The following is a 72089-nucleotide window of genomic DNA, read 5'->3' on the forward strand; positions in this document are numbered from 1 at the left end:
ATAATGTTTCTGAGGTAAATAGGAATGACCACTTCGATTTGGCCGTGCCAGAAGGGATTTTGCCCTCAGCACAGACTCGAAGGCCATTCTCCATCCCAAGATTGAAGTCTGGGGATAACCAAACCATCAAGCAAATTCTCTGCAAATATAAGGATTTTTATTTGGAACAACTGATTAATTTCTTTTGTTCCCCTCTTTTATTTTCCGTCTTGGCTGTCATGAAGGAACAGAAAATGTAGGCAGTGCTGGGATTATTGATTCTGTGTGATCTGTACAGGTGGAACCTTTGACAGGGGGACCTTCCGCAGAAACAGGAGCAGGATGACACTGACACTGTGCTCCTGACACCGAAGGAGGGTTTTTTGCCAGCTGGGTAATGAGGGAGTAAGGCCTTGTCAGGCTTTAATTTGTGTGAGCAGAATGTGTTTAGACTGGGTGAGGAGGATGTTTTGGCATTGGGCGATGAGGATGTTTGGTTAAGCCGCTTGATAAGTTGGATAAATCTGACATCAAAGACTTTGATAAGGTATTTCTAAGATCTTTGTGACTTCAGTGATGTTGTTAGTACAGAAATTATTTAAAGATAAATGAACTGACACTTCACCAGCTAAATAGGTTTCCCACCAAGTGTATTGTAGGGTGGATCAGTGTACACAGCTCGGGGTGAGCTGGGGGAAGGAATGGTTTCCCAGAACTCTTCCTAGAAAATTGAACAACCACCTGCTGGTCATTTCCTTCTGCTGGGCAGGCAAGGTGTGTGCAGGAGGGATAATGAGCTGACACCAGCTCCTTGGATCCTGGCTGCAGAAATCAGGAGACTCGCTGAGATCAGCATGTGACGACTTGCTGGGCTTTCAGTGCAACCAGCACCAAACCCAGCAAAGGCAGCAGGGCTGTAATTAGATCTTAGCTAAACAGGAGGCCAAGGAGGGCCTTTGGCTGCTGAGCTCCACCAGGGAGCTACGAGCAGAGCAGGAGACCCAGAAGGTGCAGGGATAGTGTGAGAGCCTCGCCCAGAGCTCTGTTTGTGCAGAGAAAACCCTCAGGGTCCCACAATGGTCTGGAATCCAAACCCTCTGTGACCTCTTGGAACTTCTGCCTCATGGGGCAGGACAGCACAGCCCCTTGGGAGACACTGGGGGAGCACTGATGGACCTGAAAGCTTGAAATTGCCCTGGAAATAACCAGGTTATGGGACAGGGCTCCCAGAGAATGGGGAATGCCCTTTCCACAGCACTGAGGAGCAGTGGGCAGCCCAGACATGGGAGAAGGATTCTCCTTTCCCAACAGCACAGGGGGTGAATCATGGGGCTGCTTTGCTTGCCTTCAAGTGGTAGACGACTGTACACAATCTCAAATTTCCTACCTTTCTCCACCACAAAAAAAGGTGATTTTAGCGCACCAAAAGCAGTGATTTTAGTGCACCAAAAGCAGTGATTTTAGTGCACCTAAAGCAGTGATTTTAGTGCACCAAAGGCAGTGATTTTGGTAGACAGAGCAGGCCAGCAATTTTCTTCACCCTCAAGTTTGAATTCAGTCCCAGGCTGTCTCCATGGTGCTGGCCCAAGGCTGCTCCAGCTCCTGCAGTCGTTGCCCACCTTCCCCAAGAGCTGCTCAAGCAGATCAGGGTTGGAACTCACCCAGCTGTCCCCAAGGTCTCTGAGAAGACTTTCTTTCACCTCAGTGGGTATTAGAGCATGAAAGCAGCAGGAGGGACAACCCTTTTTTGTGCTCTCCACCTAATTTTGTCATAGGATCATTTTTGGATGTAGGTTTTCGTTCCTAAACTGTGACTAGTCAGGGAATGAAGGTGATAAAAAATAAGGAGAAACTGAGTTGTTCTTCTAAGTAGTAAAAGAGATTTTCTGCTCTGAAGTAAATACCTGTGTCCTTTCTTTTCCAAGGACTCAATGCAAAGCATGGGCCAAACCCAGCTAATGAAATTCTATTTATCTTAATGATCCTCTGGGCACTGGAGATCCTTGATGATCAAACAGACTTGACACCTGCCACTATTAAGTTCTGCTTCTCAAAACTCTGAGACAATCCTAGCAGATAAACAATACAACATGGTTCCCATTATGATATTACCATAAAGCCAGACAGCCTCATGTTTACCCCATAAATAATTAGTCACCAGGCAAATCAGAAAAAAAAAATAAAATAATCCCACCATCACCTTAAATTACCTGTCAAACATTTACCTCTGTTTGTCTTTTAGGGCATTTATTTTTTTTGCAGTGTGGTCCTGGTCCTTGATTAGTTTAACAACCCCCCTGCATTTTGACAGCAGAAGAAAAGAAGAGGTGATTATTACAGTTACTGCTCTTGCTTTGCCTTGAAAGTCCATTCTAAAGAAGGCATTAGAGGAGGCTTTCTTGTGGCTGAGAGATCAGATTACCACAATTAAAGTAAAAAGGTGTGGTGCTATTTACTCTGCATGTTATGACACATGAAAGAAAGTGATTCAGGCAAGAAAAATAATTACACATTAATTTGTGTTTGGCAACTTCGTTTCATATACGTGGCCCACAGAGCTTAGATAAAAAGCTATTTTGTCCAGCTTTGTGTAAACTGGGAGGAGGGTTTGTGCTGAAGTTTATGAGGAGGTGTCTGTGTGTGAGTGGGGATGAGGAAATAATCTCCTGATCCTCCAGCACGGCCGCATTTTCCACCACGAGCCCCCACAGTGCCCATTGGGTTTCACCCAGCTGAGAAATGGTTCTGCAACCCTAAAACTCAGCCTGGGTTTGGCAAAATTCTTCCAAATTTGAGAATTCCTCGATGTTTTGAGCAGTTCCTGAGCCTTGTGGGTGTTTTGGTGTGAATCACACCACAGGCACAGGGGAGATTGTTGGGGTGTCCTGTGCAGGGTCAAGGCTGGACTTGGATCATCCTTGTGGGTCTATTCCAGTTCAGGATATTCTGAGATTCTGGGAGCTCTGGAAACCCAGATTCACACAGGTTTCTGTAAACTCGGGCTACCTGCAGTGTGGGCTCAGGAGCAAGTTCAGCCTTCACAGCTGAGCAAAATCTGTGCAATAAATTGTGTGCCAGCTCCTCCTGTGCCTTGAAAATATCCCCTTGATCATCCTGGCAATGACACAAGGAAGAAAACACAGGGAAGAAAGCTCCAAAACACCCAGGAGGGTTTCAGGGGTGTCCTAGAGAGGCAGGATGTAAGAACTGGGAAGAATTATTCAATCTGAATATGACCAGCATGACCACAGTGCTGCTCCCTTACTGTAAATGATCCCACAATAAACCCTTGACAAACTCCCAGACAGTGCAGTTTCTGTGCTAGGCAGATGTTAATTTTACAAAAATGATCTCAAGCTGGCATTCCTGCAGTTTTTCATAAAATGGTACGCAGACATTTGTGTCAGGTCTGCAAGCACAAGAGCTTCTTCGCTGGGGAAACCACCCTCAAAAATGGAAGAAGCAGCCAAAGAAGCTTCAAAAAGAAGGTTTGCCATCTTATTTTCATTTTATATTTTCAGAAGAACTCTCTGTGTAAAGTTGTGGAGTCCTTTTGACTTCAGGACAAACTGAAGTTAATGGGGAGATGACAACAGCAGAAAGTTTGGCATTCTGGAGAATCCCCTCAAATCCCTGCAGGAATATCTGAGTTTAAACAAACAGCAGGAATTCATAACGTGGAGAGGACAAATGCATGAAATGCAAACCCACAAAACTTCATTTTCCCACAAAGTAAGCTTTTTGCATAAATCATCATTAGCCATTGCAGAGAGGAGGTTTTAATATTAATGCAAGGTTGGCCATCCTTATATCAATATGTATGTTGGACTGGCTGCCTGGGTATGGAAACGGAATGTATTTACATTGGTAAATAAAATAAAATTTCTGAACCTACAGGGGGAAATCCAGCCAATGGAATTGTGTTTGTTTCCTCGTAAAAGTTTGTGGGACATTTTTTACAGCGCAGTCTAGAATGGTATCATTTATTCTGTGTGCTGATTAAAAATTATATTGATTTAATTTGGCAATTATTGTCCCTTTTCTTACTGCCAACCTATTTTTAGCCTTCCAGATGAGAGACACTGAGCTTTTTTACATACCACTACAAAGCTTTAATTCTAACCTGCTCACTGCAGAGCGGAGGGAATGCAGGATCCTTTGCAAAATGCTTTTCTTGGCATGGCACTGGCGTGGCTGCATGACTGGCAGGGCTGTCAGTGCCTTCTGTAAACTCCACCAGTTCCTCATAATCCCCTGGCACTCCTGGCAGTGGTTTATTCTGGGTGTTGTGTGCCTCAGCAGCACCAGCACAGCTGCACCAGGTGAAACGGAGTTTTTTCCTGGTTGTCCATCCCCAGCACTGCTCAGTAGCAGATTTTGTGGATTATTCCCCAGGATTTGCTCCAGCTGTTTGTGGCTCAGGGGTATCACCAGCTAGAGCTGCCTCCTGCCAAACCAAAAACATCAAACATGCAGAAAGGCACTTTCATGTGCAGGACAAAGTGTGTTTATGAGAGCTGCAAAATGTCCATTCCGAACCAGCAGCTGCTTCTGAGAAGAGCAAATCCAAACATTTCTCTCTAGAAATAAACACACAAGTGGTGCATCCCTTTCTGTGTTTACTGGCAGGTGTCAGCACTAACAAACATAATTAAGGTCTGGATAGTCCTGGATCATGATGGTACCTCTGCTTGAGAGCTTCAATTCCTTGACATTCACCTGCCCCAGGGAACTTGGAAAGTGGCCAGAGCCATTGACATAAAGTGTAGGTGGCACCCTCTAAAGTCTCAGAAATGCTTTCAGAAAAAAAAAAAGAGAGAAAAAAAAGAAGTGTGGTGTTTCCATTGTGCTTCAGAAAACAAACCCTTCAGGAAGAAGAAGAAAAAAAAATAATGGAAACATATGAAACGTAAATTGGATACACTCAAAGTTAATGAAAGGAAAATCTTTTTTCCATTTTAGTTAATGTCTTAAATTAGAATTTTGGTATAAAAGCTGGAAAACAGATGGAGAGGATATACATATTTTTTTTAAAGAATAATTTGTTAGTGAATTTGAGGCTTGTGAATGAGGGTACCTAATAATAGCATTGGCTTGAGCAGCCCTTGGTGCAGACTGCAGCTCCTTTGGTTCCTCTGCTGGATTTGTCCCACTGCACTGCAGGAACGTGTCTGTGTCCTGCAGCCACAGCTAGCCCCTCCAGTGGGTCTAATTCAGCCAAAAACTGCCCCACCCAATATTCCTGACCTGGATGACATCTTCCTCTGTTTGTTTCTCCATTCTCCCTTGGACCCCATTTCTGACACTCTGTGTGGAGATCTTTTATCCCACCTTGCCCAGTTTGGTGTAACTTGTCTTGAAAATATTAAATTGTCCTCATTTTCTGCCCTTCCCAGTCTTTGCCCACCTTTACCTGTGGGCATCCTATTATATTATTCAGATTTTCCACTGCTCTTGGTAAAACTCATCAAGCTGTACATTAGCAATTTACACCGAAAGAAATAATAGGGAAAGGTAATGAATCCTCATTTTGAAATTACCCATTAAATACTGTTTTTCTTTTTAAAAAAACCCAATTATTCCTCTTTTTCCATTCCACAGAGCTTCCCATATATTCCTTCCTGCGTGTTTATCAGCCATCTTGTTTGCATGGCTGCTCCCCAAGAGCTCTGTCACGGCTGGCTCACAGCACACTCTGCTGATTTACAGCAGCAATTAATAATTCCACATCTCCTGGGAGGGGATGGATCTCTATCTCACGAGGAAGAGCAGCAGATGATACCCACAAAATGCTGATGAGCCTTTTTTCCATCTGAATCCAAACGCAGGGTTCACGCACGGGTGACAAGGTGGGGAGGAAGGTGTCGAGCGAGTCTGGAGGGATCAGAGCTCCAAGGAAGCCCCAGGTGGGGAAGTCCCAGGGAATGGGGCTGACGTCCTGCCCTGACTCATGGGGTCTGTCCCTCCACGCCTGTGTGTCCATCCGGCCCTGTGGCCATCCCACTCTGGGCCTGGCTGGCCCTGCAGGTCAGCAGCTCCAGAGTTGTGCAATTGAACTTGCAAAGCACCAGCCCACACTCAGACAGCCCTATCTGATCCTCCACGAGCAACCAGGCTGACACACACCATTGATTGGTAGGCAGAGGGAAGGCAAAAATGACCAGGTTTGCTGCTTTCATTAAAATAATTCCAGGCCTGAGTTTTGGTCTCTGCCCTTCTTCTCATGCTGCCCTCACAAAGGTGAATTTGAGCCGAGGGGAGCTGCTTTCCCTGCAGGGCAAAAACCAGGGGTTTGTACCAACACAAAGCACCAGGAGACCCTTCCTTCACCCTGGCCTGTGGTTGCACTTCTGGGCATTCACTCAGCTTGGAGAGCTCCAATTTTCTCAGACAGTGGAGTGTGAAAAGCCTGCGAGTGCAAGAGGCACGCAGACCCCATCGATAATAACGACAATCCCATTCAGCAGTCGTCCATAAATTTCTCCTGCCTCAAACACTGTTTACTCCAATGTACCTGAGTGTTCCTTGGCAACAGGAAAAGTGGACATCTTAAAGCTTCCAGGGCTGTCTTTGCCCTGACCTTGTGTGGCATTTAAACCCCTTCAGAGCTTAGCACATTTTTGACCTTGCCCCATGTAGGCTGCATGGCTTTCCCTTTCCTCCCTGCTAATCCCTCCACTCTCCTTTTCCAAAGCTTTCCCACAAACACACTGAACCAGGAACAAGAACACTGAGCTAAATCTCCAGGTTCAGCCCACTCTCTCATTTTTCAGGGGAGAGGAACCTCTATCAGATGAGGACAATCTCTGGGTTTTTGACTGTCCAGACTGTTTTTGACTGCTGAGCATGCAGTCAATCTCCAAAATGCTGAGGATTGACCTGAAACATGAGCATTCTCCTAGGTCTTTACAGAGATAAAATGGGAACTTCTGGAGGCACAGGCAAAGAAGGAAGGGAGAAAGTCTCCCTGTGTTGCTTTTAGTGATTTGAAGTGATCCTAAGCTGAAGGCACCTCGGCTGAGGCCTGACACGTTGGCTTTGCGCACACATCCAGATCCGTTTAATAACCTGGATGTACACAATTGCCTTTCAACCTAGAGCATTATATAACACTTCACATGGTTTTGCAAGGAGTGTACCAGGGAGTATTTGCAAGGAGCTGAGCCAAGAAGCTGTACAGACAGCAAGGCGTCTGTGTTGCCACTACAAAGTGGATGTTAATTACCTAAAACAATACATGTAATAGGCGAAGAGAAAAATGCTCTGCGCTGCCTTGCCATACCCACTCATCTAGTGCATCTCTAACTGCACAGTTATTTAGCCTGCAGGGATCATAATTAGCTGCTTCATAAATTAATAAGGGAAAGGAGGAGGGAAGGGGGAAAGCTACCAGTGCAAGAATGGTGGGAAACTTTAGATAGGATGTTTCTCGAAGAATGTCGTTAGCAGGCATAATTGCTTCATTAAATAAAGGCACAGACAAATGCACAGGGATCCTCTGTCCCTCGAGAGAGAAGGGTAGGAAGGGTTGCTTGATAGGCACTGTGAAGATCTGAGTTGAAGGACACCCTGAAGGTGCCACCCAGTGCCCAGCATGACAAAATCTTCCCAAAAATCCATGAAAAACTGGCGTGTGCCTAACAGCGATTCATGCCCCCCTCCAACACCTTCCATCCACAGCACTCAAAGTGTTGCAAACACCAATTAGGGAGCTCTTGCAGGGCCTGTCATGAGTAGGGTGAAGTCCCTGTCGTGCAGATGGAGAAACTGAGGCAGGCAGTGACACATCCTGCTCCCAGTCCCCTGGCAGGTCAGGATCAGGATCAGGCCAGCTGCACCAACCACCCTGGCTATAATGAGCCTGTTGGAATCCCATTTACATTGCTTCATTACCAGTTCATAAAAACAATGGGGTTTATTTCCTCTATTATGTAAGGAATTTACAAGGTGGGAGAAGCTTCTCCCCGTTGCCATCAGACACCAGCACCATTTAGGTAATGAGCTGGTTCCAGGCTGGCATTCACACATCCTCACACACCATTACCACAGCCTGTTTTGGGACCAGAGCCTCTTGTGAGGCAGTGGAAACATCTCCAAAATCCCAGGAAAATGGACAAAGCTCCATCTGACAGGAGGTGCTGCACCACGTTCATCCTTTTGTGAATTTTATCTTCACAGACTTCCACGCTTTTAATCTCTTAATCCACCACAACTCTTCTTGGATCCAGAGCCTGCCTTTATGGGCTCTTTCTGCTTATTTTTTCCCTTAAAAGCCAGGCTTCTTGAATCACCGGGAGGTGAGGGATGTGACTTGACTGTGCTCCAACAGCAAGTCTCAATGATTCAAAGTCAGGAGTGGAATTCAGCTCCCAGGCTTCAAGGAGAACTGGGCCAAAAGGAAACTCTGCTTTTCCCATTCTCCCTTGGCCAGCCAGCTAAAAGTGAGGCAAATGGGAAGCCTGTCCCACCCTGAGCAATGTGCAGAGAGTGCTTTTTAAAACTGCAGCTGGTCAGGTTTGGTGGTGATCAGTTTTCTCCAGGAATATGTGGGATTTTGAGAGAAAGGCATGTGGAGTATTTTCCACTTGATTCTGAAGCATCCCCTGTGTGTGCTTGTTTGAGTTCATCCTTGCTAAACACTTAATCTCCTGAGCTTCCTCCTCTTCCCTCAGTGCTGGGGTTGGGTTTTTTTTGCTGTTTTCAACTGTCTTCATGCTCTTCCTTCCTTTTCTCTTCCTGGCCAAGGCTCTGGCAGTTTCTCTAGTGAAAACAGTTGTTTGCATGCAGAAAGTATTTTTGCTGTACACTAAAACCTTCCATTCTTTTTTCACTCCTCTCCAGAACCCCCATTTTAGGATCCTGTGTCTCTTGCACAGTCTTGCTTTATTTCCTGAGCTCCCCACGTGCTGCTCCACCATTACTTGCTTTTATCTTTCCACTTTTTTCTCAGTGTCTAACCATGGCTCAGTTCCTGACTGTTCTTTTTTCCTTTTTCCTCCCTCTTCTTGGAGTTTCCTCTTCTGTCTTTCCCAGCCCATCTTGAGCTTCTCATTGTCCTGCAAACTCAGGACACAACCTCATATTTTTATTTGCCCAGAAAAGCAACTTTCTTCCCACGTTACTGAATTCAGCAGAGCCATTGGGATGCACCAGCCTGCCCATGAGTTAAACTCCTGGAAAGTGAATGCTGGAATCTTATTTGAGGAAATTTCTGCAAGTCTCACTCTGTGGGACTGAATTTCTGTGGCTGACTGTGCCAGGTCCCTGGGTCTGCCCTCTCCCTTCCCCAGGGAGGATTTCCATCGAGGACTGAGCTGGCAACAACAAATCTACAAACTCTCTCCTCCCACCCCTTTTCTCCTTATAAATTTCCATGGCACAATAAAGCATTTTCCGGTGCTGAACATTCTGACAGAGCTGAATTTGTCGAGACATTTAGATTTGGGGTTTTCTGCTTGGTTGGCTTCCTAAAACTCTTGACTTCCAGTGGCAAAGTTCCCACTGACTCCAGAGGGCCTTGGATTTCAGCCTGTGTGTGGCTGCAGCATCTCTGGCCCTGACCAAGTTCCCAAAGGTAAACAAGCACAAGTGGCAAAAATAAAACTTCCAAATTATTCCATGTATACTAATTCAGTATTAATTTCTTACAATGCTGTAAAGTGTGTGAAGTATACCCTCTAATACAGTTTTTTGTACTCTTATTGATGTTTTTCCATAAAGGATCTGCTTTTTGCCCTGAGGATATTCAATCTCAGGCCTTTCACCCACCACAGAAGCAGTGCACAGAGCTTTATGATAAGCAGGAACTTTTTCAAGATTTATTCTGCCTGAATTGCTCCTTGACAGCAATGATAAGGAACCTATAGTTTTCAGGGGTTGGAAAATCTCCTATATATAAAAGCCTTGCAGTGGTTTAGGTCTGAGTAGCTCAGATTCCTGACTTCAGGCCTCATCTTAATTTCATATATTTAACTTAATTGATTTCAATGGGCTTATGATGGGGGAGGTGGGTCAGGCCTCTCCTTTCTGTTTTGAATGTGCAGTAGATTCCATAAGCACCCAGATAAATCCAGCTCTCCCAGGAGCATGAGTCATTCCCTGGCTGGTGAGAAGGTGAGCTCTGGTCCTCTCCTGGCATTCCCTGCATGCCAGAAGGGAGCTGGGGTGAGATCAGGAGCTGTGGCATTGCACCAAGGGCTCACCAGACCAAGGGGAAATGGAGACACACGTGGGACACTCCACCAGGGGACGGGAAATGGCCTTTCCTGAGCTGTCCCATTCCTCCACCCGCTCCTGGGGACAGCTCTGGCCATGCCCTGTGATGGAACTCCCTCAGGAAAAGTGGCAGCTCAGTTCCCCAGGGATAAGAACAGTGCCATGGGGGTGGGTGCCATGCTCAGGCACTAATCCTAATCTTAATTCATATCAACAATTAATAATTCTGGTGTATGAGGCATTTGATTCACTCTCCAGCAGTGAGGGGGGTTTCAAAGCCCTTTTTCTGTGGTGGCTGATGGCACTCAGGGCCAGCCTGCAGCAGCAGCAGTTTTGCCTCCCAGGTCAGTGACAGAGCTGTAGCTCTTTACCCAACAACATCCCAAGTACCTGAGCAGCACTGACCCTATCACTCCAAAAAACACCCCACAGCACTGACCCTATCACTCCAAAAATCACCCAGCAGGCAAAGCCTCTGTCAAACAGAAATACAAATTCATTTCAAGAACTATGAAACAGGGGGTTTGTCCTTGCTCGTCCAGAACTGCTGCAAACATTTTTCCCAGTTCACACAGTTAAGGGCTTTGTGTCTCTCCCTCAAAAATGTTACTGATTTTGTCTTATAATTCAGATAGATGGGCAAAACACCAGAGTGGGAGACCAGAAAAATGGAAGTGATGAGTCTCCCCTCATGGCAAATAGAAAGCTTTGCTCTCATAACAATTCTTAAAAAAAAATTATAAAAAAAAGGAGAATTGCAAGTCTGGAGAAGGCAAACTTAAATCTGAATAAAAACTTGAGCAAGCAGGGCTTGAAAGAGAGCTTGTTTCTTCTTCTTTATTTCTTTTTTCTTTTTTTGCCTTCTGGAGAGATCTCGGGTAAATAAAGCCTGGCACAAACCCTCCTGCCCCAGCAGCATGTTTTGAAGACGGGTGAAATCAACACGTTGAGGTGGTATTTATGTATTAATTAGTCAAATTAGCTGAACCAGAAGCAATCATAGAGCTCAGAATGTCATTTGTGGCTTCTTGTGCCAGCCATGGGACACCTGCCTTTGACATTTAGCACTCTCACACAAGGCTCTAAAGGGAAAAATCACTTCCTTTTTTCCTTTCTCTGGCCCAGGAAACTATTTTTTTCTTGTCTACTCTTTTCCCCCCTATTCTTTTTTTCCTTGTCTCCAAGATTTCTGACTCACAGCACACGGAGAGGGAATTGGTCACAAACTATTTCCTGTTTTCCAGATAACCTCACAGGCTGGGCCTTCGTGGTCAACAGCACAACCAGGTGGAGTGCAAGGTAGATGAGAACCAAGCACTGCCATAAAACCTCCACAAAACTCATTGTTTTATCCTCACGGGCATCTTTTGTGGTGTTGTTGTTTTCTATAAAGGAATGGCATGTAAAGTAATTTAAAAAGGCATTTTAAAGTTCTTTATATTCACGGATTTGTCTCCTGTGAGGTTTCCCAGGCAAACACACCAAATTTGCTTGTGCTGCTCTTGGAGCAGATTTGATCAGCAGCTGGTGAAGGTGAAGCTGCTGCCTTGTTGCAAACCTCTCCAGAATTTAACACCAGAATAATTTCCTGCATCCAGGGCACCACCATTCCTCGTGCAATGTTTGCTTTGTAGATGCCAGCACAGAGAGGTGACATTCCCCCACTCAGGGAGGGATTCTGTCCAGGCTGCTCCAGCCCTGTGCCCTCAGCTGAAAATCAGATTCACCTGATGCCAGCTCATCAGGCAGGGAGAGGATTCCATTCCCATCACCAAGGAACCTGCTTGGTTCAGGGAGAGCCCTGAGCTGCAGCCCTGAAATGGATCCCAAATGGAATTTTATGGGTGCCAGTGGGCACTGAAGGTGCTGGATCAGCTCAACTCCACCTCTTTTCCTGCTCCCTGCTCAGCTCTGAGCTCGTGGCCAGGCTGGCAGTGCCCAGGGGTGTGATCATACCTCGGGTGCCACCCCTCACATTTTGGACACAAAATCCAGGCTCCCTGAGCTCCTGCTGGACTGAAATCCAGGCTGTGACAGCCACCAATTACAAATACAGCAAATCAGAGCTCCCCAAGGAACACTGGCACCCCTGACTTGCACTGGGAGCTCTGGGGAGGAGATGCTGGCCCTGATTTATTGCTGTGCATGTTGACAGCAAGCCTGTAGTTCTTTCTTTCCAAAACACCTCAATTTTCAATGTACTGGCACACGTGTCCCCACCCTTGGAAGTGCAGCTGGCTGGGGAGGGTGAGGGGAGATGTTGCCGTTTTCAAGCAAGTTGCAGCATTAAACAACCACCTCGGATAAGGAGACAACAAGACTTAACCTAAAAGGAACTGCAGGAGATCTGAAAGCAGGAGGCAATTATGCAAATTGCAATTGGAACGGGATTACTCAGGCTGGAGCACGGCAGGGAGGTGGGATGTGCCAGGGGCAGTGGGGCTGGACATTCCTGGGATGTGCCACTGCCTGTCCCTGGAGATGGCACAGCTGCAGGCACAGCACAGAGGGAGCTGGCACCACCAGGGCTCCCCTGGACAGGGCAGCACCGCTCGCTGTGCTCCTCATCTCCTTCACCATGGAAGGACAGAGGAATTCTCAAATGTGCAGGACAATAAGCCTTATGGCAAGAAGAGAAAGAAAAGGGTCAGGGTTGTTGTTGAGCCAGCCAGGACTTGGATTTATTTTTTGGAAGGAAGATTTCAGAGTGTTTTCATGGCTGTGCCCAGGCAGATTTAAAGGGTTTGCACCTTCCAGCCCTCCTCAAATATACTCAAAGGCAGATTGGAAGGGTTTTACACCATCCAGCCCTACTCAAATATACTCAAAGGCAGATTGGAAGGGTTTTGCACCTTCCAGCCCTCCTCAAATATACTCAAAGGCAGATTGAAAGGGTTTTGCACCATCCAGCCCTCCTCAAATATACTACTCTATATGGACAAAACTGGGTTCTTCCCAGAAGGAAAACACCCTGGTGGTTGTCATCTCTGGATGTTGTTTTTGGTATAACTCACCCAGCATTCCCAGAGCTGCTCACTTGGGGATTCAATCATGATGAATCTTCCCAAACGTCTCTGGGTTTTGAAGAAAAAGAAAGAAATATCAATGAAAGGTGACTTCATAGCTGCCTTAAAATAGAAGGAATGGATAGCAACTCATTAAGCTCATAAAGATGGGATAATATGTGCTGAAAGTAATTGTTATCATCAAATGTGGTTAAAATTAGTCACCAGCAAGTTAAAACTAAGCCTTGCATTCAGGTTCCTTGCTGAAATGCTCTTGCTACTGTGTGAAGTGCAGAATAAGAGAGTGAGTACAGGAAGAAACATCCTCAGTGGTTTGGCTTTTTTGGGACAATGGTAACAGAGCAGGGGTTTCACATCATGCATCAGGAAAGGGCAGTGAGACTTCAGCTTCTGACCCAGCCAAAAGTAGGGAAAACAAAATGAGGATTTCCAAATCTTGAAATGCTGCTGCCACTTGGGCTGTTTAAACCATCTATTACTGCCTCTGTAATCTGGGGCTCTGTGCTTTAAACCTTTTCCAGAATCACAGAATTATGGAATCATTTAGGTTGAAACAAATCCCTTAAGACCATCAAAGTCCAACCTCTAACCCAGCACTGCCGACGCCACCCCTGAACTCTCAGTGCCACAATGCTCAGCTTCTGGTCCCCGCAGGGATGGCAACTCCACCACTGCCCTGGGCAGCCATGCCAGAGCTTGACAACCATTTCCATGAAGGAATTGTTGGTGAAATCCAATCTAAACCTCCCCTGGCACAGCCTGAGGCTGTTTCCTCTTGCCCTGTCACTTTTTACTTTGCAGCCGTCCCCTTCTGTCAGGAGTTGTGCAGAGCCAGAAGTTCCCCCCTGAGCCTCCTTTTCTCCAGGCTGAGCCCCCCAAGCTCCCTCAGCTGCCCCAAATCCTTCCCCAGCTCCGTTCCCTTCCCTGGACACCCTCCAGCTCCACCTGGGTCACCCCATCAGAGCAGCTCAGAGCTCAGTCCTTGGGGTACCAGTTGCAAAAAGGACAACCCAAACCATTAGAAAACAGGAAAAGTGACTCTTATTTTTTTGTCCAAGACCTCCCACCTTTGTGAGGTCTCTGTAACGATGCTTTGTGATCTCTGAAGGTTTCATTTGTCCCAGGTTTGTGTGCCTGTGAGCTGTGCACGTGCTGGGGGACGTTAACTCTCCCATCCCCTGACAGAGCTGGGCACACTTGAGGCTGAACTCGCTGGAAAATGAGACTAAACTCTAAATTCTCCCTGTTCTAAACTCTCCCTGCCAAAACTTCATTAAGTTAAAAGGGCTACAATTATAACTTACCTTGCACCAGGAAGGGCAGGTACAAAGCTTGGTCCTGCAGAGTTTTGGATGGGATCCTTGGAAATCTCGAGGTTCTGGGTGGAAATGACTTTGGGAGCTTTTGGAAGTGTTTTTGCTGTAAAAGAGTGATTTGCACATAATAAAAGCCTCTTAAACACCCAGACTGTCTGCCCTGAGGAGACTCCTTTAACCTGCTGGGTTCATACTCTGCTCAGGACTGGACAAACCAAAGCCCCAAATGATGAATCCAGTGTAATGTGAATTTTGAGGTACTCTGCTAATTACTCGCGGGTGCTTGTCATCTGGGGCTTAAAAAACCCAACCCCCCACCACAAACACGATTCCCCTCAGTCCTCTCCTGACACAAAGTTTTGTCCTGAGTGAGGAACAATTCCCCAGCTGATTTAAGGACTCCCACACAACCAAGAAGAATCACTGAGGTTTTGTGATAAGTTCCCTCATGGTGTTCCCTCCACTTAAAATCAATGTTTGCAGTCCCAGGAGCTGGCAACAGGTTTTCCTCTGGTGTCCCCTTGCAATTCTAGCAGCTAAAATTCTGTTGAACTCCAAGCACTCAGGGCAGCCACTGAGTGAGGGTAAAATAAAGGTCAGAGAAAAGCAGATAAAGCCTCATTTTTAACCTGCTCAAGGAAAAGTGGAACCCCTTGAGGAAATATATCTCTGAATTCTGCCCGTGACACTCTGGTTGTCTTCCTAAAACTCACAAACCCACTCAGAGCCCAGCAAGAAAAGCAACATGGTCAGTGTGTGATGGATAATTTCAGAGTGTTGGTTTTGTAGGTTGTAATTTGCAGTTGTATGCTGGAGTTATACAAGTGAGAAAAATGTTATTCTCTCTCTCCAAAAATAATCTTTTGCTACTTGGGGTTAGGTAAGTGTAGTCCTAAATCTCTGTGAATGTAGTTGCAATTCCTGTTTAATAAAACTCCAGAGGTGATCTCGTTTTATCAGCCTTCATCTGTAATTAAGGCATTTAATATTCAAACTCTTTGATGTCATGTCATCTTTGAAACATAAATAAGAAGTTTGTCTCCATCTTCAAAATTAAGATAAATGAGTTGGAAGGGCAAGTCCCCAGAGAAACTTTTAAAAGCTATTCGGGTATTTTAATGGCTACCAAAAAGAAATAAAAAATAACAACACTGATATTAAAAAAACACATTGGTAGAAAGCTGAAAACAGTTTTATAGGAAGTGAGCAAGACAAGTTACATCTGAGCAGAGAACCTGGACACGGGCAGGTTTGTGACTGTGTGTTGTTGGGGTTTTTTTGGTCCAGGTGATTTGTTTGTAGTGAGGATCTCAAAGCACAGCAGTGCATTCCCAGTCACCCTCCCCGTTGCTATCAGATGGCAAAACAAGTCCTGGCACCCCATGGAGCTGTGCCTGATGTGCTGAGATAGCCAGGGCACCCTGTGGGGCTCTGCCCTGATGTTTAATAAAGAAATCGGTGGGAATGGGGCACCCACTCTGCCCCGGTGCTGCACTGGATGGAGCTGCACGTGGGATGTCTGAGGAAAAAGGGATCCCTCTGTCCAAGCTTGGGGAGAGACCACCCATGGGATCTGAGCTTTGGGGAATGCTCCCCTCACCCTTTTTCCTCCCCTCACCTGCCCTCTGGAGTGAATCTCACCCAGGGCAAGCTGGAAATCCCTCTCAGCATCCCCAGGGCTCCAGAGCTCCCTGTCCTTCCTGCCTCAGGCACACCGCTGTCCTGCACTCCCACTCACAGGCACTCAAGGATGTGCAGTTCCTTTCCTGCCATCACTCTTCCCTTCAGACTTGTCAGAATTCCCTCAAGTTCTTCTGGCTGCAGGCCCATTTCCACCCTCTCCATCCCTGTGCTCCATCCCTGGATCTCAGCCAGCTGGGAATGGAGATCTCCTCCTGCCTGTTCATAATGAGAACGTGCACACGTTGAAGTTTGTTTTCTTCCCAAAGCCTTTCTTGGAGGGTTGGAGGTGTGTAGGAGGGCAGGCACACAAATCCTGTTATTTGTAGGTTCAGAGCAGTGCGTGGGAGGGAGATGCAGGAATCCCATTAGTCATTAATAAGATTTTAGAACAGATTCCTTAGGCAAGACTTGGAAAAGCTCTTCCTGGCTGCCTTCTGATGGTGTTTAGGTCTTCCATTGCCCCACCAGTCCATGTCCAGTGAGGCTGGGAGAGTGCCCTCTCCTCTTCCTCCCTCTTCCTCCCTACTTCCTTTAATTTCTGCTTTGAATCATGCAGAATTCTCAATTACCAAAAATTTGCCACCATTGTTAATTATATCAAGAAACTGCAGAAACAACATTTGCATTAAGGTCTTGCTTTGAGCTCTGCACCATGGTCTGCACAGACTCTCTTTCAACCTTAAGTGATGAATAATTCTCCCTGCCTCAAACTTTTAATTTCCAGGTGTAAACTGGAAAACTTTCCTGGACTAAACTGGTAAAAAATAAAATTGGTAAAAAAACCAACATCCAGAACTTCTGATCCTGTGAGGACCTGGCCTCTTTCAGATGTTTTAAAGCACTTGGCTGAATTTTGAGGTGACTGTGCATTCCTGTCTCCTGAACACAAGCCAAGGTGATTGATTGGAGCACTGTTAATCACAGGAGGGCAAGGCATGATCCCAGTGAAGTTCACAGAGGAGCTCTGAGCAGTGAACACTCGAGGAGGAACAGGTCAAGTTCCAAAGAGATGAGTGGAGCCTGCCCTGAAGTGATTGTATTCCAAAGGCACAAGGGAAGAGGAAAAAAAACCCAGACAAGACACAACACATCCAGAGTGGGAAGTGGGTATTCAGGCTTGGATGTTTCTTGAAATAGGCGGGGTGGCAGTGGCAGCTTGCTAAAAACAGTGTGGGAGCTTGGCTCGGAGCAGAGCTCCTCTTGGCAGGTGGGGCTGGGAAAGGCTGCCAGGATTTTTGGGGAAGGAGACTCAAGGGTTGGTGGCTGATCCTTGGGCAGAGCTGTCACCAGTGGCTGATACTCCATTTTCTCTAAGCCCATTTTGACACCTGTTTCTTCCTGGACTGGATTTTTCTCCACTTGCTGGATCAGGTGAGGCTGCCCACTTGTCTACCATGATATCTTCAGCAGCTTTTCCCTGCCCCTTGTTTAAGGGAGTTTTGGGGGCTCAGACCAGCTCCTTCCTCGGCATCTGCAGCCTTTTCTGTCCCCTGGGACTGGGGGCTCCCAGCAAGGAGAGCACTCTGCTGCCTGGGATGTGTTTCACATCAAGCACCAGATGGATTTTCCATCTTTTCTTAGCAGCTCCTCTAAACTGGGGATTAAAACCCCAAATTCATCTCCAGAGCCCCACCAGAGCTCCCCCAGCTCCAGGAGCCCATCCTGGGGTGCAGAGCCAGGTGTGGGTGGCAGCACAGTTACAGTGGCTGCCCCATTTGTTTAAACAATTGCTGCACGGCTGGTTTTGGATTTACAAGTATTTAGGAAGTTTTGAGATTCCCAGACTGGAAATGCTGGTATCTCTTCCAGCCTCTGCCTGAGCTGAGGTGTTTTTCACACTAATTCAGGTGGGGGAAAAGGTTCCTGCTGTTGTTCTGCTCCTTTGCTGGTTTTTTGCCTGGGAGATGAAGAATCCTTTTAGACATTGAGCCTTTCATGCTCTGCTTCATCCACTTGAACCTTTCCTTCCAGACTTCAGGCATATAAGAAAAAACCCAGATGTCTCAGGAATAAAAAAAAAGCAAAAAAAAAAAAGCCCCCAAACCCCCAGCTTTACATGCACTTGGATCTTTCATTTTATAAAAACAGTCAAGCCACAACCACAAGATTTCACAGATAAGAGAAAAAATGTGGATTGTACTTAATTCAATATTATAAAGAAATGCTCTTACAGGGAGACTGCAAGCTGAGCCAAAGCCAGACCAAGACTGCTGACTGATCTGAAAAATGTGAATATTATTCACACTGGGACACCACATCTCATAATGCTCCATGTGTGCTATAGTATATAATTATGAAATGTTTGCATTAAGTAACTTGGGTGCCTAAATACAGATGTTCCTTATTGACATTAATTGGACTTGACATATCTTTGGCCTGCTTTCTAGCAGTCACCAAAGCATGCATTTCCACTTTACCGTACATATTCTAAAGGAGCTCTGTTCCATATCCAGCTTATTACCAGAGAAAAACATTAGTGCCTCAGCTATCTGTCACAGATTTCAGGTAAAAATGCAATTGCTTTGCATTAGAGAGTGTGGTTGCTGGGGACTGACCACAAACATTAATTTCTGCTCTTTTTTATTTTTATTTACAGTGAAAGCTGTCCCCGAGACTTAGAAAGTGTTTTGATTTTTTCTTTCCAGAGCTGTCAATGCATTGTGGTGCCTTTTGCTCTGATTTTTTTATTGCTGTGGCTGAAATGTCAAGTTTCTGAGGAAGAAAGGAAAGGGAGAAAGACAGAAAAAGAGAGAGAAAGGAAAGAAGGAGAGCAAGAAAATAGAGAAGGAAGGAAGGAAGGAAGGAAGGAAGGAAGGAAGGAAGGAAGGAAGGAAGGAAGGAAGGAAGGAAGGAAGGAAGGAAGGAAGGAAGGAAGGAAGGAAGGAAGGAAGGAAGGAAGGAAGGAAGGAAGGAAGGAAGGAAGGAAGGAAGGAAGGAAGGAAGGAAGGAAGGAAGGAAGGAAGGAAGGAAGGAAGGAAGGAAGGAAGGAAGGAAGGAAGGAAGGAAGGAAGGAAGGAAGGAAGGAAGGAAGGAAGGAAGGAAGGAAGGAAGGAAGGAAGGAAGGAAGGAAGGAAGGAAGGAAGGAAGGAAGGAAGTGGCGGAAGGAAGGAAGGAAGGAAGGAAGGAAGGAAGGAAGGAAGGAAGGAAGGAAGGAAGGAAGGAAGGAAGGAAGGAAGGAAGGAAGGAAGGAAGGAAGGAAGGAAGGAAGGAAGGAAGGAAGGAAGGAAGGAAGGAAGGAAGGAAGGAAGGAAGTGGCGGAAGGAAGGAAGGAAGGAAGGAAGGAAGGAAGGAAGGAAGTGGCGGAAGGAAGGAAGTGGCGGAAGGAAGTGGCGGAAGGAAGGAAGGAAGGAAGGAAGGAAGGAAGGAAGGAAGGAAGGAAGGAAGGAAGGAAGGAAGGAAGGAAGGAAGGAAGGAAGGAAGGAAGGAAGGAAGGAAGGAAGGAAGGAAGGAAGGAAGGAAGGAAGGAAGGAAGGAAGGAAGGAAGGAAGGAAGGAAGGAAGGAAGGAAGGAAGGAAGGAAGGAAGGAAGGAAGGAAGGAAGGAAGGAAGGAAGGAAGGAAGGAAGGAAGGAAGGAAGGAAGGAAGGAAGGGAAAGAAAGAAAGAAAGAAAGAAAGAAAGAAAGAAAGAAAGAAAGAAAGAAAGAAAGAAAGAAAGAAAGAAAGAAAGATATATTTCCTTATTTTTCATATAAAATATAAGTGGCTTTTGAACTTGTTAGTTTAACTGTTTTGCATTACTCTGCAGTGATGTCTCATCCCAGTATCTGGAGATAAATCCCAAATATTAAATTAAAATAAGGGTACTCATAGTTATAAACTTCACCTGGCCAGCTCCAAACAGGTTCTCCAGCAGAGAACCCAAAAAGGCCACGAGTTTGCTTTGAGATGATCTCCTTTGGATGTGTCCTGTGTCTGACATTCAGGTCTCAGCTCCTCCAGAATTCCTATGGAACATTAGGTTTTCAGCAAACCTTTCCAAATGGGCTTTTTTTCAAGGAAAAATCAGCTTGGTCTTGAGATTTCCCTGTTAAATTGTAATTTTCAGCTGGTATGTGAATGAGTGGGAGGTGTTTCAGTGGAAGTTTGTGCTTTTAAGTGAATACAGAGATGAAAAGACATTTGAAGCTTGGTCTAGAAATTCAGACATGAAAATTTATTCTCCTGATATTGAGGAGAAACTTCCCATCCCTATCATCCCAGGCAGCTCATGGAGCAGGAGAGCTCCCTCATGGAAATTCCTGCCTAAAATCAACAAGAATGGAAATGAAAGCACCCAGAGCAGAGTCTGAGAATGCTCAGATCCCTCCTTGTAAGAAAGAAAAAAAAAATCCTACTTTTATTGCACCAAACAGGGAAGGTACAAATGTTTTCTGACTTAAATTCAACTTTCCCAAAGAACATAAATCACCTCTAAAGATAAATACCTGCTCTTTCCCTTAATATTGCAGGAGAATTCCTGCATTAGAGAATCTCTTTTCTTCTAAAAATGGGTTAAAATTCAGAGGTTTTGTACAGGCTGAGAGCTTTTGCCTGACTGAAGGAATAACATTACTCTCTTTCTTAGCAAAATGCCACTTTCCATCCTAAAACTGATAAATAAATATATGTATTAAAAATTACATAAAAATAAATATTTTTAATTCTTAAAAATAGTTATTATAAATAATAATTAAAAATAAATAATTAAAATATTATAAGTAATGAAATATATTTATTATAAATAGATATAGAATATATTAAATATATTTTTTTTAAATGCCTTTTCTCTTTGATGCTGCCACTGCCAATTATCACAACTCCAAGAATCTCCTGCTTGGGATATAAGATTAAAAAGGAGCTTCCCAAGTGCAAACACTGATTTTAAAGGGAAAAAGGAAAAATTTCCACAGCACAAATCATTGCTTTGAAATGGATTTTAATGAGCAAAATGACAATCCACAACTAGAAATGTGCTAAAACCTCGAAGTCACTCAGCATCCCAGTGGCTCAGGTAAGCAAATGCTCTGCTCCAAATTAATTCCAATTTTATTTACTCCAAACCTGCCTTTCTCAGCCCATCTCTGTCACTGCCACCAGCAAAATTTCCTTATCTACAACAGTTCCACAAGCTGCTGGTTTTTCAGCAGCATCTCTCTCTATGAAAACAAATTTTACTTTCTCCAAGGCTTTTTCCTCTGCTGGAGGTTAATTTTCATTTTCCACCTTGAAGATGGGAACCCCAAGCCAACCAAATGAACAAAATTTCTGTCTGAATGTCTTCATCCAGAGGCACAGTTAAGATCTGAGAGAATGCAGCTGGTAATTAGTTCTGACCACAAGAGCTGCAGCAGTAAATCCTGTTCATCTCTGACACCATTCCAACCAGGAATTTTTATACAAATCCATGAAAGCAAAAAAGGTTCTTTAAGGCCACAAACAGCACATGAATAAAACAATTCCACTCCTATGTGAGGCTGCAGTAAATTCAATTTATTTTCAGCACTGGGTTACCTTGTCAAGAAATACCAGACAAAGGAATTAGGAGACAAAAAAGAATCTTTGCCTTCCAACTCACTTATCCTCTCAGAGCACACCCTGATGTGCCTTGTGCTCAATTTTGCATTCTGGGAAACCACCACAAATTTGGGTAGAGCAGGCAGAGTGCCCAGAATTCCTTCCAAGTTTGGGGAATGGGCCCAGAAGTCTTTAAGTAATGAATCACCTCCAATTCTCCATAATGGCCCTGGCAGCAGCCAAGACACAAAGTTCACCTCTCCTTGTCCTGCAGGAGAGGCACAGACTTGCAGCTCTGAACTGCCAAGAATCAGGAAAATAACCCAGGAATCCCAGCCAGATAAACTGGACCCATGGCTTTGAGAGGGAAAACACAGGGTATTTCAAAGATTGAGGTAATCCAAGTAAATCAGCTCTGCTCCAAGGGCTGGGGCAAGGCTTCCCTTCCCAGGGATCAGCAATCCTCCTGCCCCTGCCCATCCCAGGCTGGCAGTGCCCTCAGGATGTGGTGGCTGAGCCTCTGGACCAGGGGGTGGGCAGCAGGGCACACAAGAAAGGACATTTCTTGCTTTTAACCCTGAATTATTCCAGTCTGGCAGTGGGTTTGTTGTCCCTTGGCCACCCATCCCTCTGAGCAGCCCAGGCAGCACAAACCTGCTGGGGGGCAGGTGAGGATTTGTCAGAATTCAGTGAAAAAGCAAGTGAGGAGTGCTTCAGTCAGGTCCTGGCAGCTGCTTGCTTGTTTGTGCTGCTCCCATCGTGGTCCTCAGTGCCTCTTTCTGGTGAGAAAGATGGGCTTGGACACAGAAAGTGTCTGTGCAGCAAATAAACCAAAATAAACCCAAATAAACCCAGATAAACCCAAAGAAACCCAAATAAAACTTTCAGGCTGCCATGAGCTCCCCTTCCCACAGGTGATTTCCCAGGTAGATCTGCAGCCCTGATTTGGTGTCTCAGACAATTTCTGTGTTCCACCAGGTGGGAGCACAGACAGGCTGAGATAACACAGACCCTTTGTCTGGAAAAGTTCTTCATGTGTGCATTCAAACCCAGAGTCAGGGAGGGTGGAAATGCTTGGGTAAATTTGGGTTCAGGTAGCTCCAAAATGCAGTCAGAAATCAGTTTATTGCTCGTTTTGCTTCCGCTGGATGTATCTTGGGGATCTGTCAACAAATAAATGACAACTCTAATGGCATTGCCTGCCTTTATTCCTGATAAAACTGGGATCACAGAGATGAAGGCTGGGAGTTGAGCTGGTGCTAAAATGGTGTAGGTTTTGCAGACCACCTTTCAATACCACACATTTCTGAGGCTTTCCTTTCAGAGCTACCTGTATTATTAATTTATTATTAATATTCCTGTATCACTGTGGCCAACACTGAACACTTTTCCCTTTCACAGGAGTTCTGAGGCTCTGTGCAACAACAGCAGTGCCAGGAAGGGACCATTTCTGTTTTGGCCAGAGCTCGTTCAGAGGAAACAGGTACTGCTGGCCAAGCCTGGAGAGCCCAGATTTCCTGAGGAGATGAATCAATGCAGCTCTCAGCATTCTAAATTAGGTCAGGCAGGCACCCAGGAGCTGCAATAAGCTCAGGATCTGAAATGAGAGCTTCTTATGCTCAGGAAGCAGAAGAGGCAACCCACCAAGGTGAGACAGCCTCTCTCCAGGACACCAGCTGGAGCATGGCTTGCCCAAATGATTCCTTTTTGGGGCTGCTGGGAGTGATTTACTGCAGAAAACAGAGCCCTGGAGCTCATAATCACCACAAAAGGCAGAGGCAGTGCTGGAGGAGGGGGTCTGTGATGGGTGGAGGGTGAGAGGGAAGGTGGGATTGTGTCTCCCCTGCTCCAGGGCTGCCTGCTGTGCTTCCCACTGCCGCTGCTCACCAGCTCAGGCAGCAGCAGTGGGCTGGAAAAACTCCTAAAATCGCTCAGACAGCGGAGACTGCTGTTGGAGCTGGGAACAGACAGCTCCCTTCAGTCCTACAGCCTTTTTTTTAAAAGGCAGTATAAGTTTTCAAGGAAAAAAGAAAAAAAAAAAGGAAATATTGCGGTGGGAAGAGATGCTTATTTTGTTGGTTGGAAGGAAAAGTCTGGGAGGCAGCAAATTAAAAGGATATTGAAAGCGTTTGGTGTCTGTCTCTTCCCGAATTTTCCTGAATTGCAGAAAAGTAGGTCTTTGTTGTAGAAGGGAAAAAGCAATGATCATCCAGCTTCTGCTACATTTTACCTGCAGAAATGTCTGAAAGTCAAGTCCCTGCCTTGTTCAGTGCAGGAACCTCCAAAGGCAGAGGTGGAAGAAAAGGACTATTATTATTATTATTATTATTATTATTATTATTATTATTATTATTAATTTATTTTTATTTTTATTTTTATTTTTCTGCATTTTGACCCCATCCCACATTCCAGGCACAGGTCAAGTGCAGCACTTTATCTTCACCCCGGGGAGGAGCCTGAGCTGCTGCCTTTGATCTGTCCCGGGGTGATGAGGCTGATAATGTTTCCATCTGAGAGCACCAAAGTCAGTAAATAGCAAAGCCCAAAATTCCCCTTCTGAGAAGGGTAGGAAACATCCAGGTCCCTGTTGTACGGGATTTTTTTCCCTTAAGAAGCAGCAGTGGGAGCATTAAATATGATTTCCACTTAAAAACTCTCTATCCAAATACTCTTTTAAGCATCATTGTCCTTGATCAAAGAGGATCCAAATGAGCATGGAGAAATCCTTGTTTCCAAATGTTTCCTAGCATTTTCTGCTGGAGTTTCAAGCTCTGGAGTCAGGGTCTGCACAGATTTTTTCACTCCGGAGTTTGACGTGCAGACCTGGACTCCAGAGTGAAAAATGAAATCAGGAGCAAGAGGTGCCTCCAGACTGAATTCCTGATTTCAGGCTCAATTACAACCACAGGGAAATCTATTTAATCCCTGAAGAAGGGGGATGGTTTTCCTTGAGCAGCCTCAGGAGCTGATAATGGACAAACTGTGGCTTCCAGAGCTTCTGCTTGGTGCAATTCCAGGAATAGGAAGAAAGGTGTTTGGAGCAGCTCTTAGATTTTAGATCTCTTCGAGGAGAAAGACACCTTGTCTGCATTTTGAATTTGTGATAGTGGAAGCTCATAGGGATTGATCCATGGAGTTCATGGATAATTGGCCCAACATCTCCAAAAAGCAAGGCAGACCAATAAGACAAAAAATTCCTTCAAGAACACAATCCCAGACAGAAGCAGGAAGACTCACTTCCACTTGGCAAAAGTTTGTTGGAATTAAATTGTTTTTCTATGAAAAGCTGGGCTTATTCTTTGTGAAACTGAGAATCCAGCAGCAGCAGCAGCAGCAGCAGCAGCAGCAGCAGAAGAAGAAGAAGAAGAAGAAGAAGAAGAAGAAGAAGAAGAAGAAGGAAAAAAAGAAACAAAATTGTGGCTGCTACAGCACCTCCTTCACCCTTATGGAGGCACCCAACCCTCCAGAAATCTGCAGAACTGTCTTCAGGCAGGCAAATAAAACCTCCCATCAGCACATTTGCACAAAATGGTGCAAAATGGAACAACAGCAATTTCCTATTGCACAATTCCTTTCTCAGAGCACTCCTTGTTCCCTCCCTCTTCCCCTGCAGTTCTGGACCTGGAGCAGGGGAAGTCTGGACATTTTTACTCTGAGTGTCTCCCTCAGGACTCAGCCTTACAAACATTCTCTGGTCCCATGTAAACAGGAGAATGTGTTGGGCTGTTTGTTTATGCCACACTAATTCACCCTTTGACAGAAACCAGTTCCAAGGGATTTTTTTTCTTCTTTTCCCCCCACTCTCCTTGTCTGGAAATGCAGCATCACCTGCAGGTTTTGCTGCTTTGTGAGATAGCAGAAATAGCAGAATATTGGCCAGTAGATGAGTGGTTTTGATAAGCTTGTGGTGGAGCCTGGACAAAAGGAGACTCAGGGGTGACTTTATCATTCTACAGCTCCTGAAAGGTGGCTGAGCTCAGCTGGTGCTGGGCTCTTTCTCCAGGCAGCACTGACACAAGCAGAGCACACAGCCTCAAGCTGTGCAAAGGAAAATACAGGTTGGATATCAGGAAAAAGTTTTTTACTGAAGGAGTGATAAAGTTCTGGAATGTTCTGCCCAGGGAGGTGGTGGAGTGCCCATCCCTGGGTGTGTTTAACAAAGCCTGGATGTGGCACTGGGTGCCAGGGTTCAGTTGAGGTGTTGGGGCTGGGTTGGACTTGATGATCTTGGAGGTCTTTCCAACCTGGTGATTCTGTGGTGATGGAAAGGAAAAGGGCTATCAGTGTGTGCAACTGCTGCCACAGCAGATGAACCTCTGGCTAAAGAATCAGCTCTCCTTCATCTCCAGAGTGGCTGAATCTCAGAGCTGCTCAGGGTCCTGTATTTATTTACAGTTAACTGATCATTGCTTTTTTATATAAATAATCAATACATCTCTGGCTGGTGCTTTCTTCCCTCTAATTTCCTTCTGCAGGAGAGCTCTGACTGGAAGGATGGTGGCTGAGTGGAAAAGGCAGAATTATGAGGCTCCTCTGAGTCAGCAAAGGCACCTCAGCAGTAAAAATAACGCTGAGAAGCAACAATTTGCTTACGAGGGCATTCCCACCTTCCTCCTGTGCTGACTCGGGAAACCGTGAGAATTCGGAGGGAGGGAAAGCCATGCAAATAAGAAATACCCAGCAGTGGTAATGCATTCATGTTTGGGGAGTATGGGCCATGCCTGGCCCTAAAACTGGGATTCACAAGGGAATGGAGAGACAGAAAACACCTACAGGTCTAAAGAGCTGAGAAATAATCCCTGAGTTACTCAGGGACACCAAAGAAATTTGGATCTGGAACTCTCACGGATTTCAGCATCGTTCTAGCTGCAAGTTAAACTCCTCTCACAACTTTCTCCAGCTGGAATTCAGATATTATGGATGAATAATTCACTTAGAGTTTGTTTTTGTGCAAGGAGTAATGGAGCACTTTTCTGTTCTGATAATTAAAGTACTAAAAGATGTTAGCCAACAATAAAATTGTTCTGTTGTGCCCTAGGAAGGCAGGAAAATTTAATTTATCTGCACCTAGATCTCTATACTGCTCTGTTCCCAATTAAAAATGTATTTTGGGAGAAAAATGTGGGGATTTTTTTCCCCACCACCAGATTATTTCTGATTTTAACCATGCTGTACAATCATTCTGTTTCTTAGTAATTTCTTTTTATTTCTCCAAAGGAAAGTAATGGACAGCTTAAAAACACAGTGAAGCAATGTTTATCCCAAGGGCATCATATGAACATTTCTTGGAGCATTGAGTACTTGCAGTTCTCTGATAAACAGCCTTAGTTTTTCCCTTGGCAGCTAAAAAAAATGGCAATAAAACTCTCGGTGGGCAATTGGTTGATAGGACCCGGAGCTCTTGCATTTGCCAATGGGAGCAGCAGACAAATCTTGGGGGAAAGAGAGATGATTTGTAAAAAGGAGTCAATATTGCTGCTGCAGAAGCAGGAGGGCAATATGGGCTCAGAGGAAAGGTGGGAATTCCTCAGCAGCTCGGAGGGAAAGGGGCTGGAAAAGGCTGATCCAGGGTCATCCTGAGTTGGAAAGCACAAACCTTCTCCTAGCTTTACCCGTGGACTCGAATAAAACCAAGCCAGGTTTTTCCCAGACAATATTTATTTCAGTCTGGAACCTGGAGCAGGACGAGTTCAGGGCACAGAGACAAACCCAGGTCTGTTCCTCACCGGGGTCAGGCTGGAGCCTCTCCCTGCCCCACTGGGCAGATCTGGGTGGGATTTGGGTTCAAGAATCTTCCCCTTCCTCTGATCTCAGGAGACCATGCTCAGGAGCTGCTGTGCAAAATGCCTGGCATTTTTATAATTTAATTTAATTTTACTGAATCCACAAAGAGCTGGGATGAGAGCACAAACTGCCCCAGGTCCAAAGATCCCTGTGGAAATGCTGCTTGGTGGATTTATTTCCCCACCAGCAGATCAGCTCTTCCTCCCTCCCAAACACTTGGGCTTGGTTTAGAAATGAAACTTTTTGTCCGGGTGAACTTTTGTTGCTGCTGTAAATGGGCCTGTCCAGCTTCCCCCAGCAAAGGCACAAGAGTGCTGAGTGATATTTTAATCTGGCCATGCTGTGGAGCAGCCAATGGCTTTTAATTCTGTTTGTCCATGTGCCCTTTCCAGCATGTGCTTCTGTAAACATATTCAGAGCTCATAAAACGTTAATTAGGAATAAAATAAAATAAATAAGGCAATAATCTCAGCCTTCCAGTCCCTTTTGGCCCAGAGGACCTGCTTGCTGTTAACTATTTCCAGGCCGTTAACAAACAAGCAAAAATTTACCAGAACAAGAGTTCTTATTCAAGACCTTTTTTTTTTTTAACGATGCAATGAAAAAAAAAAAAGGAACACAGCCCAGTAAATCATATAATTAACACAAGCTTGGTGCTCGGCGTGTGAAATTAACCCAGGGAATAAACAAGTGGCTGGGTTAATCCCAGCAGCGCTCCCGCCACGCTGTGGGGGCAGGCCCTGAACGCGGCCTGTCCCGGCCTGGGCTGGGTGCTGCCCACTCTGCCCTTCCCAGAGGGATGGACAGGGCTGAGCTGCACATCCTGGGGGATTTTGGGGTCCTGTGTGGGTGTTTTGGTGTGATCATGGCGTTGGGGTGTGGAGCAGGGGGAATTTGTGGGTGAGCGCTGTGGGAAATCCTGCGCGAGGCGATTTCGGTCCTGAGGGGTTTGTGGTAGGGATGGACCCAAAGGAGTGAGAGGAGGACAAAAGAGATCACGGAATAGAATCACACAGTTGTGGAATGGTTTGGGTTGGAAGGGACCTTAAAGTTCTACCCCCTGCCATGGCAGGGACACCTGCCAAATCATCTCAATTGGAGCAATATTGGAGCTGATCTGAGTAGAAATTTTCCAGAGAAAGCTGCTTTGAAGGGTCCCTGTGGAGTTCTGTGGGACTGGAGCCTCAGTGCCTGCTGCCAGCCTCAAGTAATGATGTAAAAGTGCCTGCCCAATACAAAGATTTATCAAATGCTTGGACAGGCTGGGCTGGTGATGGCTCAGCTGAAGTTTAGTGGTTTGCTTTTAAAATAAACCCTGTTAGTCAGGCAAAAGGAGGAAAAGCTGGTCTGTAATTTACCCCACATTAATTGGATTCTAAAGAAAGACTTCTGCCTCAAGCCCAGGTTCCTGATGGGCACCTATCATTAATCTCAGAAAAAGGCAAAACCAAGGAGAGTGAATTGTTCTTTTTATTTCCTGAGAATCACTCTCCATCTTCTGCAAAGGTGCAGAAGCAAACTCTGAGCTACAGAGGCTTGGGTGAAACCACAGCAGCAGAAGCAGAGAAGTGCAAGAACAGCAGAAGGGAAAGTTTATTTTCTCATTACTCACCCTGGTCCTTCTGCATGGACAAATGGCAGCACCAGCAAGTATTCACCAAAAGGCTTCTAAAGGATGACCAAATGTCTGTGATGAAATGTTTAATACAAAGTGGCTGTTAGAAAGAAGGAAGAGAGAGTAGAGAAACCACACATATATACACATAAAATCTATTTCCACACTGAGTCAAGAAATTTAAGACGCCAATATCTTAATGTAGTTATTTGTTCATTCTCTGGCTCAGTTTCTAATATGAGGGATTAAAAATAAAAGAGGTCTTTACAAAGTCCAAAGGGGAAAAGCTGAGATCTGGACTGCATGAGTGCCATCATGTAGAATAAGATCATTAAAACATTTTGCAAACAGGTTCCCTCCCATTTTCAGTGCAAAATTTCAGGCATTGAGAGGGAGAAAACAAACCCACCAAGGGAGCAGCCATTCTGAAAAGAGTTTTCTGCATTGCTGTGGAGCTCAGTGTTGTCCTCAGCATATCCACCACCTTCCTTTACATCCTTTTTGTTGTTCCTTTTCCTCCTGAGCAGCCTGCTAACAGCTTATCTTCAACAGCCTTCTAAAAACAGAGCTCAGGGATGGCCCAGACCCGAGGCAGCAGTCAGCACTTCATCCTCCACGGCCTCTTCAGGCTGGGGCTGCTCAAGGAAAATCCTGGTGGGGCCCAGAGCCTGGGGAGTGCCCTAGGAAGGGTATCAGGTGCCACAGGAAACGGGGAAGAGCTTTGGAGAACAGGGAGGTGTCTGCAAAATGAGAAGTGGTGCCCACTCAGAGGCTGCAGAGCTGCTCCACAGCACACACTTGGGCAGCAGGTGAGTGTCAGACATCAAGGGCCACGAGCTGCCTTGGCTTTTCTTCCCTCCCTGACTTTATATCAGGGAAGGCTGGTTGGAAGGACTGACTGCAGGCAGGAGGAATTCAGGGGGTTAGTGGAAGTTGCTTTCATCAAGTCTTGGTTAAGCCAGGGTGTCAAATCTGAAGTTATTCCACTCCTGAGCTCCACAGACAGCTTTTTTCTCTGCATCCCAACCATCCCAGCCTTTTTGGAGTTCTAGCCTGGTGCTCCCACACAGCTCTGCCTGTCCTGGGAAAGGCCAGGATTAGGGATCACAGCTCATGTCAAAATGGGCTGGAATTCTGGGATCCTCTGAGAAGAAACAAGGCTTAAAAAAACCCTGAACAGATAAAAAGAACACCAAGAAGTTCCATTATGTGATGTAAGTTCAGGCAGATCTGAGCAGTTTTCCAGCTCTTATGATCCTTGTGGGTTTGTAAAACTCCAGCTCCTGGAGCCCTGTGATTATTTGAGAATTACAGCTGGCATTAAAAAGTAACAACAATTAAAAAAAATTCAAAGGGGTTTGAAGATGTAATGCCTGAATAACAAATACTCAGGATTCAGAGAGCAACAAAAATAATCCATATTGAGAATTAAGTCACTTGATTTCCATTTTAGGGACTTGTGCCATTGTTTTTTGTCACATGGGACAAGTATCCCATGAATCTTTTGCTTGTATAACTCCCTTTCTCCTCCCTAAATTCTCAGGCAAAGCCATTATTCCTGACACAGAGAAGGAATACAGTTGATTGAGATGTATAATTCCCAACTTTTTTCTAAAAAGGGGGCAAGGCATGATATTGTACCTTTTAGAAGTACAGCCTGCACTTATTTATAAATTAGAACTAATTACAGGTAACCTGTCCTTGGCAGGAGTAAAAAGAAAAACCCAATTTTCCAACCTTGGCAGATGTTTCAGTGTCTTCCCATTATGATCTCAGTTGGCTTTATCAAGTGATACCACATTATAATTAGCTGAGGTAAATGCTACAATTCAAAGGAGGATGCCCAAGAGCAGGAGCTGGAGCTGCAGAAGCCTCGAGCAAAGAAGCTAATAAATGATCTTATTTCAATTAGGCAATTATGTGTGAAAGAGCTGAGAGAGCTGGACTGGAGACAGCGTTTCTTAGTGGGTTGTTCAACACTCAGGGCTCTTAAGCAAGATGTATCCTAGGAAAAATGAAAGTGTTTTTTTGTTCTAGAAAAAGAATTTTCACTGTATTTGAAACGTGTTTTGAGTCCCGTTTCTCATAAACCACCATAAGTGTGTCTGGATCAACCATGAGAAAAGGTTGCTTAATTTATTCTTACATTTTTACCAAAAAAGAGCTTTCTTAAACTTCTTTTTTTTTAAAGAAGGTCTACATATAAGAAAAAACATCCATATTACATATGGCAATTGCCTCCTGACTCAAGAATATTCAGCCTCCCTGACAAAACAGAGACATCTTTGAGGCTGCTATAAAATCCCAAAAGATGAAATCTTTACTCATTCCCCAGCACGCTTCTGGCCTTTATAGGAATGACTTCTAAGCTTCAGGATTTTAAATGCTTCACCTAAGATTACTATTATCATAAAACAAAGCCAAACAGGCTCTTGGAGAACACTTAAGGGGCTAGAATAAACTCGTTTCTCCCATAAAATACCTGCACAAGTCCCATGTCCACCTGAGTAATTGGAATTTGTGCATCCAGGTGTAGGCTGGGAAAGTTTCAAAAGGAATGGACACTCATTCCTGGCTTTTCACCACACCTTGGTTGGTGTCTTGCACTGATAATATGAGAAATTGCTCAGATGCCACTGAAAATTTCAGATATTTCACTGCCCATGCAGATTTGATGCCTCCCTGCTGACACCCCCAAAAAATATCGGTTCTTGAGTATGGTTCCTCAGAACTATTGCTGGGGTCACTCCAAGATTATGAAAATATCAATTATGATGGTTAGAGAAATGGTAATTAAATATAGTGATGTGTACAGGGCATGGTCTTCATGGGGGAGATTCTCTTAGTGGCTGCAGCCTTTTAAAGGAGACCTTTTGTTATTTTTATGTTGTTATTCTCATTGGTTGAGTGTGTCTGGGGAAGGGAACAGAGCTGGAGAAGGGTCTGGAGCAGCTGAGGGAGCTGGGAAGGGGCTCAGCCTGGAGAAAAGGAGGCTCAGGGGGGCCCTTGTGGCTCTGCACAGCTCCTGACAGGAGGGGACAGCCAGGTGGGCATCCAGGATGAGAGGGAACGGCCTCAGGCTGGGCCAGGGCAGCTCAGGGTGGGCACAGCAGGAATTTCCCCATGGAAAGGGGGCTCAGGGCAGGCTCAGGGTGGGCACAGCAGGAATTTCCCCATGGAAAGGGGGCTCAGGGCAGTCTCAGGGTGAGCACAGCAGGAATTTCCCCATGGAAAGGGTGCTCAGGCACTGGAACTGCCCAGGGAGGGTTGGAGAGCCCATCCCTGCAGGTGGCACTCTGGGCTGGGGACAAGGTGGGGATGTGGCACAGTTGTACTCAATAATCTTGGATGCCTTTTCCAATCCAAATGATCCTGTGATTCAAACCAAATCTTTTCTGGCCAAATAATGCATTTGCTCCTTTTCATCCAAAGGAAAAGCAGGTGGGAACTGCTGAGCACCCTCAGCAAGACCAGCTGGGGCTGTTTGCCACCCCTGGCACAGCCCTTGGGTGTCCTGGTGCCTGGTGGAGGAGATTTGAGAAAAGCAGGGGGGCTGCTGAGGCTGGGCCAAGCCTGGCCCATTTGCACCTCGTTTTTTTGTCCCAAGAAGGCAGAAGGACGCCCAGGTATCAGTTCAGGGCCCACTCCAGGAGCTCTGGGCTGTGCTCTGGAATCCTCTCCTTCACTCTCCCTGCAGTATAAGCAGCAAGTCTGAGTTAAATACCTAAAGAGAGATGGCAAAAACCACTCCCCCTGCATCTCCTTTCAATGCCCCTGAGCCAAAACGTTCCCTGAGATTTAATCTAAACTGAAATAAAGCCCGACTGTGCGATGCTATAAAACAAACGTGGCAGCTCTTTGACAAGACTAACAATAGGTCAGGCCTGTTTGTAGAGAGGGAATGCTAACATTAGCTTGGGCCTGCAATAAACTTCTTTATAAACAGCTACTTTTCCAAACTGATTGTGTTTGAAATGCTGCAAGTTCACTTGACCTCCATCCTCTTTGGGGTTAAGTACATCCTTGGGCTAGAGTTTAACACAGCACTTTGGGAATGTAAAGACTTAGGGTGCCTTTGGCCTTTCTGCCAGCCCCATAATCTGCTTACAAGCTCGTCCTGAACTCTGACCCTTTGGAAAAACGTTTGCTCCACTTCAGCAGGGACAATCTGGCTCTGTCCTGGGAGAGCCAGAGACACAGGAGAACGTGCTGACTTTGGGAATTTAAGGAGACAGAGAAGGGCAGCAAGGTTTTGCCTGGCTGCAGAAGCTCTGATTCCCCCTACTACACAAGAAATGTTATCAGTGACCCACAAACCCTACAAAAGGTGGTCAGTGGTTCTGCTCCAGCAGGACACAGAGGGCCAAGCTCAGTCCCCTGCTCTGATGGGAACCAAAAGCTCACAGAGCAGCCCTAGATAAGGCTGTACTTCCCAGCAGACAACACAGCTCATCTCCCTCACCCCTGCCTTTCATACCAGTATTTATCTTCTTCTCCACCTGCCTGTACCTGGTATGGCCCAGGAAATGCTCCTCAGGTTTCTCTGCACTGCAGACAGAGGTGGTTTTGTGGGAAATGGAAAACTTCTCTCTGCTTTTGTCTCCACACAGCAATGGTGTTGGTCATCTCTCCCCTCTCACACATCCATCCATCCATCCATCCATCCATCCATCCATCCATCCATCCATCCACACCAAGAGCTCATGCCATGGGCTGGAGCTGTGAGCAGCTCCATTTTGCAAGGGAATGGGTTTCACTGCTGGGCTAGATGGTCCTTATGAATGCTCTCCTATGACCTGGAGAAGAATTAACAAGGATTTCTGAGAGGATGGAGTTACTGTTTATTTTCCACAGGTTTTTTTGTTGCCAGGGATTCCCACCCTGTTTTCTCGAGCAACAACTTCATTTCAACTTGTTACTTGCAATAGACATCCTGAGGCCCTGAGGTTGCCCAGAGTGTTCCCAACTCACACACACTTTTATATCCAAATACCACCAGAATGACAAAAGCCAGAGAGCATTCCTGAGACAGCTTTTGTGCCATGACTACAGCCTGTGCTCAAGAACGTCAGAAATCCGAGCGTGGGGCCTGCTGCCTCCTCCATCTGAGCTGCCTCCTGTGCAGAGCATGTCATCTTCACCACGAGTGATGTGCTTGAAGAGAGAAAAGTGTAAAATAACTTCATAATCACTGATATTTATTTTTATTTCTGCAGAGCTTGGGAGCACTGATCATGGACACTTATTCCACAGAGGGCCTTTGCCCACAAGGCTTTAGAGGCTGAGTTGTCCCATTCCATTACTAAAATCCCTCTTGACCTCTGGGCTGAAGAATTTGATACAGATTCTTTTGGGAGATTAAAATTTGGAAAGCCACAGCCCTGTTGTTACAGCTGGAGTTAGCTACAGCTCCACTTCAGACCACTTTTGTTTTCCATAGCATTTGATTTCTCTCCCCTCCTTTCTGTCTATGGCAGCCAGGGCAGAGCTCCCAGAGGGCAAACACTGCCTGGATGGAGCTCACTGGGGAAAGCAATGATCAAAACCCCAGAGGATTTCCCCACACAATATTTCAACCACTGACAAGTGCACTTCTTATTGCAGTTTTTCTCTGCGTGATTTTGGGCAGATTTTGGGCTCTCTTTGTCTTCCCTGTGAGGACAATTGCTCAGTGATCTCTCCCTGGCCTAATCTTGATTTTTTTATTACATTTTTCCTCCCCTGCCCTACTCAGGAGGGGAGAGTCAGAGCAGCTTTGGTGAACATTGGCATCCAGACAGGGTCATGCATCACATTCCCACTTCTTCCTAAATCAACAAACATTATTTTTGACACATCCTTTAGGAAAGCTCCACATTATGTGGCCTCTGTGGATGGAAATAGATCTGTGATGGTGCTACTGGGAAATTCACACTGGGAGCACTGGGACCTCTGAGATGTCCAACCCAACATTCCTGACAGGTGAATCCTTGCACAGATATTGATGTGAAAGCTAAAAATATTTGACATGGTCTGCATCAAAACCCATCCAATTCCATCTACCCTGCTCTTAGTCTGTGGACAATCTGGAATACTGGGAACAGGAGCAATATTCATAGAAGTTCCCAGACTTCCCAGACATAGAGTTCTGTATTCTCTGGTTGCAGTATAGACCTGTTCAGTAGACAAAAAATTAGCATTTAAATCCAAGACAAAATCACTTCCAGATGGTAAAAATTGATATACCACCTATAAATTAGCTGCCAAGTCCATCCAAGGTTTTGCATCCCTCTCTAAGTGTCTCTGACAAGACAATATCTACAATAAAGTAAAATAAATGCATTCCATAAGCTGCCGACACCTCCCTGTTTTATAGGAGATAGCCTCCAGGAGCTTGGGTGTGCCCAGGAAAAATAAAGAGAGAAAAATCATTCATTACTCCATATCAAAAGAGTGTAGAGCAGCCTTTTTTTTTCCTCAGGATGGCAGACACACATATAATGTATAATAATTCCTATTTATTCTTCTCCAATGGCAGAACAATTCCATCTCATTGGTATCACAAAAGGCAGCAGTGGTACCATTCCAAGCCTCAGCTTCTCATTTATCTCATTTGGTGGCTGGTGAAGACAATTTCGAGGCAAAGCTGTGCTGGCCAAACTCAGCAGAGACAACTTTCCACCAGGACCCAAAGGCTAAATATTTCCACTGATTTCCACAAGAAACAGCTCTTTATGAGGCCCAGACCATTCACTTTGCGAGAGCAATGGTGGAAACATTTTTAGTTGCTCAGGATCTCTGCCAGCAGCCCGTGATGGACAGGTCCCAGCAGTGTCTATGGTCTGACTTGGCTTCCTTTGGCTGCCACCAACCCATTTTCATTTGTCTTCATTTGGGTTTGGCTACAGTGCAAAATTCTACATCTTTTCCAAACCTCCTGCATCTCACAAAATAAGCAGACGTTTTCCTCAAATAGACTCTTGTACAAGGAGAAATGTCAGTATGGTTTTAGAAATGACCCATTAATGTCTTTTCAAGTAAAATCCTCACATTCTTTTCAATTACACTCCCAATCCGTCTCATTTGTTTCTTGCAAAACTTTCTATGAGCTGCTGCTGAGTGAAGAATATCTGGGCAGTACACCCTGAGAACCTTCTATGGCTGCTTGAGTAGAGTTCATGCTCTACTGCAGTTTAATTTTGAGATTTCTTTTTCCATTTTCTCTCTACCGCTGCTTGATCAGAAATAACTTCATTTTTCATCATGAACAACAACTACCCAACAGCAGAAATATGCATTAGATATAATAGTGGTAGAATAACAGTGGAAATATATGTTAGCTATAATACTAGAAGCAAACAAATGGAGAAATATCCCTGCCTGCAAGATTTAAGCAATTCTGGGTACTGAAAACATTTGTAAAAAAATCAAGATCTAAGAAACGTTAGTTCATAATCACCAAGGCAGGACTAACAAGGAAGCTGTGTGATATGAACTGGTGAGAAATGCTTTGCTGGACCTGAAGTCACAGCACAGAAGTCACATCAAAACTACAGAAATCTCCACTCCTAGTTCGTAGTGACTATTTTGATGTAAGTTCAGTTTTCCCTTTTTTTTGCAGCCATTTTTGTGAAACACAAGCCACCGTGAGAAGGATTTTCTCTTGCCAAACCCCAAATCACCCCACAGCGACTACACCACACCACATAAGATCCCCCATCCCATTCCCAAGGCTGGCTGCAGGGCCATGGTGTCTCCTGCCTGGTAAAAATCTAAAGTACTGAAACAATTTGGAATATCTCAGATGTAGCTGCTCAATTAATCTTCCCAGATTGTCAAACCAGCCCGTGGCAGAACATCTTTGGCACCAAATTTGTCGAAGTGACAGGGCTTTGTTTCCAAGAGTCAGGAAGGAGAACACGTTAGCAACAACAAAAGGTGAAATATCAAAGGTTCTCTCGAGTTAGCAGCTTTAAAGCTTTCTCATAAAACCATCCTGTGACCCTCCAGACAAAATGGTGATGTTTCAATCATGTCATTACCTGAGGCAGATTACAATTTTTTTAATTATTCTTCCCCTCTGCTTTCAAAAGGTTTGTTTTCAAGTGGGAGGAGAAGAGGCTGAATAGTGGAAAGGGCGTGTGCAGCTGTAGCATGAAAAGTACATTTCAATACACACAAATACACCCAAAAGCTTTCTAAATGTTGCAACATCCCAGACACTGCTGCTCCCGAGCAGAGCATGAAAGAAGAACAACCCTAAATCAGATAAACCCCACAGTAAATCAGGTTCAGGGGAGATGAGAGGGGAACAGACTGCTTTAGTCAAGTGCTGGGAGTGGGGTGGGAACCAGTTTTCCTGTTCCCTGCAGGCACAGAGCTGTCCCTGGAGGGCCCTGCTGGATCTCACCCTGGGTGGGAAGGGGAGACACATCCAATGCCTCCTGTCTGAGCCTTGTTTTCTCCCATTTGTGGTGAAGCTAATTCCTAACAGCAAGAATTATTCCTGGTCAGACAGGCTGTCCATTTCCATGGAAGTTTTGGGTTCAGGAAACTGGCAGTTTCTCATGAAAAGCACCCCTAAAATCCCCAAGTCAACAAACCTCCAACATAAGCCAGGAAACATTTCTTTTTCTTCTCTCTCTGGCATTGTGATCTCCAGCGAGTTCATTTAATTGTCCTTGGGTTTCCCCAGTGATAAAAAACAAGTAATAACAACAATAACATTCACTTACTTCTTTGAGGTCCTGAAGAAAATTCACTCTGAAAATTAACATAATTTTCCTGACATTTTCTGCTGTTTAGGTTGGGTTTTTCCTTGCAGAAAGGTTAACTGGGGCTGCAAGCACAAGCTCTGACCCAAACTCAGCAAACAAGCTGTACCAGGAGAGGGTCAGGCTGGACATCAGGAAGAATTTCTTCATGGAAAGGGATGTTAAACATTGGAAGGGGCTGCCCAGGAGTCTGGAGGAATCTGGAGGTGCCCAAGGAAGGCCTGGGTGTGGCACTCTGGGCTGGTGACAAGGTGGGGATCAGCTGGATTTGATGGGCTTGGAGGCCTTTTCCAACCTTAGGGATTCTGGGATCATAACTGGCTGATGAATAAAGCCTTGCCCACATCCCAGGGCACTGCTGGGCTCTGGCAGATGCCCAGCACACAGTGAGGAGCACACAGTTCCCTTTCAGAGCTTCTCACAGCCCTTCTGCCCCCAAAATGAGGGGGTTACAAAACCTCTCAGTGGGGGGACACCAGGGGCTTTGTCATATCAGGTATTTCCTTATAAAAAGAGCAGAGTGCCCTTTTTATTAAAGTGGAAAAACCATCTTTAAAGCCTCAGCCACGAGGGATGCTGCTGCTCTGCATCACTGCACAGCTGGAAGTGCCACCGAGGCTGGGCTGTGCTCACACAGGGACTGCAGGAGGAATTATCTACCAGGAGCACACAGCCACGAGCTTTAATAGCTCCCAGCTGTTCTCCGAGGGGCAGAAATTACTTTATTCCCAGTTTATTGAAGTATAACAGAGGCCTAAATCCTCAAAGGTATTAGGAGTTAAGGCAGGTTGAACTCGGCTGCAGTCGGGCACGCACACACTGGGGAGCCAAGCAGCACACAGGCACTCAGGGGAAAAATACAACGCCAATTTTAGCCCTGGTTTTGCCTCTCTTGAGCATATCTTCTGCCTAGCTAGTGCTTGCTCCTGGGCTTAGGGCTAGGGAACTCCTGAGCCAGCATTCCACAGGAAAATGAATTTATATTTCTGTACAGAAGGTAGAGGAACAATAAGGGAATTCTGCTTTTTGTCACGTTTTGAGTTAGCTCTTGAAAGTGTCCTTGCTTTGGGTTATCACTGGGGAGGTTCAGAAGAACAGGGAGGAAAAACATCAGAGCAAAGAGCTGAGAGCTGATTCCTGGGCAAGGTGAGCTGTAAGTTTGGGTCAGGAGTGATGCCTTAAAGGCACAAAGTGAAGGCAAAGGGTGTTGGAGCAGCCAAGGAGGTGCAATCCTGTACCCCTGGGCATGTCCTGTGCCCAGAGAGGGACCTGGGCATCCCTGGCCATCAGAAAGGGGACAGGGGGGCCTGGTTTACCAAAATATCAGCAGCAGATTAAGGGGAAAAGAGGGACTTATCTGGGGGAAAACTGCACCTCAGAGGCTGTGATGCCTCTGAGGAGCAGTAAATGTTTACAAGTCTGAGATGCCCTCAGGATGCAGAGGACCTCTTGAGCCAGATGGGAGAGAGGAGCTGGGTGCACAGTGGTTTGTCCATCTTTATCTTCTGACAGTCTGTGCTGTGCCCTTCTCAATCCAGGAAGGAAAAAGGATCCAAGGAATCTTCTTCTCAGGATGGTTCTGTTTGAAGTTCAATTGGATTTTTTTTTTTTCTCTTCTCTTCTTTCTTTCTTCTTTTTTTCATTTCTTTTTTCTTTTCCCTCTTGGCGTGTGACTTTTTCATGTTGAACTAAGGGGGTCTAATGAATGGAAAACTGAAATTGGAGGATTTTCATTATTTAAGGAAATTAACCCCATTTAAAGGAAATGAGTGTTCAGAGGCAGAAAGGAAAGTCATAATTTAAATTATATCAGAAGCTGGTTTTCCTTATGTAACATATTATTAAACAGTGGGGAAAAGCTTTCACTAGGCAGCCTCAGGGAGCACTCAGCAACTATAAAAAAGGTTCACATGCATGGCTCTAATATATTAATAAATTATGCTAATTACAAGCAAGGGATTAGAGAAGGGGAAATCAAATAATGGTGCAGTAACTGTGCCCCTTTCAACTTAATTTGCAACATTGCCTGTCTGGGCTCCTCATGGAGTTATGGGGTTTGTTTGTTCCTTTCAAAGACTCTGAACTCCTCTTTGGTCTGTGGGAAGAGCGGTGGTGTCACCCTCCAGAGATTGGGGGTGAAAAAATGCAGTGGGAGAGGAGCAAAAGTGAGAATGGGCCCTGTCCCTGAGGAGATTCCAGGGGTTGGGATGACCCAGCACAGATCCTGCTGCTTTTGTGCAGTGCCAGACTGGAAACTTGGTGAAAAACACTGGAAAATGGAATGGACTGGGTCAGGTTCCTGCCTTAGAGGAGCTTTTGGAAGTCCTGAATCTTCTTTGAGCTGCTGGAGGAGAGTGTGTGCCCTCAGCTGCCAGCCCTGCCGTGGTAACATTTGATTTCTCCCTTTGCTTCACAGCAAGAAATTCCCACATTTCACCTGAATGGTTCTTCTCCCCAAGAAGCAACATTTCTCTTATTATTTGGAACTGGAGCCATTCCTTGCCTGGGAGCTGCTTTATCTCATTGGGAGAAACCTTTTGAGTGGCTTCTCACTGAGTTTTGGATCACTGATGTCAGTGGACATTTTTTGATGGACACCTTCCCCTGCTGATGGAGTTTTCCCCCTTTTTTTATCCTTCATATGAACCTTTCAAGTGGTTTGACAACTCTGTTCACCTTTTCCTTCATGATTTGCTGAAATTTATGACAGGAGGAATTGGAACAAATTAGAACAAATAAAAGAAAGTAAACTGTGTTTTATTTGTATTTTTGTTGTTAATCCGGGATGCAGAATCCCACTGTCCATCACATGCTGGCTTCAGCTGGATGTCCTTCAGAGAAGGGTGGAGGTCAGAAGGAGAAAAAGCTGAGTGTGCTAAGGAGAGATGACATTGGTTCAGAGATGGCAAAAGCTCTGTTTCTGCAGTGTGCAAAGTGTGCAAAAAGCAGCTCAGATCTTACTGGGAAGAGCTAATGGAAATAGACACAAATGAACATTCACAAGCCCCAATTTTCTCATTAAAAAATACAGAGACTTGAAAAAAATAGACCTAACCCGACTGTGTTTACTGCCTTTAATAAGACACTGCCTTTTACCCGTAGGAGAAGGACAAGTATTCATTTTCATAAATTCCTTTTTAATGGTTTTTTCCTTCTTTTTCCTCTTTCTTTTTTTTTTTTTTTTTTTCATTCGCTTTTTCTCTTCTTCTCTCTCTTTTTCCCCTCCATCAGCAAGGGGGGTGGTGAAAGAAAACAGAGACAAGCCAGATGCCTTTCAGTGCTTTGATCAGTTCCTCTGCAGACAGCCAGGCTGCCTCCTAGCACCTCTTTAACTACAGCTTGCCAGTAAGAAAATGAGCTGTTTTAACTCTGCAATTACAGCGCCTGCTGAATGCCTGTCATCACAGCAATAGGAACCTGATCTGAACTGTATATCCACTGGAGAGAGAATTACAGCAACCAGGGCAGAAAGTTAAATACCCCCTGTGGCGCTGAGACTCATATAAACGAAAAAAGTCCCCATCCCAGGCCTTCACTGCTGGTGTAAATACATAAAACACTGACAATCCCACTCAGGGCTGCTCAGGAGAGGCAGAGAACGGGGAGCTCTAGGGTGATGCCATCCTGGTTTTTACAGATGTTCTTGGCAATGATGGCTGTGAATGGCTGGGGAGGAAAGGCAAGGCATAAACGGGGTAAAAAATCAATGTAATGAGCAAAGACGTATGTGCTGTGGGTGCTGCTCTATTCGTGGCACAAACAGGAATACATCTGTGGAGCCAGGAGGCAATTTGCCTGTCAACACCACCTCTGCCTTGCTCTGCTATCAGCGCACAAACGCGGCTGGGTGGGTGAAATGGGCTCTGTCCCTTTTTCCGTGGGCGAGGCGTGAAAATTCGGGTGGCTCCCCAAACCTGCGGCCATCAATGGGGCTGAAGGGCTGTGATTTCCTCCTCCCTGCAGGCTCGGCTTTAATCCCCACATCGGCCTCCCCCGAGGCACACAGCGACTTGTTTGAACCCCTGAGAATATTGGATAATCCTATTGTGTGCATTCATTTTCGAGCCACCCTCTCTTAAATTATACAAATCCGAAAAAATCACCGCCTATTTGCATTCATGGGCATTTAATGCGCTGGCATTTCTTTGGGAAATATGCAAACCAATTGCAATTTGGGGCTGATCCAATGCATATTCAATCAGGCAGCCCTGAACTAGACCTTTGCAAGATTTAATTTTTGCCGCTTGTTTCATTTACTGTTTGTTTAATTTACCTGGAAAATAAGTGGGTAGCAGGCACTTCTTCAAGGCTTCTTCCATCACAACAAATGATCTGCCCATCAAGAGAATCTGAGGTTAGAATTATACAGCTTTAACTCACTTGAATATGTGGGAAAAGATGGATTATAAGTAGACAACTCGAGCCAGAATGTTATTAATTGGTTAATGGCTGTTTTATAGAAGTATTTTCCCATGGATCACAGCCTGTTAGAGGAATAAAATTAGGTAACTACTCCTCTAGTGCACAGGATAAAGGCCTAAGAATTCAATCTTACAGGCTTTGCTTCTAATTCTTTCAACATGTATTTTTATTGGGGTGATTTTAATACCTGCATGCTCAGCTTTCTATTCTGAGACGCGTGTTCCCATCCTCGGTTATCTCTGGGCTGAGTTAGGAGCACTAATTGCCTGCTGTTCTGTTTACAAACATCAGGCCTATGTTTTCACACTGAAATGGCAGCACACAAGTGCCTTGCTCAGCTCCTGGCCACTGCCAGGGGAGCCTTTGAGCCACCCTCCGAGGGGTCCCGAGATCCAAAAACCAACAGGATTTTGGAGATTGCTGCTGGGGGCCTCTGGTTTATTTGCTTTGGGTGAAGCAGAAATCCCTTTATTAGACCCTCCAGGCCAAACTAGCTGGAGGAATGGTCAGTGCCAGCCCATGGGCTCCTTGGCACTCACTCTGGGGCCCCTCTGGCTCCATCTTGGGGTCCAGATGCATCCTAGAACAGCCTTTGCGCACTGCTGTACCAACCTGCAGTGAGAAAAACCCCTAAGGAGCCTCATTTTTTTACTGATTCCCTGTCCCAGCTTTCTCAGTGTGGCTGGCCTCATGAAAAGCCACATCCTCAATCCAAGTTCCCAAGGGGTGGCACTGAGGCTACTCAATCCCATCCGTGGTTCAGTTCACACCTTCAGCTACTTAAATCCACTCTGATTTCACCTTGTGCTGACAAGGACCAGTGCAAAGCCACTTTTCTCAGGGTTTCACCCCACCTCAGGCTGCTCTTGGACCCCACACAGAACCCCTCTGTGGGTTGGGGGCTTCCAGCACTTGTTGGATTGCTTGATGCTGTCTGATCGAGAGGGATGAGCAGCTTTTCTGAGCTGTTCTCTGCTGCCAGGATGTCAAGGTCTTGCTGGGTCTAGGATCTTCAAAGAGATACGAGCAGTTGTAGGTTGCTATAAAGTTGTTTATTGCATGAATACATCAGTCTCAAAGGCAAAGAGTTCAAATGTTAAAGTCCACGTTAAAAGCTCTCTAGTATAAAATTCCGAGCTGCAGCAGCAGCTGCTATCTGGCAAAGAGTCTCTGGTATGGAGTCCAAGGTTCTGAGCAGGAGCAGCAGCAGCAGCTTCTTTCTTCTTGATCTTCTTGTTGTTCTTCTTGTTGTCTTCTTCTTGCTGTGGTGGTGTTGATGGTCGTGGTTGTGGTGGTTCTTGATGATGCTCACTGCCCTTTACAGGGCATTTTATTCATAAAACATCCAACCAGCTAAAAACACGATTCTAAAACATTCTTTCTAAACCAATCTGAACTTGATTGTGATGTGTGAAAGCTGTATGAAAGTAGTGTCTGTTCTTACCTAAAAAACTACATCTATAACTATATAATATAATCTATTTATGCAAATATACTATCTGTTTTCTTGCTTAAATTTTACATGTGTAAGTTTATCTATTTACATAAATAGTTCTATCTATTTACACATGTAGTTTTATCTGAATAACGTAGTTTTATGTGAATAATTCTATCTATTTTAGTGGCAAGGTTCTGCTATGTTTCTGTTATGTCTAGGGCTAAGTTGCCGAACTTTAAACTAGCCCTTAGGGCTTTTGCTAGCTAGCGCAATTTCTTAAGGCACTTAGAATATATTTCTACTTACTTAAAACCTAAAACATAAGCTTAAACTTACTTAAAACTTAAACCTACACTTCTACTTCATATCTATGTGGCTTAATATATCTTAATTTCTCTAAAGGCTTTAATTCAACCCCTGCATTTCTTTCTTTCTCTGAAGGGTTCAGAGAGACTTCTGCTGCATACACTCCGCACCAGGATGGCTCTCCTCCCTTACCTGCGGGTATCCCTGGCACTGGGGCGTGCTGAGAACAAGCCCAAGGGAAGCCAGCGTTTCTTGCTGCAGACTCAAGCTCCCTCTGCTGAGGAAAATCAGGATTTAATCAGCAGTGGTTGAGCCGCACTTGACTGGTTTCGGTGTCAGATTAAAGCCCTTAATGATCCTCACGGCACAGGAGGAAGGAGAGATTCCCTTGTAAAAATCCAGCTCAGTTAAATCTCTGCGCGGCCTCACAGTCTGGCTGCTGTGGGATGTGGGGTTTGGGGCTATTGCTGGAGAACACCACAAGCCCTTTTCTGTATCATTCTAATGACAAGGGACTGTGCTCATCATCTGCAAAATCACCCATTCAACAGGACCAGTGGCAAGTCACACACGGATTGCTATCATATGGGATAATGCACAGCCTAAATATTTACAAGGTTCTGCTCTCTTTCAAGAAACCACATGTATTTACAGACCTTACTGAAGGCAAAATTCAGCCAATAATATCTCATCCTTATATTAGACCATTAAATTGCTGTGGCTGAAGCTGTTTCCTTGCTGAGTTGATGGGTCCTGATGTATTTATCCTGTTTAATTTGTCTGCTGTGGAGTGTAGAAATGTGATGCAGAGATTTATTCTTTCAGACTGTGGGTTATTGTGGACATCTCAGGCAGATTTCATTTATTCTCAGTGTCAGAAAGTGAGACACCAAAAGCTGAACAGTTCTCTCTTTGCAGAGAGAGATCTTCACAAAAGAAACTCTGTTGAATATTGCAAAAATGCCTTTTATTTGTTATTAAGAGGATATAGAAGCAGACACAATTGATCAGGCAGTTTAAATATTAGCCTGCTTGGGAATTTGAAATAGATCAGAGCAGCTGCTTGTATTATATGATGTTCTTGCCTGAAAGTAAATGTTTTCCTGAGAAAGGAATATCAAAGATGTCTATAAAGGCACTGGAGACACTCCTGACTCTCCTGTAATTTTCAGCACCCTTTGGATAATTATTTATGATGTTTGACTTTGGGTTTAAGTTCTTCAGAGGGATCAGACCTGCAAAAAGATGGAACCTGAAAACAGATGCTTGCACTTCTGTTTTCATTCTGTGCTGGTTTTTGGTGAATAATGGATTAGAGAATAGGAAATGTTATTTCACTGATTGTACTTTAATTGTAGCCAGGATGGTTTGGATGGTGGCAACAAGGCTCTGAGAATGACAGAGTTTTCATTATTGTAACCAGTACAGAAATTATATTTTTCTGATTGATGCCTGCTTTTGCTGTATAATTTGCACTTTACATCTTCAGGGCATGATTTCCCCTGCCTGCATGATATGTGAAAATAAAGGAGCACCTCCAGTGCCAGGGGGACACATCAGTGTGCTGTGGGTGGGAATGGAAAGAGAAACACCTCTCAGAAATAACTCAGCAGAGAAGAAAATTCTCCATGCACTGACTCCAAACCCACACTTTGTACCTCTCTTTCAGCATCAAGTTCTTTTTGCACTCCAGATTTGCTTTGAAAATAAATTAATATTCCAGATTAACTTGGGTGTAAGACACAATGAGATATTTCCATTGATTGCAAAAGGCTGGCATCAGGTCTCAATTAAACCCCCCAAAATCAGATGCTGCTGTCTCACGGCACATAACCTGTTCTGAATCTAGTCCCTGTGTGTGTCAGATTAATTTTTTTTTCTAGCAGGGGTGCCTGTGGGGAAACCCAAGTCATGTGCTCAAGAAGGAGAAGCCTTAAAAATCTCCCACCTGCTGTTGGCCTATTTCTTAACTCCACGAGTTTCTCCTTTCTTAAGAGCATCAAAAGCCTCTGGATGTAATTAAACCCTGTGTTTCAGTTATGTTCATCCAGTCCCACATCACAAACAATATGAAGGGATTAAGGAATCACAGAGCAACAATAAATCCACCCTTGCTCAGCAAGGAGTTTACCAGATGGGGCAACTTTCCTTGCAGTGTTGGACAAATTGTTCTGATTGAGTAGAAAAACCACAAGTGTCTGCACGGGGGCCACAGAAAATTGAATTAGGTTAAAAGGATCAGATGAACATTTTATTTTCCCCTGGATCTACCAGGTCCATGTCATTTTTGTGTGAGGCAATCATAGATCATCAGTGGTGAGAATGACCTGGAATTCTGACTGCACATTGGCCAGTGGAGACTTTTCTTTTGGATCTTGGGTAACTTAACTTCATTCAAGACCACCAAAATTGTGAGCATCCAAAGGGACAAAGGTCATTTACTTGAACGGAGAAGAGGTCAAAAATAATCTTGAATTTTTACAGAAATCAGAGACATAAGGGAAACACTTTCGGACTTGTCTGACCAAACCATTTTGTAGCTGTTCACAGTTGAAGCCCAACAAATCCAGCTGAAAAACAGCCCAAAATCTCCAGTCATACCCTTACCTAGAGGTGTGAAGACCTAAAGCCAGGAGAAGGGTGTATTTCAGAAAGGTAGGATTGCTCTTTCTAGTCCAGCTCCACACTCTGGGCCAGACAGAGGCTCCTCAGGGTGCAATCTTCTACTTTATATTGAGCCAGACCAAGAGTTCAGATGAGAAAACCAAGAAAGTCCCCTCTTACCTCAAAAATCTATATATTTATTATTAATTTCAATTAATTGCTCTAATTGTGGGTGCAGGGTTTTACAAATTCATCAAGTGAGGGATAACTTTGTTTCAGTGCAGCCCTGGGTCTGGGTTACAGATGACAAGCAATGCTCACTTCAGCTGAGGAGTCAAAAAAGCTGAGAAAATTTGGATTTCTGGGGAAATGGAGATGCCCTGAGCCTGGAATGTGGAGGTGGGCCAGTCAATACTGAATTCTTTTTGGGTTCATCAAGGCTGGGGGCCCCAGGGCCAGGCCAGTGGATGTGTGATATCTCCTGTGCTCACACCATCCCTCAGCAGGAGTGAACAGCCAGGGAGAGCTCCAAGGTGCAATTTTAGAGGCAGAGGATTGAACACCCATACCTGCTGAGAGAGAAACCATGGGCTGTGATTGACACCTGCAAACAGCATGGTTTGAAATCAAACACCTTTTGGAACACCACATTCTCGTGACATTTAATATAACAATATTTCACTTTGCTCATGGTCTCACTTTCATCTTGAACAACTCTCTTTCCCCTGCCCCCAAATGGAGCTCATACAGAATAATTTAAAGACTATGTTTGCTGGGAGAATACTTTGTTGGTTTTCATTGAACAACAACAACAAAAAAATGCTCTGCAATGTACCATCTGTAGTTATGTGGAAGGATCTCAAATCTTATATGATATGAATATGCCATTATTCCCCTCATGTGTCCCCTCTCCTGCATCTGCTCCCCTTTGCTGTGTTTTTCTGAGCTGTTTTGCAGAGCATTTCTCCCTGCTGTCTTGCAAACCATGCTGCTCTTGTGGCTGTCAGCAGCTGAACTCATCATCTGGCAGAGCAGAAGGACCTGGCAAAGCTGTGAGATCTCCTCATCCAGCTGCTGCCAAACATTGTCAAAGGACTCAGAGTTGGGGGCACCACCCTTGGCTGACCCAGAGCATCTCCCCAGACTCAGAAACAAATTCACACAGATCATGATCAATTGCCTTGATCATGGAATAATTTCCTTTCTTCATATGCTCTGCAGTGCTTTCATTTTATAGATTATTTCCTTCCCAGCAACTTTGCAATGGCTCAGTCTTCTTCTAGAAATAGTTCTAGAAATAGGGGGGGTTTTGGTCCATAATCTGTGATGGTTTCCTTTAAAGGAACCCCCACCACAGAGTGGTCAGAAAACTAAAGTTGACAAAACCAAAACTCCATTCCCTGGTGTTTTGCCACAGTGCAAGAGAGGAGCAAAGAAAAAGAGCTGAGGACGCTGAATGGGCATTAGGAAAATGTGCAGCAGCAACAGCCCAAGGAGAGGACAAGGATCATTGTGGAGAAGCACTCAGTGGATTGTGTTCTTCAGCCTTTACAGGGTTTTCATGTTTATCTTGCTTTAATCACTAAACTGGGCCATCACAAGGTCCTTTCTTTCACTTGGCCCCCAAAATTGTTGCCCAATGTTGTGGCCAAAGGGATAATATTAGAAAAGGACTTGACACATCATCAGCATTGGTTAGTACCTTGTTTTATTTTTCCTGGCACTGGGCCTGTGTGTGGATTTGCATCTGGATCAGGCTCTGTGTGAGCTGCCAGTCCTGCAGGGCCCCTGGGAGCCATGGCCTGGATTAGCCTGGCAAGGGAGGTGCTGTCTCTGAGCTGGATTAATTCTCTGATTGCTCCTGTGGGTCACCTTCACCCTTGGCTTGGGCTCCTGGGTCCATGGGCTGTGCCTTGCTCTTGCTTGAGCCTGGCCTTTTTGAGCCTGGCCTGCTTGAACCTGGCCTGCTTGAGCCTGGCCTGCTCCTTGCTCAGCACACAGCACCTGCATGATTCCTGAGCATCACTCTGGTTTCCAATCTCCTCATTCTCTTACCTTTTTGAGTGGAAAAGTCTTTGGCTTCCATTTCTGATCCCTGTTTTCCCCATAACTCTGTCTCCCTTCTCTAGGCCTAGTCCTAAACACTGACCACAGATGTCCAGCCTCCCAGAAGGTCCCATAACAAGAAAGGATGAGGAACTGCACTGAGATCTCTCCTCCAATGAGTAATGTCTTCTGGAAATGTTCCTCTCACAGGATGTGTGAACGTCTCTTTTCCTGCAGATGGTGTTTCCCACAGGATTGGATCCCAGATCCCAGCCTGTTCCACAGCTTCAAGGTCCCTGGGAATTCTCTTTCAGGCCATTCTACAAGTAAAGAACAAACAGAAATATGCACCTGGATAGGAAAAAAAAGAATCTCTGAGGCTAAGGATAGGTGTGGATTTTTAGGAAATAGGGTCAGAGAGGTCAGAGTGCCTCACCATACCCATCGAAGCTGCACCCAGGCCTGGAGATGAACACAGCTCTCCCCAAACTGGCTGACACTTTGTTGATATTAAATTATTACTTTATTTAAGGTATTCAATTCAGTCAGTTTCTCTTGTTCCTGCTGAGCAGAGACTTCTCCACCAGCCCTACACCATTTCCTCATGCCCCATTAAAAGCCTGGTGCTCACAACCTGCATTTTGCTGACAACTCTGCAGTCACTGGGGCATTAATTACCCCCTCCCCTCCCAGTGTTTGATGTCATGAAACTCACAGGAGCATCATTACTTTGAGGATTAACACATCCAGAGAAGCTGCCCTCCCTCAGGGATGTACCTGGGGAGGGTGCAGGAGAACCCCACAAGCAGCTCTACCCCTTTTTTAGGGCAGAAACAGTGTGGGGCAGTTGAAGTTGTATTTAGGAGCAAGTTTAGGCCCAAAGAAAATGCTTTGATTATAAACTTAGCTGAATGTTTGTCCCCTTGGTTTCCTTTGGATTGTTTTTTCCCTACCTTGTTTTCCTCACACTCACATTCATCTGGGCCCTGCCATCCTATAAATTGTCCCTCTTTCTCTTCACCCCTGTCTCCACAGAAAAGTTTCCTTTTGCGACCCCACAGCAGAGCAGGAGCTATTTTGAACAAAAAATATGAAAATGCCTCCACCTCAAATCCACATGGAGCTTTTGCCCATCTGAAGAATCAAAGAGATTGTGCCAATGGAAAGATAGGGAGAAAATCAAAAGCTAGGCCTAAATCCAATTTCTAGATAACCCCAAAAACAAATAGTTGAGGTTGATTCCCGCTGAACTAAGTGTGGTGGCACTGGTGGCTTGTCTGCAGTAGGGGCACACAAAGTATCTCAGATGTTGTCTCCAAGTTGTCCTGAGTGAGATTCTGCTGGAGACTGGGTGACTTTGGCTGCATGTTCTTGTTGAACTCAACAGGTTTTCTTTCCTGACCATTAAATCCATGCTGGAAAAAGAAATCTAATATAAACCCTGAATATTCTGTGGCCACTCATGCAAGTACAATCTGTGTGGAGTTGTATGGACCCTTGTCTTACAGATCCATATCCCATCTGCAGATGATTCCCACACTTCTGTCATGTCTGGGACAAGGACCAGAAAAGAGATTGAAGTTTGAGCACATACTGGCAGCATGTTGATGAAACACAATTTGCTTTTTTATTTTTTCCCCCCTCCATCTGTCTTGCAGACTCCAGGGAATAATTAGAAGATAATCTCCCTCAATTCCACAATATATAAAGCAATAAAACAGATGCCAGGATTGAACGATGGCTGGAGCCAAGTTACACCACCTAATCTCTTTCAAAAGCTGTGATTTTGCCTGAATGTTGCAAAACCAGGGAGATTATGCTTAGGATGCAATGCAGGAGATTGGGACAAAGAAGCCATATCAGCTTTCTCCACATACATTTGGAAGGAACTGGAAGCTTGGCTTTCAAATGGCAGCTTGGGAACAGATCAGCTGGGCACATGGTAATCTTCAACATAATTAGCACATTTATGACATTTTTAATTAGCACATTTCTGTGGGACTTTTACTCAAGTGTTTTCATGAAATCTGTGGGGTTTAGGCCCAACAAAAGCCCAAGGAGGGGAAAGTATTTGCCCGAAGTCAATAAAAAGCATCTGGTGCTGAGTGTGTTCCTTCTCTTCTGGACCACTGCTTTTCTGGCATGTGAGGCACCAACTGACTGTGGGTGTAACTTGTCTGCCTGGATAATTGTTTGATAATAAATAACAGATCAAAGGGAGATATTTCTCTGGATGCTCAGAGCCTCTCTGAGGGCATTAGTGGCAGGAGGTAAACTCAGATAGGGCATTAGCAGTTGCAATATTAAAAAAACACCCCAAAAGAAATCCTCAGAAGGTGACAGGCTGAGAAAACTGGATTTATTCAGGCAATTCACATTCCAATGCAATTTTATCTTCTGCAGTGCTGTGGAGGTGGTAAGATTGCCCAGCTCTGCTAATGGGGCTTGCATGACATCTTACACACTTAGAGTCTATTCCTTAGGCAGCGCTGCATAATAAGGGTCTAATTATTATTATGATTACACTTGGCATTTTTAATAACAGCAGTAATTGGGTGATGTTGACGGCCTCATTTTAGGATCCTGGATTTGGCCTGGAGCTGCAGTCATTAAGGGCTGGCTGAGGGAAGAATAACGTATCACGAGATGCATTTCACATCCCAGCTGGTGCCAGGCTGCAGGGGAGGGAATGCTGACGGTGTCCTGGGCCCTGGGAGGGGTCTGTGCCTCCTGACAGAGTCCTCAGGCCTGGCTGACGCAGGGAGATTGCTCATGGAAGCACGCTCAGGTCACTGGGAAAAGCTCATTAAAGTGGATTTCACTTTGATCAGCTCCTTACAACCACACTGTGGTGATAACATCAAATGAAACTCTGCTGTACCATAATGGGATTTAAAATGGAGAAGGGCGTGGGTGGCTATTACAGAGCAATGTGACCCAATGGTTTAAGGCCTGGCTTAGGCTTTGCAAGGCGCAGCTCTGTGACCACGTTTCTCTTCACAGAGAAAAGCAAGGCACAATTCTTCCCAAGAAAGAGAGAGGAAAAACAATTCTTATCTTATTTGCTGTGCCTGTGTTTGTGCCAAAGTAGAATGCAATATGGAGATTGTTTATCCACAGTGATGGTGTTTTGTTTCCTTGGCCTGTCAGGGCCAGGTGTGTGTGTGTGTGTGGGGACTGTAGGGTGACAGTCACGAGATTCTGGACAGTGTGTGCAGGGGGGTTGAGTGCTTGGCAGATTCAGTTTAGATTCAATGCAATATAGTGTAATATAGTATAATAAAATAATTAATTTGCCTTCTGATAAGATGGAGTCAGATGCATCATTCTCTCCCCCTCATCGGGAGCAAAAATATCCACTATACAGCTCTAAGTTGTCGTAGCTGAGACAGAAACAATCCAAAGCAACACACTCAATTTTCAGGAGGCTTCAAACTGTTTTTATTCTAGCATGGATGCTTTTTATACATTCTTACAAAGCTCACAAATTTGCACTTTACTCATTGGTCACAAGAGACAAACAAAGTGTTCACTGAACAGGCAGTTGCAGCTTTCTCTTATTTCTTTCTTGGTTTCTATATCAACAACCTTGGTAGAGAATTCTTTCAGGGGTAAACATGGGTTATCAAACTTCTATCTGGCTCACAGAAGTGGCTGTAAAACCTCTTCCACACAAAGTCCCAGGAATCAGGCTGGGTATCCCAACAAGCCACGGAGGCTGTGATTTTGGCAGGGAATCTCAGCAGATGCAAAGGTTGCCCTGAGAAAAGCACACACTCGTGAGCAGTTGACTGCAGGCAGATGGGATGGAAGTGGTACTTTGGGGTGAGCATATGCTTTACACACTCATGGAACGAGAACAGGTTGCCAAACCAAAGCCTAAGAAAGGAGCTGTGGTGGCTCTCTAATCCTAGAAGATGTTTAATGAAATTAAAAGGTGACTGCTCTTCTCTCTATCTTCGTCTCTTGCAGTTTGTCAGTCACATCTCCAAGTGAATTTTGAAGTTTTACAAATGTAACAGAGATGCAAAAATCTGGGGGAGAGATCAGTGGGAGGTACAAGTCAATGTCTAAGGAAAAAAAGGAGAAGGAGAAGGAGAAGGAGAAGGAGAAGGAGAAGGAGAAGAAGAAGGAAAAGGAAAAGGAAAAGGAAAAGGAAAAGGAAAAGGAAAAGGAAAAGGAAAAGGAAAAGGAAAAGGAAAAGGAAAAGGAAAAGGAAAAGGAAAAGGAAAAGGAAAAGGAGAAAAAGAAAAAATACCCAGATTGGACTCCCAGCTCTCCAAAACTGCTTTTGGAATAAATGAGGAGGAAACAGGGGCTAGGACCATATTCAGGCAGTGTCATCCAGGAATCTCCAAGGGTTTAGGAATGCAGCAGCACTGAACACACACTGAGGCACGTGCTCAAATTGGGTCAGTGTTAATGAAAAGCCAAAACCCGACCTGCTTGGAAGCACCAATGCTTCAGGGTGTGTTCCTGAGCTCCAATCCACAGCTATTATCAAGCCCAGATGTCTCCATCCTCCAGCAAATTCCCTTAGTTAGGAAAAATTCCACCAGAGGCCACTGTTGTTAAATAGTTGAGGGAATTTTAGCCTGTGCAAGGCTAAAAATCCCCATTCTTTGAGGTTTCAGGGTGTTCTTTCCCCACCTGCTCATTTTGAGAAAGCAGGTAGGTTATTTCTGAAATACACATGTATTTCTCCCTCTTTTCCACCAGATTCCACCAGATAACAATCAGGATTTCTCAGGAAGCACGGCACACCCTGGAAAACCACTGTATCTTGGCACAGAAATTTGTAAAAATTGCAGAGATATGTGAAAATAATTCCATAAAGAAAAGGAGGATAACAGGCAACTTATACTTGATTTCTCCACAAATTTAACAACTCTTATTTGAACAAAATCTCTAAAATAAGAAGATGCCATACAATGCATAATCTCACTAAAACAGAGTTCTCTTATTCCCCATCTCCAAGATGATTCAGTCATCTTGGGCATTAAAGAAAAATCTCATCATAATTTGCTTTTGTAAACACGCTGGAGCCTACACGATGATTTATGGTATAGAAATACCATTAATATAAAACCACCTCCATCAAAATTCATTCATTTTCACCTTTATGGAGAGTAATCTTCCAGGGGTGACTGAGGGCTTGCAATTTGTCTATTAAAATTCCCACCTTAAAATGAATGTCACTCACATGGACCTGCTCAGCCTGATTAGGTACCAGGACTTGAGGAAACAAGGTGTCAATGAAATATTTAACTCTTGAATAAAAATAATATTTTTTGCCAGGAAAGTGGGACTGCCACGGAGTTTGCCCAAGCATGAATTTGAGTCTGGAAATGGGCATGGGGAAAGGGGATTTTTCTCCCTAACATGAAGCAGTTCTGGTGCAAGAAGGAGCTTATTCTGGAAATATTTAGGATCACACAAAGCAGTATCAGTGATTAGTTCTACAGCCTAAAATCAAGTTACTGTTGTTTTCCCCACCTGTTTTAAATCTGAAGCCTTCTGATGACAATTTAGACACCAGGATTTATTTAAAGAAGAAAGCTGGGTTTGCTCTGGGGTATTAAACAAAGCTCTATAAATGCAGATGGAGAGCTGCGAGTTTGGAAGGGAGGGATTTAATTTAACACAGAGCCTGATAAAGATGTAAAGCCTGTGTGTTTCCACAAGCCAACAAATTGATATTGACTGGTCTAACACATCGAGGACCTTGGAATTCTGCAGGATGCAGAATGTTTAATGCTGCAAAGAGCTGGCAGCTCCTCTGCCATCCTAACAAACGGCCCCGGACAGTCTGATGGAACAGTTTGCATTACAGAGCTCAATTTCCCATCTGCTGCTGATGAAATCACTCTCTCCAACTGCTTCCCTGCTATTTGACTCAGGATATTGCTTCTTGGCCAGGCAGCAGCTTCTCTCCAGTCATCAATAAGCATTTTAATTAACAAAATAAAATCCTAAATGCGAATTGAATTTTGTCGGCAGCTCCAACTCCTGCCAGAGCCCGAGATCCCGGTCAGGGGTGCAGAGCAGCACTAGAGGGCATTCGAGGCTCACAGGCAACACCAAATATTCCCTCTCCATAGTTCTGGTGTGGCTTTTTTTCCTGGAAAAGGTGAACAGTTGAGCAGTGACGTGTGTCTGAGCCCGGGCTCTGCATGGATGGGCAGTGGGATGGTGGCACTGCTGCCACCAAATGCTTCACCTCCCTCCTTGCTGGGAATAAAGCTGTTGCGTTTCTCATGCAGAAAAACAGAGAAATTGGGTTTTTTAGAGTATTTTCAGCTCAAGAACAAACTCCCAGTCTGTGTCTGGGTGGGTTTATCCCAGTGATTGGCGCTGCTGGGAGCTGTGGTTGCTCCATCCCAGCCTGGTGTGATGGTTTGGGGGTTTGGGGGTCAGCCCTTGCTCACCCCATCCCATCAACTGCAGCCACCCTGACCAAGGGGTTCCTCAGCAGGGCTGGCTCCAGACACTGCCCTAATAAAGATATAAAAATAAAAATAAAAATAATAATAATAATAGGAATCAGTACATGATCTTCAGGCCCTCCAATGTATGAATCTCTGATGAAATTGTAGTAAATCCTCCTGTAATATTCTCAGGGCCACCTTAGTTAAATATTTGCTTAGTGCAGCAGATAACCCTTGTAAAATGGAGTGATCTGTCAAAAGGAAATAAATGTGATTTCCCCCTCCTCCAGCCACGCAGCTGCCTGTGCTCCAGCACATGCTTTGAGCACAGAAAGTGCTGTGCAGCATTTAAAATTTCTGCATATATTTTGGGTTTAAGCCCAGCCCTGTGGCTGTGAATTCACAGCATCTTCCCCCAATGCACACACACATGAACACAGCCCTGATTTGCATCACATCTGCCTGTCAGAGGGTTTTCTTTGGTAATTGTAGAGAATCCTCCTCTGTTGGCTCTGCCCAGAATGAAAAGAGGGGCTCTTTGCATTCCCTGGAGTGCTCGTTCTGTGTAAGTGTTCCAGTCCATCCCATCCCCAACCAGCATTTGGGAGGGAACAACACACTGGAATTCAAAATGCCTGAATATTAATGGAGTTGTGGTGCAATCTGAGAAAGCAGCAGCCAGCCCCAGCACAGATCAGTGCTGCTCACCTGGTGAGAGCTGAGCCCTGCAGCCCAAATGTGTGAGACTTCCTGCAGCTACAGACTCCTTCAAGAGCTGGAATTTGAGAAAACCACTCTCAGCAAAGAGGATTTATTCTGCTCCAGCACGAGGCAGGGTGGCAGCCACCTGTCTTGCTCCAGGGAATAGTTCCTACAGCCAGAGCTGAGCCTATACACAGATTATCTGTTCATTTCTCACAGTTTTATTGGCAGTTGGTTGATCTTTCTATATATCTAATGCATCTAATGCATGTTGGCATTTTTTATTCTATGCACAGGGTTCACACAGATGGCCCAGAACTCCCAGAAATTCCTCGAGCTGATCAGATTTTCAGATGCAGTTCTTTAATGATCACTGAGTGGATCATGCTGAGCATGAGGCCTGTACCCCATGTGAGCTGTGCGTTCTGTGCATTCACTGATGTGGTTCAGAGCCCTTGGTGCAGAGATCTCATCTCTCTGCTTGCAGATCTCCTCCTGCAAGAGGTTCTACCCTTGTCTTTAAATAAGATTTAATGCTTGAATTGCATGACCCACAAATCAAGCTAAGCCTGATGTATTCCCAAGTTGGAAGAATCTTGTGTCAGCTGAGTATTATTTTCAGGGTCTGTGGGAAGGAATTGGTGACCAGCACTCTGAAAATAATCACATTTCCCATTACACTGGGCTAGGAGCACACTTCCAGTCAATTACCACACCCCAGCTGAGCAGTGGAAATCTGTAGTAATGAGCAGTGCTTCCTCAAACCACACCAACTCCCTCACCTGTGATGATCTGACTGTGTCCTAAAGCACCTAATTTAAAAGTTATGAGGGCCCCACGTGGAATCTAATGCACTGGATGTGCTACAGCAAACAAAAATCCCATATTCCTTTAGAGCCTGCAGCCTGATGCCTTTCCTTATCCATCTGCCTAAACTTCCCTGCTCTCCCCAGCAATGCAAAGCCTCATTCTGCTGGGCTGGAGGTGTCTCTGCAGCATCTCTCAGCATCTCTGATGAGCTCCCCTGGCACTTCCCGCAGCAAAATCAGGCATTAATCCCAGTGCTGCAGCCAAGTTCCAACCCAGGTCATTCCCAGCAGTTTAATTCCCCCCAGTGGCTTCGTTTGTGCATGTCCTGAGGGATGCATGGCTGAGTGTTTCTCTCTCCTGGCACAGGACAACCTGTTTGGTTTGTAATGGGGATTTATGGGTTGTCCTGAGCAGTTATTTGTGTCCAGAGTTACAAAACAAAGACATTTTTGTTCCAGCTGATTTCCACAGTGGAGAGGGGTTAAGTTTATGGTGGAGGCTGCAGTGGAGATGGCTGGGTTTGAGCACAGCTGCTTCTTGCTCAAGAAAGGACAATGCTCAGTTCAAGCATCCTGGCTGGATGGATGCTGCAGTGGGCTCCAGAGTCACCTCAGGAGACTCAGGAAAAAGTTGACACCTTCTTTTCTCCCCTGTTATTCCCTGATTTGCTCCTGATGAATACCTACCTCTGCTTTTTTTAGTTTGGTTTTGGTTTTTCTTTTCCCTAAAAGCTGGGAAACAACTGCTTGGTTAAATGAGAAATGCCCCTTTTCCAGCAGAGGAAACTGGAACAGCCTAATGATGCAGGATGAAAGAGCAGCCTCAGCATCAAACAAAACATGGGCCTTTCTTACCCTCAGTCCCTTTGGGAAGTCACTCCCCAGGGCCAGCACAGAGAGACTTCACAGCCTATTTCTGCTGCCAGAAAACGAACACCCCAATAGTTGACATCATTTGCACTCTGGAAAGCAAATGCTGTTGTTCAGAAGTGCAGAACAAGTAAAAATGACTGAGTCAGCTGTGGCAGTGAATCAAACCCTGTCTCACAGGTATTTTGTAGGAGCACTCATTTTGAAGTGTTTTCCCAGCAGAGCTGCTTCTCAAACCCATCCTGCTGTTCAGAGTTCCCTCTCCCAGATGAATAAGGAGAGGGGAATTGCTGCTCCTGTGCTTGGGAATGAGCTTGGATATTCCCTGTCCGCACCATTAAAGGCAGAGCTGGTGAGCTCTGGTGCTGCTGGAAGGCATCAATTGCATCACCCCCTTTTCATGATTCCTCTGAAGGATGGGTTTGCCTCCTCCTGCACATTGCAGAGCTGTGAAGTGCAGGAGCTGCAGACTTCAGAGACTTTCCATGCCCATCACAGGTTCTGTGCGTGCCTTATTGCGCTTATTAACGTCTATCACCAGCCCATATGGAAGAGCAGCTACACCAGTCCTCTTAGATCATCACTCAGAGATTAGAAGTGAGTAAAAAACTGCAAAGCATCCCCCATAAATATTCATTGGAATCGTTTATAATGCAGTCACTCTGAAGACAGCCAGGCATCATGGCTGGAGGTGCTGGATCGATTTTCTCCCACAGATATCAGGATTAAAACTGCTCCCTGAACCAGGCAAGGGATTTCTTTCGGAGAGGAAGTTCATGTGGAGCCAATCAGTCCTGTCTCTGATGAATTGAGCCTTTCAGGAAGTGCTGAATCACAAACTCAAAGGTGTTCCTGGAGATCTGCTTGATTTTATAGCTTATTTTCCTTTGGAGCATTACTCATACCCACTTCAGAATTTCTTATCACACCTGGGGGAGACAGGCACTTAGAAAGAGCTGGAAACACGGAAGGTTGGTCATTCGCTTTGGATTTGGGAGAGGATTGAGGTGAAATCAGGTCTTTGAATGATTCAGTGAGTGGGCCAAGGAGTTGAACAGGACCCCATCCTTGTTTGAGCACTGACTTTAGCAAAAGAAAATTCTCCTTTTTTCCAGCTCTGTTCTCACATCTATTCTGAGCTCAGACATATCCTCAATAAATTAATGATAATTAATAATTCTAAAGACAATAGAAAGACTAAAAAGCCACTTTGGTGATGTAAACTGGACATGTACAGCAGTTTGCTCAGTGATCTTACTCCCCACGCAGTAGCTGCCCTCTCCAAAAATTCCTTTTAATGCAGGCAGCAATAGAGGACAAGGCAATGAAAACAGTGAAAATACCCAAGCACCCTGCAGGATTTTTAACAAGCTGTACCCTTTGAATATTTTATTTTTCCAGCATCACCTGTAACCCTGGCTGGAGAGGGGACTGGGAAGGGGCTGGATATGCACCCCTAAGCTCGGTGAGATGGGGGATTGGATGGGTGGGATGGGGACACAGGGGGACAGGGGCATTGGATGGGTGGGATGGGGACACAGGGGGACAGGGGGACAGGGGGACAGCTCAGTGCAGGATGCAGCAGGCATCTCTCACCATCTGCTGGTGCTGTCCCTGCCCCAGCAGGGCTCCCCTCCCTCCCAGCTCAGCGTCTGTTGTCACCCACCCCCCGGGTGACAGCCGAACTGTGCCTGACAGCAGAGATGTTTTGTTCCCCACCTCCTCCACAAGCCCTTCCCTTTGTCCTCTTTTCAGCAGTGCTGGCTCCTGCCAGCAGATTATGCTGACAATTTCGTGTGGCAAGGAAATTAGAAATGCACCGGCGTTCCTCGCACGAGCAGAGCCACGGCTTGAATGGGAGCATTAATTCAGATTAAAGCTGAATCACTCAACAATTCATCTTTATTTTCAGTGTGTGTGTGTGTGTGTGTGTGTGCTGTGTGTACGACAGGGAGGTTATTGTCTCAGGTCTCTGATATGACCTGCCTGATTAATGGAGTGACACAGCCTGCCAATATCATTCCTACAACTAAATCAGTGTCACCTGCAGGTCCCCAAGGAGAGGGAATGTGCTCCAGAAAGTCTAAGGAAGAAGCAAAGCTGATTTCCAGGCTCCTAAACTGGCTGTTCCTCAAGCAAGCTCTGCTTCCTGAGCTCCAGGAATATCCTGGAGCATCCCCATGCCAGCAAACCAACAAGTGAAGGGCAGGATTTCAGTTGTCTGCAGGGATGTTGCCTTTCCCACTCTCACATCACTTCCAGCTCCCACTGTTTTCCCTCCATGAGGTAGAACTATTGTGAAAGCCATGGAAAAGAATTATAGGGTTTAATTTCTAAAGCTTTATGGGATCCTGGTGTAGAAAAGGAAAAAAAAAAGAAAAAAGCCATATGGAAAGAACAGCTGCCAAGTAAAATCTCACCCTGAATGGAGAATATATGAAATTTCCTGGCATGGGTGAAAATGAAGTGTCAGAGGTTGGAGTTTGGAAAGGCCAGAAGGGAGCAACCCTTAAAAAAGGCATAAAATTTTCTCTTTCTAAATTCTTCCAGAGGGTGGCTGTTGATGAGGGCAGAAGGGCTCTGAGGTTCCCAAGGTCCAAGTGACCTGCAGTGACATGGGATGAGGAACAGCCCCACAGTGTCCTCTGCAATATGTGACAGTGCCAGTGCCACCCAGCCAGGAGCAACAACTGAGAGAAACAGCAAAACCAGCCCTTCAAACTCATTACTCAGAACGACAAAATTCCAACACAAGCTCAGATTTTCTATTCCAAAATGTTGTGTTTCCTTTGCTGTTCCATTGGCACCCCGCAGAGTCCCACCAAAGTCAGCAGCAACAACAGAAGAATTACACTCAGTGTGCCAGGTTGGTTTTAGAAAGCAGCATAATTAGAAATAAATTAATAAGATCAGCTGGGGGGACACCGCATGTTGTCCATGTGTCATTGAGAGGAACAATCACATGGTCCTGCAGGCAGCAGCCAGGCAGAGAAAACCAGGGTGATGGGAAGGCAAGGACACACCAGAAAAGGCAGCACCCAGGGGAAACAACAGAAAATCCATCTGTGTGCTGCCTGTTGGAGTCCACCTGGAAGATTGGCTTCTGTAATGTGAGGCTCAGCTTCTTTCTTCCAAGTAAATGAAGTTTCTCCAGCAGAATGCCAGCTGCAGTCAGGGCAGCACTAAATCCCTCTGCCCTGAGTGCTCTTTCTGACATTTGTTCCTTCCACGTTTTCAAGGGCAGGTTCAAGGAAGACTGATCCTTTCCCTAGCCCACCTTCCCAGCTTTCTGAGGCTGTTCCTACCCAAGGATTTAGCATTTATCCACAGAACTCTTCCCTTGCACTAATTTCTCTACTGATTTTTAGAGTGGCTGAATGTGGCATCCACAAAATGAGTTCTGCACTTCAGAGATGTCCTGTGCCAGAAAAAAACCACTGCCCCCCATTTGTTTCAAAATATTTTGGGCCTGTTTGGTGGGAGACCTGCAGCTTGCTGCATATTGAGAAGGAAAGAAGCCTCATTCCCTGTTTAGCCCCTCGATGAGGGAGCTGGTTTGGGCTTTCACTGCCTTTCTGTGTGTGCTTTTTCGTGTTCCTCTCCATCTCAGGGGAACCCAAGCTATGCACAGCTTTCAAGGAGCCTGAACAGTGCTTAATTACATTTCCTGCTATGTTCTCTTGCCTAATAATTTCTAAAATTCTCTGTACCTTCTGACTCATTCCCACCGAGCCTTGAGCTATTGTTTCCATAGCGCTGTTCAAAGCAAGCCTCAAATCTCTCCCCTGAATGCTAATAGCTAATCTACAGCTCATCACTGTGGAGGTTGTAATTAATGTTGTTTTTTCACAGTGGTCATTATCCTGCATTTCTTAATATGTGGATTTCATCTTCTGTTTTATCCCTCACTCTCTCAGAACCACGAGAAGCTTCTGCAGGTCCTTCATTTTAGCTTTTTCTGCCCTGAACAAACTCATTTTGCCAGGAAATGGAATTGTCCCAGCTCTTTGCATGTTTTTTGTGAAGCCTGACTGACAGCCCTGGGCTCTGCAGGGTGAGACCACTGTTCTGAGCTTTTACCCACTCAATACATCACTAAAGGACCTTCTCTCTCATCCCTTCAGCTTATTTTTCTTAAGAACCTTTAGGGAGAGAACTTATTAAAAGCTCTTGAGAACCCCAGATTACTGCAGCCACCAGACCACCCTTGTGGCCACTCTGATTTCTCAGGAAATATTTTGTGAGGCACAGCTTTTCTCTGCAAAGCCCTGTTCTTTCCTGTGTTGCCATCCTTATTCCAATCTTTTAATTCTGTTCATTAGTACAACTTTCGTCCTTTGCACCCTAAAGTCCTGCAACTTTCCAGACTCCCCTTCAGCCTTTAAAAAATCATTGGATCCATTGCAACCTTTGCCTTCTCTGTGCTGAGGATGATGAATACCTCAGATTTTCACCCTCCCCATTATCAGCAATTTCAGATCTGAGTTCCATTAGAACCCAGGAGTGAAGCCCATCTGCTCCTGGCAATTTGTTCTTTTTCATCTCTCTGATTCATCCCCAGACCCTTCCACAGCAGTTGAGCTTTATTCTGCCTTGTCCCTCCCTCAGAAAGGCTCTGCTGAGGAGCCCTGCCCAAACCCCAGAGCTGGGAGCACTGGGGTCCATAATTAATCTTCCCAATTAATCTTCCACCACTCTTCCCTGCCCTCCAGACTCCCAGAAGGCTCCTGATGTCCTCAGGGCAGTTTGTATTATTATTGTATTATTATTTTAATGCATTCAGCAAGCTGGTCTTCCAAATCTAGCTGAGATTTGCCACGTGCCATGTCTGCTTTTTGCTTTCTTGGGAGTGGTTGCTGTTTTTCCACTTTTCCTCACACAGCTTCCAGTTTTCCTGGAAGTTTCCTCACACAGTTTCCAGTTTTCCTTCCATTACCTTTCCTGAGGTAATGTGAACCCACAGAGTGGTTGAACTCATTTTATACCACAAAAAATTATAAAATTCAGGTGAATGTGTGACTTTTTCAGGGCTTTACCAAAGTTCACACTGCTTTAACAAAGCTGGGGCAGTCAGAGATGCTGCTGATTGTGAGTGTCCAGGGCACCTTGCACCCTTTGGAGCAGGAACCTGGAATTTGGTGTGTGGTGGATGAAAACCATCCATGAGGAGTGAACACTCTCCAAAAAGGGCATCAGGATGGGGGTAATTAATGCTCTGATGGTGGGAGCTTTATCTCTGCCTGAATTGCAGCTGGGAACTGCTGGGGACAGGGATGGATGGACAGAGCTGATGGGAAGCACAGCCAAGCAGGGAATGTGAGGATGAAAAACTGCCAGAGGTCCTTTCTGCACATCCCCAGGGTGATTAAAAAAAAACCAACTTCTTCTCTCAGTCCTGTTCAAGTCTGCCATTATGCAGAAATCCTTTTATGTACCATTAAAATTCAGCCAGTTCTGCTCAAAGCAGAGCTGCCCTTTAACGGGATCTATCAATACTCCAAAAGGACAGGAGCTGAAATGAATATAATTTCTAACAGAAATCATTATAATTCTAAACAAAGAAATCTTTTTAAGTACAGAAAGAGCAGGATAGACAGAGGGAAAAATGGAGAAAAATGTAATTACATTTGTAAAAACTCTGCTGTTAGGGAACTGGTACAGCTAGAGTTCATCTTTTGTCCTTGAATTAAAAAGGTGGGCATGGCCAATCTACAAAACTAAAGCTTCCTTTACCTTGCAGTTATGCAAAATATTCCTTCATATTTCAAGGTGCCCTTTTGATTTGGGGAGGGGGGATGTGTATGTGATTTAAAAATAAATACATTTCAATCCTTTCTCAAAGTCTAACCTTTCAGAACATGCCCAAAAGTCAGTGGGGAGAAGAGCGCTCTGAAACAAGCATGGAAAACAAGGAGAAAAGAGCAACATGCCACTTAAATGTTGGAACAAAATAAATTCTTTCCAGCCATTTCCTTAAATTAATGGTGGAGGGCTGATGCTGTTGTTTGGAAGAATTAAGGAGCTGGCATTTTGTGAATAATGAGATGCTCATTACTGGTGGCAGGAAAATGTCCTTACACATCTCAGTCTTCGCATCCTGTTCTGTCATCCTCCTGTGAAATGCTGTGCTCCAGTCTTGGGGCTCCTTTGGGAATCCCCAGCTTTAATCCAGGGTCTCTCCTGCCTGCAGAGCTGCTGCTGCCAAAGACTCCCAGGGCAGCTCTGGAGTCACCCAAAGCAGGGTGATCTGAGCACCAAGCTGACTTTGGAGGGGATGTGCCAGGAGGGCAAACCCAGCTCCTCCCTGTGCTCCCATGGCAGGGAAATATGGGAATGGGATTTATGGTGCAAATACAACCCCAGCTCCAGGAAGGAGGGCAGGATTTCCATATTTTACTCCCATGCCTGAATTTAGTTGATTTAAGGCTACCCAAACCCAGCTTTATCCAGCTTGGGTGTGCATTTTCTGTATGAAAACCACAAAACTCTCCCAAACTTCCAAACCTCCGTCATGCAGGCAAAGGGACTGCAACACAGAGCAGAGATAATGCACAAATGCCCTCTGTGACTTGCTGGGAGCATTTAATGTGGCATTAATAAACCTGACTGTTGGGAAAGGAGGCAGAAACTTCCCAAAGCTGTTGGCCAGCCCTTTATTCTAAGCCCACCTCAGAGAAACCATCCCTGGCTGTGCTATTTGGTGACAAGGGCTGTGAGATCAGCCTGGCCTATTGTCTCCTCTTCCACCTGAGTTTAATTGTTATTTACTAGAGCATAAAACAGCCAAATTATGCCATGGCAGAGGAGTAGAAAATATTTCAGTGATAGGTTTCCTGCAGCTAATTTTATCCAAATAAGAGCTGTGCTGTGCCTGACCACACACTGCACAGCAGCAGTGCCAGGATGGAAGTGGAGGTTACCTTGTTCCAAGTGAAAAACCATCATCATCCACTCCAAAATGTGAGCAGATAATGAGCAGCTCTGAAGTGGATAATTTGACTTTATTCAGAGGTGGCTCAACACCAGATAATACCTGATCCAGATCTCTTTCTAATTAATCTAAACCCTACTCCTGGTCTAATTTCACGTGCTGGTTGTTGAGGTGACCTCAGATGGGCCAGGGGCAGAAGAACTGGGATGAAAGACAGCATTGCCACTCATTAATTTCAGGCTTCTGACTTAAACCTTCATTTTTCCCTCCATGAGGTTTTCGTGAGCATTTTTCATATGGAGAGGCTGATTAAAAAAAAAAGAATTGTGTGCGAGTGATTGTGGAAAAAAGGTTTTAACAAAATTTCATGGCACGCCTTAAACAGGAAAGAACAAAGACTCTGGTGCCCATTGCACACAGATGAAATTTATAAACCAATAAGACTAATTTAATTCCCAAAAAAATCAATGCTGGGAAATGCTACCAAAGCACCACTTCTTGGCTTTCCATTTGTTTGTGGGCATGTTTCTGGAATAATAAAGACAAGTCATTACTCAGACCCTGCTTGGTGGCTACAGAGGCACTGAAAGCCATGGGCTGCTTTCCTCTGGCAGCAATAAAAATGTTTCTCACTCAGAAGTTGCCATCAAGATGAGATGCCCCTAAGAACTGAAAACTTTGGGCCTTCTGGGTGGGATCTGCAAAAAATATCCATCATGGATGTAATTCAGTCATCAAAAATCAGTGGGAGGCTCAGCAAAGACGGCAGAGTCATGTCAGCCCTCAGGGCTGGGCAGGAACCCCAATTTATTTGGTACTTAAATGAAATTTTACAGCATGAAAACAGAGCAGGATCCCTCCAACATCTCTGGCTGTATTGATCTTTCAGAAATATCCCCCAAGGCTCTCTGCAGCAGCCAGGCACAACTCAGCCTGGAGGTTTTGTGGAGCTTAGAAATTCAGCCTAAGACTTGCAAAAAAATCCTTTCACTGGGTGCTGAAAATCCACCTGAAAACAGGGGGTGGTTTTGCTTCATTTGGGGTGGTTTAAAAGCATCCAAGCCCTCATTTAGGGAAACTTCATGAAACCAAACTCAGATTGTCTTTGGTGTAATTCTCTCCTTTTTGCTTTGCTCCCTCCAGTGTCCCGTGCCAATGCCATTATCCTGATTTCTGCATTTTGCAGGCATTAACCCCTCTCAGTTTATCACAGCAGCATTTTGAATGGTTCTTTTGCACATAGCTAAAGATTGAGCAAGGTAAACTCTTTCTTATGGACAGCAGGACTTACGACTGGCACATTATTTTTTAACAAAAACCTTCTCAGGTCTTGGGTGTACCTTATTCACACAAAAAATAATCTGAGGAAACAAAAAGATATTTTGGGGTGTTACTCAAACATACAAATCTCCATAATAAATGTTGGTTTCCTCTGTTACACCTTCTTCCACCAAGATGAAAGTTTTGAACGGTGTGCAAGAATCTAAATAGATTTGGGAAGACCAGGGCCAGGAGCTGGACTGGGTGATCTTTGTGGGTCCCTTCCAACTTGGCAATTTCTGTGATTCAAGCACTGGTTTCTCTTTAGGAAATAGAACAATTTCTCAGCTCCAGCTGCTATTCCTGACTTCAGCCAGACCAGTCATGGAAACCTCCCTCATCCTGGGAGCTCTGTGCCATGGCAGCACAAAATCCTGACCAGAGCAAGCAACTGCATCCTTTGTGAAAGAAATCTGGAGTCACATCTCCCACACCTTCCTGGAGCCAGGGTGGGAGCTCCAATGAAAGAGAACTGGAGTCACATCTCCCACACCTTCCTGGAGTCAGGATGGGAGCTCCAGTGAAAGAGAACTGGAGTCACATCTCCCACACCTTCCTGGAGCTCCCTGCTCCTGGTGGAGCATTTCCATGGAAGTCACACGGCCAGAGGGCACGGGGGGAGTTGTACTGCTGCCAAAGAATTGCAGTGTGGCTGTTTAACATTTGCAGCACATCAGCAGCAGCGTTTGGAGGGGCAGCCTGGAGCTCTGGAGCTGTCAGGGCAGATAATGGCCAAGCACTCTGCTGGCTAATAATAACACTGGGCCCTGCTGCTCCCTGTGCCAGTGCAAACTCCACAGGTCTCTTTCCCTGCTTTTCCCCCTCTCTGCAGCTGTTGGTGTTGCATTTTGCAAGGGACATCTCCAGCAGATCCAGCAGTGACCTTCAGAAGGCACAATTCCTACAGCAGCCACTGATCAGAGCTTCACCAGCATGAGGCACGGGGCCAAAAGAACAACGCAAAACCACCCCAAAACCATCCCAAAACGGGACCCAGAGCTGAGCTGGCCCCTGGTGAGTGGCTGGGGGTGCCTGTCACACCTCAGACATCTCATGGTGCCAAGGTAGTCCTGGTCCATCCTTGTGTTCCAGCTCTTTTCCTGGGCACACCCACGGGCTCTGAACAGAGCCACGAAGGGAGATGGTGGGAAAAATACTGCATTAAGGCACCAAATTTTACCTTTCTTGGAGGGTTTATTTCTCCTGCCAGCTGCAAAAAATGGTTTAAGGATCCAAAAGAGGAATGGGCATGGCCCTGAGGCTGCCAGAGCTCCAGGAGGGTTTGGAGCCACTCCAGGGATGCCCAGGTTGGGATTTCGGGTTTGGACTGGGTGATCCCTGTGGGTCCCTTCCAGCTCAGGTTATTCCATGATTCTATGAATGCTCAGAAGGAAAGGGTTTGGTGTCACCCTGCTGTGCCAGGGGTGAATTATCAGTGGAACTTCTCACTCTGAAAGAAAAAAAAAGAGAAAAAAGCATCAAGTTCAACAGAGCAAGCAAACAGCTCAGCCTCCACTGAACACTGTGAGGAGAAAATCTTGTGTGAACAGCTGTCCTGTGGCATTATCCAAGCTGCAGCTGACTCATGGGGAATGTGGCCTCTCTATTTTATTTGGAGACACCTTCAGTGCTGGAGAAGAAAGAGTGTAAAAGCCATAAAGCACTGTGCCCAATTAAAACCACTTTCAAAACCTCAGCAAAATGTAAACATGCTCAGCACTGTAAATCAAAAGAGAAAAAAAAAATGCTTATTTTTTTAAAAACCACTTTTTTAGCTTCACTCACCTTGATCCAAACGCAGCATGAGGATTTTATTGTGCCTTAACCATGCCTGAAAGCATGGAAAATTACAATTCAGACACCAGTCACATCCTGTAGCTAAAAACCCAGGGAGATCTGAGTGAAGTAGTAGAGAACCCAACAGCACAGGGCTAAAGGAGATAAATCAACTCAAGGACATGTGTTCAAGCTGCTGTGAAGTGAAATGGGTTTCATCTCAATCTGAAAGCTCAGACTATAGAGGTACAGCAAGGAGGGAATAGCAGGGCTGAGTGTGAAACACCCCTGAGGGAAACCTGGCTTGGGGCAGCTGAAGGTGAGCAGCATCCCTCAGCATTTACTGGGACACACAAAGCAGAGGATGGGCTTTGGACCTTGGTTAGCATAAGAGATTTGATAACAGGATGCCTTGGAAATAGCAAGCAGAACTTTGAGGATTAAGTCAAGATTGCAAGAAGATTAAATCAGACGGATTTACCAGAAAAAGAAAATTGCATCAAACTCTGCAAGCCAGAGGTGCTGTAAAATGCAGAGGTTTGTTTATGTGGTGATTAACCCAATCACTGTAGTAAAACATTATTAGCCTTCCTAAAATACTACATAAGCATTTGTATCCCACAATAAATTTGGATTCTTTGACCACCTCACCCAGTCCCTGTGTCTCTCTCTTCAGCACCAATAATAATTCACCTGAAAAAGGGCCTGGCTTTGTGCCACTGCAGCCCGGGTCCAGTTCATGGTAAATTAGGACATTTCCAGCATCCATTAGGTCCAAGTGTTGGATAACTGGAGGATTCAGTAGAAATATGAGGTTTTCCCTCTGCCTAGGGTGTGGAGAGAGGGAGGAATAAATGACAGATGCAGCAGTGATCTGGGGACACCAGGAATGCCCTGGGTCATTTCCTTCTCCATCTGTTTTTGTCCCAAGTACCGATGTGGTTCAGGTCTCCTGCAAGGGCACAGGCACTGAGCCAAACTTTTGGAAGTGCCCCCAAAACCTGGGGAAATGCTCCCAAAACCAGCTGGTGGTTTTCCCTCTCCATTTCCTAGGAGGCCAGAATGGGAGATTGTGGTGTCAAGTGTTTCCTCATTTGCACCAAGGCTCTCCAGCAGCATGGAACTTAAGGAAGCAATTCTGGCAGATAAACAAAGAGTTAATGATTAATTAATTGTGGCTCATGATATCTGAGTCCTCCCACTGCCCAGGCTTTGAAATTTCAGCTGGGAAACCAACATTACTGCTACCACAGGCCCTGCAAATCACACTTTATCAAGCTTCATCTTTCTGATCAAACCCATCTTGCAATTACAAAAGAAAAAACCAAAACCACCCTTCATCCAAATCCCCAAATACTGCCCATCAATTTAAGTCCCATTCCTGTATTTTCCCTGATCACAGAACTTAATTTATGCCCAGGACTTCATGTTTGATTTTGATCAAGTCCCTTACCTTCTCAGGAGGGAAATTCATCTGCCCTAACTCCAGCTATCCAAACCCAGCTGTCTGCTCCTGGCTTGCTGTAGAGGCTCCCAGGGTTGTCAGACTCTCAGAGCTCCCCAGAGGATGCTTCATCTTCTCCTGGCAGAGGGGCCCAGGTCTCTGCCTTGCTGATCATCAATCTTGGATCTGTGCTCTGCTGCTTGCCCAGCAGGACACATCTGATCCAGATCAGGAGTGATTTATGCTGGCCCAGAGCACAGATAAGCTCAGAGCCAGCAGAGCAGGGCAGCTCTGAAATGAGAGTAACTCTCCTTCATTCTCCTGCCTGCTCTGTACATTTGCATCTCAATCCTGCAAGTATTTATCCATGTTTAATTGTGGGCAGGTTCATGAAAATAAGCAAAGCACCGATTTTCTGCAGGATTGGGGCCCAGGATTGCAAACTTTCAGGTGAAGGGCTGTTCTTGTGCAACAAGCACTGTGTGGTTCCAGCTGAGCCTTCCAGGCCCCAAAATATTAAATCAGGGTCACCAAGTTCAGCACCAGCTGACCATCAAACCTCTTCCTGCAGCTGGGATGAAGGAATTGGTTCTGCTTACAAAGGTGCCCTCAGCTTCCTGAATTTTCCTCCACAGACTGAAATGAATTCAGCACAGCCTCCCCTCAGTGGTCCAAACTTGCAATCAAATGCTGGGTTTTATCAGGGGGATGCTTGCCAAAGCACACAGCAGAATGCCTCTCTGATCCACACAGGAGGATCAGCCAGACCCAGGGCATGTGGCAAGGAGGAACTTCTCAGAAGCATTTGGGCTTGGAAACCATCCCCAGGCAATTAAAGCCTGCATGAACCCGAGTTTTTCTCCTGCTTGTTTGCAGAGTTAAAACATTCCCTTAAAAAGGAAACAAAACCAAATAGGCCTCAGCAGCTTAATGAGGATTTTATTATCCTACCTCTTATTTACTGGTATGGAAATGCTCAGCTCGTGCTGTTAAATAGCAGCCTGTTTCTTTTCCCATTTTCTTGGGCTTTTAGCTAATCAGCTTGAAAATGCACTTGCCATTAATCTGATAACCACCATTTCCTCCAGCAATGCTCAAACCCTGGCGTTCAGGTTAATGTTGTTTGAAGATGAGGGCTGATTCATTTGTTGCATCTTTTTAATTATGAAAGGCAATTTAGGTATAATTATCCCATTTTCTGAACTTAAGATGAGTTCACTGTTCACCCTGGCCAACTCTCAGCCCAGTTCTCTGCACCAGCCTCTTCCCAGTTTCGATGATTAAGTGACCAGATTGCTTTGCACTTGGATTTTTTGGTTCCTTTCACGGAAAACCCCAGGAGCCCAAAACATTTTAATGCCCTGTGTGTGCACAAACCTCCACAGGAGGATGGGCACATCCCAGTGCAAAAACAAATGTCAGAAATCAGTTTGTTGGCAAAACATTGGGAAATGTCTGCCTGTAGCCATCTGAGAGCACGGATGATTCCCATCAGGGTGTTCAGGTGCATTTGTGGACTGCAGTGGAGCTGCCTGCTCTCAGGGAACAGCAGGGTCTGTCTGGAGCTCTGGTTTGTTCTCCAAGTCCAGACAGCTCCTTTTGGGGTAAACAGGAGCTGTTTCTAACATGAAACACTGATGTGTTCCCCAGGCAGCCTCAAAGATGGGGGGAGAAAATCTGCTTGAGGTGCACACCATTTCCAGTCATTCCTGGTGAATGATTTTCAGGGGGCATCCCAGTCAAAAGGAGTCTCAGATTGCCTACAAGGTGTGCAAAAAAAAGAAAAAAGGGATTAAAGACTTTCTGGCAGTCAGGTCTGTCCTCAGCACATCACCCTGACAGAATTGTAGATGCCACAAGTTGCCTGGGAGGGCAGCTCTTTGTTCTGGGCTGGCTCCTCTGTCAGATCAGCTTCTCTGGATGTTTAAAGAGAACAAAATACAAACTCTGAGCAGACAGAAATGAGCTGGTGAATTGCAGAGGCTGCAATGCCTGGTGCTCTGCAGGGCTTGATTGGATTTGTTCTCCTGATGTCCCCTCTGGTGACAAAGGAGGAGACCAGAAAATGAATCCTCAGCTCCAGAGCAGCCTGGGAATGACAGGGACAGGATCAGCCAAGGAAACTGCTGAGGCCTCTGCTGCCAGGGCAGGCTGGGCACCTAGCACTGAAAACTGCCCTCCAAAATTGCAATTTCCACAGAATCATGGACATCCCATGGGATCTGCAGGGACATCTTTAGCCCACTCTTCACAAAATACACTTTTGTCCCCAGCTGCCATCAACATGGCTGGGTTCTAAAAAGTCATCAAATCACATAATACATGGGGACAGTCAGCTTGCTCTTACCTGCATTTTAAAGCAAATTTCTCGTCCTTAAATAATCTACACATGTTAATTAGAGGCTAGTAAAGTAGCTTAAATGGTGTGAAATTAGAGTGAATTATTCATGTCATTTCTTAGCTGCAGTGGTTGCAGATAATGTTTGTGTTTGGAGGTAAAAAAAAAGACTTAAATAATGAGAAGATGGAAATTCTTATTAATTTGTTTGCTCAGGAATAGAAGCTTTTTTTTTTTCTGGTGAACAGGGCTTCAGTTTAGAAGAGCCCTTCAGCTGAGAAACAAACAGCCACTCATTAGGGCAGAACATGTTGACCAATCCTTAATCACTGAGTGGCCTCAAACCACTTCCACAGATAACAGGGAGGCAAAAATAGCCTTTTGCAGACTACACAGCCCATCTCCTCTGCCCGTGGCAAAATGTTCCCTGCAGCAGGAAAAGTAATTTAGAGGAACATTACAAGTTTACCATTTTTTAAGAAGCCTTTCTGCAGGAGAGGAACAGATGGGTCCATTTGTCCTTGGGAGCAGAGGCCACGGTGGGTGATGCTCCTTGGACACAAACCTGCACCAGTGGCCTGGGATTTATTTTATTCCCTCTGAGAACAGCTCCACACTTGGATCTTTCCCTCTCCCAACCTGGGGATGCACCAGTAGATGAAAGGCAGAATTTAAAAATACCAGTTTAGCAGGTTCTGACTCGGAGCAACTTTGCTAAAGCAAAATTAATAAGACTTAGATAGAAAGCTAATTAGCAGAAAGGCAATTAAGCTATCCCAACAGGAGCCATCT

The sequence above is a fragment of the Ammospiza caudacuta genome, chromosome 16 (genome assembly GCF_027887145.1).
Source record: "Ammospiza caudacuta isolate bAmmCau1 chromosome 16, bAmmCau1.pri, whole genome shotgun sequence".
NCBI classification, from domain to species: Eukaryota; Metazoa; Chordata; class Aves; order Passeriformes; family Passerellidae; genus Ammospiza; species Ammospiza caudacuta.